This window comes from Carettochelys insculpta, chromosome 29 (assembly GCF_033958435.1).
Source record: "Carettochelys insculpta isolate YL-2023 chromosome 29, ASM3395843v1, whole genome shotgun sequence".
Taxonomy (NCBI): domain Eukaryota; kingdom Metazoa; phylum Chordata; order Testudines; family Carettochelyidae; genus Carettochelys; species Carettochelys insculpta.
This window is the reverse complement of record NC_134165.1, coordinates 2,269,850-2,336,406: the sequence shown is the minus strand read 5'-3', so window position 1 is coordinate 2,336,406 and position 66,557 is coordinate 2,269,850. Positions and strand designations below refer to the sequence as shown.

The 66,557-nt window shown below is 57.7% G+C and overlaps 5 protein-coding genes across 9 annotated transcripts; all 5 read left to right on the top strand.

The window, feature by feature from the left end:
• Positions 1-6,771: 6,771 nt before the first annotated feature.
• LOC142003115 (surfeit locus protein 4-like) lies at positions 6,772-17,907 on the top strand. Of its 4 annotated transcripts, XM_074979800.1 has the most exons (7): positions 6,800-6,893; positions 9,097-9,194; positions 11,330-11,516; positions 13,111-13,187; positions 15,709-15,752; positions 16,244-16,430; positions 17,416-17,907. In XM_074979800.1, the coding sequence occupies exons 3-7, from the start codon at positions 11,411-11,413 to the stop codon at positions 17,680-17,682; spliced, it is 681 nt and encodes a 226-aa protein (XP_074835901.1). In that variant the 5' UTR covers positions 6,800-6,893; positions 9,097-9,194; positions 11,330-11,410; the 3' UTR covers positions 17,683-17,907. The 4 variants fall into 4 exon arrangements, with proteins under 4 accessions (XP_074835900.1, XP_074835901.1, XP_074835903.1 ...); XM_074979799.1 differs by lacking the exon at positions 9,097-9,194 and having other exon boundaries at positions 6,772-6,893; XM_074979801.1 differs by lacking the exons at positions 6,800-6,893; positions 9,097-9,194 and adding an exon at positions 8,382-8,400.
• A 6,083-nt stretch (positions 17,908-23,990) lies between these two features.
• Positions 23,991-33,082, top strand: YJU2B (YJU2 splicing factor homolog B). Of its 2 annotated transcripts, XM_074979842.1 has the most exons (11): positions 24,008-24,035; positions 24,442-24,561; positions 24,911-24,955; positions 26,142-26,195; positions 26,646-26,728; positions 27,206-27,261; positions 28,205-28,265; positions 29,249-29,391; positions 29,483-29,655; positions 30,599-30,737; positions 31,880-33,082. In XM_074979842.1, exons 3-11 carry the CDS (start codon positions 24,953-24,955, stop codon positions 32,308-32,310), a joined length of 1,143 nt encoding a protein of 380 aa, XP_074835943.1. In that variant the 5' UTR covers positions 24,008-24,035; positions 24,442-24,561; positions 24,911-24,952; the 3' UTR covers positions 32,311-33,082. The 2 variants fall into 2 exon arrangements, with proteins under 2 accessions (XP_074835944.1, XP_074835943.1); XM_074979843.1 differs by lacking the exon at positions 24,442-24,561 and having other exon boundaries at positions 23,991-24,035.
• A 1,009-nt stretch (positions 33,083-34,091) lies between these two features.
• Positions 34,092-37,594, top strand: MRI1 (methylthioribose-1-phosphate isomerase 1). The gene is made up of 6 exons (XM_074979881.1): positions 34,092-34,386; positions 34,580-34,821; positions 34,905-35,074; positions 35,446-35,622; positions 36,958-37,182; positions 37,343-37,594. The coding sequence occupies exons 1-6, from the start codon at positions 34,255-34,257 to the stop codon at positions 37,474-37,476; spliced, it is 1,080 nt and encodes a 359-aa protein (XP_074835982.1). The 5' UTR covers positions 34,092-34,254; the 3' UTR covers positions 37,477-37,594.
• A 697-nt stretch (positions 37,595-38,291) lies between these two features.
• On the top strand, positions 38,292-42,806 carry C29H19orf53 (chromosome 29 C19orf53 homolog). The gene is made up of 3 exons (XM_074979767.1): positions 38,292-38,444; positions 38,714-38,769; positions 41,880-42,806. The coding sequence occupies exons 1-3, from the start codon at positions 38,354-38,356 to the stop codon at positions 42,021-42,023; spliced, it is 291 nt and encodes a 96-aa protein (XP_074835868.1). The 5' UTR covers positions 38,292-38,353; the 3' UTR covers positions 42,024-42,806.
• A 6,715-nt stretch (positions 42,807-49,521) lies between these two features.
• ZSWIM4 (zinc finger SWIM-type containing 4) lies at positions 49,522-66,030 on the top strand. The gene is given in 15 exon segments (XM_074980236.1): positions 49,522-49,685; positions 49,687-49,852; positions 53,405-53,606; positions 56,693-57,049; positions 57,336-57,484; positions 57,737-57,887; positions 58,351-58,530; positions 58,919-59,233; positions 59,519-59,656; positions 60,089-60,346; positions 60,461-60,596; positions 60,962-61,119; positions 62,134-62,297; positions 62,692-62,773; positions 63,177-66,030. Coding segments are annotated over 15 exon segments (3,486 nt in total). The 3' UTR covers positions 64,043-66,030.
• The last annotated feature ends 527 nt before the right edge of the window (positions 66,031-66,557 follow it).

Sequence of the window (66,557 nt, the reverse complement as noted above, 5' to 3'; positions counted from 1 at the left end):
CCTGTTGGCAGCCTCAGCAGAGTGCTCAAAAACTGAGACTAGACTGGATATCTGTACCGTAAGCTGAAAGAGGGGTGGGGCAGGGTGTTTGGGTGGAGAGGAAGATTCTGTGCTGTGCTGTGCTGTGCTGTGCTTTGGTGAGATAGGATCTCTGGCATCAGGCACCGCTGATGGGCAACTCTCCGATCAAACGCTGCCAAAATCAAACACCCAAAACTTCAGAAGAAAGAGAGACTTATGCTATAGGGGAAGGTAGCTCAGTGGTTTGAGCCTTAGTCTGTTAAATCCAGAATTGTGAGATCAATCTTTGAGGGAGCCATTTAGGAATCCAGGATAAAAAAATTTTTAAAAAAAAAAGAAAACTTGTCAGGGTGGTAATAGGTCCTGCTGTGAGGACAGAGGATGGGACTTGATGACCTCTGAAGGTCCCTTTGAGGCCTGAGATAGGTATAAAATCAAAAGGAGCTGGAGGACAATTCAGTGGAAGGGATCCCTGTAGTGAAAGCTGCTTGAGTTTTTTGATCTGCGGCACCACCCTGTGGCCAGCAATGAGACTGTGACTGGACGAGAAGGAGGCAGAATTGTGTAGGTAGCAGATGGCATTGTTCATAAGAATAGCCATAGCAGATCAAACCAATGGTCCATCTAGCCAGCATCCTGTCTTCCAACAGTGGCTGAAGCCAGATGCTTCAGAGAGAATGAACAGAACCAAGAAGTTTCTTAAGTGATCCAGACCCTGTCAAGTCCCCACTTCTGGCAGTCAGCGTTTTAAGGACAGCCAGAGCAAGGGTTTGCATCCTTAACCATCTTCCCTAATAGGTATCATGGGAGCTATCTCCCATGAACTTCTCAAATTACTTTCTGTTATACTTCCGGCCTTCACAACATCCCCTGTCAATGAGTTCCCAGGTTGGTTATGCATGACGAGAAGAATTACATCTTTATGTTCCACACTTGAAAGTTGCTGTGGGGGAGATTTTGACTAATGAAGTGCTGCATCTGCACTGCAGCGCTTCATTAGTAATCTCCCAAACCCCTAAATACCAGGCCATGTTTGAAGTTTGGGGCTAGTGTAGATACAGCCCTAGTGAAATAGTTTCTCCTAATATCTGGCCTACACCTCCTGCTCTGTAACTTGAGAACATTATTCCTCTTTCTGCCATCCATCACTACTGAGAACAGCCTCTCTCCATCTTCTTTAGATTCCCCCTTCAGGACGTTGAAGGCTGCTATCAAATCACCTCTCACTCTTCCTTTCTGCAAACTAAATAAGCCCAAATCCCTCAGCCTCTCCTTGTAGGTTATGTGCTCCAGCCCCCTACTCATTTTCATTGCTTTCTGCAAGACCCCCTCCAATGCATCCACATGCTTTATATTCTGGGGGTGGGGGCAGAACTGGACACAATACTCCACATGTGGCCTCACGGGTGCAAAACAGAGGGGAATGATAACTTCTGTAGATCTGCTGAAAATGTTTTGCTTAAGAGCCTTGGGTGAGTGATTTTGTCAAAGGCTTTCTGAAAGTCCAAGAACATTTTATCTACTGGCAGCCCCAGAATCCACTGGATCAACCTTGTCCACATGTATTGACCTCCTCAGAGAAGTCTAATAGGTTGAGAAGTAGGCATCTCTTTACAAAAGCTTTGTTTACTCTTCCCCACACATTGTGTTCATCTATATATCTGATGATTTAGTTCTTTACTACAATTTTGCTATTGAAGTTAGACCCCCCAGCCTGTAACTGCCAGGGCTGCCTGTGGTGCCTTTCTTAAAATCAGAGTTACAGTAGCTATCCACCAAGCATCTGGTATAGAGGCTGATATAATGGATAGGGTACATACCAGAATTAATATTTCTGCAGTTTCATATTTGAGTTTCTTTAGAACTCATCAGTGAAGAACACTTGGTCCTGATGACTTTTCAATCCAAGCTGTGACAGTTCCTCAGATTTGTCTCCTAATGGCTCGACTGTGGGATTCTCATTCACACCTATGGCAGTGAAGACTGATGTAAAGAATTAACTGAGCTTCTTCACAGTGGCGTTGTCTTCCTTCAGGTCTTGTTTAGCATCATGATTGTCCAGTGGCTGCTCTGATTGGGCTACCAGGATTCCTGCTTTGGGGGTAATTACAAAATTTTTGTTGTTAGTTGTTGTGTCTTTTGTTAGTTGTTCTTCAAATTCTTTTTAGACTGCCTAAGTATAATTTTATGCTTTACTTGTCAGAATTCATGTTCCTTTCTGTTTTCCTCATCAGTATTTAACTTTCAAATTTTAAAAGATGTCTGGTATCTAACTACCTATTTAGCCATGGTAGCACTTTTTGATCCTTGTACTTTTTTTTTTAATGTGGTGTGTGTATGGAGAGAGTTTGATTCTTTATTATCATGTTTGTAAAAAGTTTCCCTGCAGCTTGCAGGCATTGCACTCTGTGACTGTTCCTTTTAATTTCCATTTAACTAGCCTACTCATTTTTCTTGGTTCCCTTTTTAAAATTACATGCAACTGAAGTAGATTTCTTTGGTATTTCCCCCCTACAAGGATGTTAAATGTAATTACATTATGGCCACTATTACTGAATGATTTAGCTATTTTCACCTCTTGGACCGGATCCTATGTTCCACTTAGGACAAAATCAAGAATTGCCTCTCTGCTTGTGGGTTCCAGGACAAGCTGCTCCAAGAAACAGTCATTCATGCTGTCTAAAACTTGTATCTGTTTCCCATTCTGAGGTGACATGTTCCCTCTCAATATGGGAAAAGTTGAAATGCGCCTTTGTTATTAGGGTGTCTATTGTTGTAGCCTCTCTAATCTCCCTAAGAATTTCACAATCATTGTTACCATCCTGATCAAATGGTCAGTGGTATGTTCCTCATACTATAGCTTTATTAGTCAAGCATTTAACTTCTACTTATATGTTTGTTTGATTTAATATTTTTACTGTGTTTATCATTTCTTTCACATGTACTGTCATTTCCCATAAATGCAACTTATTCTTTCATTCCTATATCTCAGGGGGTGTGGAATCTATGGCCTGTGGCTTGCCCGTGAAGCAAGGGTGCACATATCCCTTTCAGACCCCTCACCTCTACTCCCACCCTAGTCCTGCACCCCTTCTTCCAGACCTCCTACCCCAGCCCACTCCTGCTCCAGTGCTCTGTACCTCCTACTCAGACTCCTCACCTCCAGCTCACTCCTGTACCCCTCTGCTGCCCAGACCTGCACACACACATTGTCCTGCATCCTCCTTCCCATCCTGCTGCTACATCCTACGTCCCACCCAGACCCAGCACTCCAAGCTCAGGCCTGCGCCCTACCTCCTGCCCAGAGCCAACATCCCCATCCCAGCTTGTTCTGTGGCAGTCCTCTCCCATTCACTGAATACCTCATTTTTGGCCCCACCCCAGAATTTAACAGAGCCACACAAAATCTACTAGTCCCAATCCTCCTACGCTCTGAGGTGGAGCTCAAGGATAGTGAGCTGCTTCTCAGCCGGGGGCCACATCTGTGAGGTTCTGGGGGGTTATTTTCCCTCCTGACTTGTATGGTGGCAGGTCAGGAAGGGTTTTTATTTTTGTTTTTGATTCTCACTTGTGTGTCCCCTGATTTTTATGTGGGTCAGTGGCCCCCCAAAAAAGGTTCCCCACCCCGCTATATATTTTGTATGCTGGCATTCCCATGGCCCACTGGTAATCATCATTCTGCCAAGTGACATGATGTCTGTGATATCAATAGCATCATTTACCACCAGGCACTCATCTTCAGCTATTTAGTGTTTAGAATTCTTCCATTTGTATACAAGCACTCACAAAAATTTGTCAGTATTTAGTTGTCTGCCTTCCTGGGCTGTAACTGAGTGGCACTCTTTTTTCATTTGACTGTTTCTCTTCAGGTCCTACCTGTGCTTTATCAACATCTGTTCGATATAGAATATCCCGTCTCATGGTTACGTGGGGCACCACCATATCTGCCAGTTGAGTCTTGTTGCCATGGCACTGTTTGAAGTATGGTTGCCGCAGCTGGGTGCAAGGTGCTGCACATGAGGTGCCGGTCCTGTAGCGCTATCTGCAGAACTGATGTCATGTCTGGGTTTGAGGTGATGGGGCAATGACCAAGTGTGAGGCCCTGTGGCTCGGTGCTCTCATTGTGGCTGGGTGGGGGGCACTGTGGCTGTAACTGGGCATGAGGCAATCTGGCCCTGGCTGAGGCAGTGATGGCCAAGTGTGAGGTGCTGGAACTGCATGTAGGGCACCGTGGCTATGGATGAGGTGGTGGGGCTGTGGCTGGGGGCAAGGTCGTGCGGTTGTGGCCAGGCAAGAGGTGCTGTGGCAGGGTGTGAGGTGGTGGGGTTGTGGCTGGGTGTGAGGGTCCGTGGCAGGTGTGAGGCGGTGGGGTTGTGGCTGGGTGTGAGGGTCCATGGCAGGTGTGAGGCGGTGGGGTTGTGGCTGGGTGTGAGGGTCCGTGGCAGGTGTGAGGCGGTGGGGTTGTGGCTGCGTGTGAGGGTCCGTGGCAGGTGTGAGGCGGTGGGGTTGTGGCTGCGTTTGAGGGTCCGTGGCAGGTGTGAGGCGGTGGGGTTGTGGCTGCATGTGAGGGTCCGTGGTGGGGTGTGAGGTGATGTGGTTGTGGCTGGGTGTGAGGGTCCGTGGCGGGGTGTGAGGTGATGTGGTTGTGGCTGGGTGTGAGGGTCCACGGCAGGGTGTGAGGTGATGTGGTTGTGGCTGGGTGTGAGGGTCCGTGGCGGGGTGTGAGGTGATGTGGTTGTGGCTGAGTATGAGGGTCTGTGGCGGGGTGTGAGGTGGTGGGGTTGTGGCTGGGTGTGAGGTGATGTGGTTGTGGCTGAGTGTGAGGGTCCACGGTGGGGTGTGAGGTGATGTGGTTGTGGCTGGGTGTGAGGGTCTGTGGCAGGTGTGAGGCGGTGGGGTTGTGGCTGGGTGTGAGGGTCTGTGGCGGGGTGTGAGGTGATGTGGTTGTGGCTGAGTGTGAGGGTCCGTGGCGGGGTGTGAGGGGGTGGGGTTGTGGCTGGGTGTGAGGGTCCGTGGCAGGTGTGAGGCGGTGGGGTTGTGGCTGGGTGTGAGGGTCCGTGGCAGGTGTGAGGTGGTGGGGTTGTGGCTGGGTGTGAGGCGGTGGGGTTGTGGCTGGGTGTGAGGGTCCGTGGCAGGTGTGAGGTGGTGCGGTTGTGGCTGGGTGTGAGGGTCCGTGGCAGGTGTGAGGTGGTGGGGTTGTGGCTGGGTGTGAGGGTCCGTGGCAGGTATGAGGCAGTGGGGTTGTGGCTGGGTGTGAGGGTCTGTGGCGGGGTGTGAGGCGGTGGGGTTGTGGCTGGGTGTGAGGGTCCGTGGCAGGTGTGAGGCGGTGGGGTTGTGGCTGGGTGTGAGGGTCCGTGGCAGGTGTGAGGTGGTGGGGTTGTGGCTGCGTGTATGGGTCCGTGGCAGGTGTGAGGCGGTGGGGTTGTGGCTGGGTGTGAGGTGGTGGGGTTGTGGCTGGGTGTGAGGGTCCGTGGCAGGTGTGAGGTGGTGGGGTTGTGGCTGGGTGTGAAGGTCCGTGGCGGGGTGTGAGGCGGTGGGGTTGTGGCTGGGTGTGAGGGTCCGTGGCGGGGTGTGAGGCGGTGGGGTTGTGGCTGGGTGTGAGGCTCCGTGGCAGGTGTGAGGCGGTGGGGTTGTGGCTGCGTGTGAGGTGGTGGGGTTGTGGCTGCGTGTGAGGGTCCGTGGCAGGTGTGAGGTGGTGGGGTTGTGGCTGGGTGTGAAGGTCCGTGGCGGGGTGTGAGGCGGTGGGGTTGTGGCTGGGTGTGAGGGTCCGTGGCGGGGTGTGAGGCGGTGGGGTTGTGGCTGGGTGTGAGGCTCCGTGGCAGGTGTGAGGCGGTGGGGTTGTGGCTGCGTGTGAGGGTCCGTGGCAGGTGTGAGGCGGTGGGGTTGTGGCTGGGTGTGAGGGTCCGTGGCAGGTGTGAGGCGGTGGGGTTGTGGCTGGGTGTGAGGCGGTGGGGTTGTGGCTGCGTGTGAGGGTCCGTGGCTGGTGTGAGGTGGTGGGGTTGTGGCTGCGTGTGAGGCTCCGTGGCAGGTGTGAGGCGGTGGGGTTGTGGCTGGGTGTGAGGGTCCGTGGCAGGTGTGAGGCGGTGGGGTTGTGGCTGGGTGTGAGGGTCCGTGGCAGGTGTGAGGCGGTGGGGTTGTGGCTGCGTGTGAGGCTCCGCGGCAGGTGTGAGGCGGTGGGGTTGTGGCTGGGTGTGAGGGTCCGTGGCAGGTGTGAGGCGGTGGGGTTGTGGCTGGGTGTGAGGGTCCGCGGCAGGTGTGAGGCGGTGGGGTTGTGGCTGCGTGTGAGGCTCCTAGGCGGGGGTGAGGCGGCGTGGCCGTGGCTCGGCGTGGGGCTGTGACCCCTCGTGAGGTGACTTGGCCCCGGCCAGGGTTGCGGCTGCGGCTGCGGCTGCGCCGGGGTCACGCGCCAGGGCTGTTTCGGAGGTACTCTGGCCCCGGCCGGACCCGGGCACTGTGGCTGGGCACGAGGCAGCGTGGCCGTGGCTGAGGGGAGCGGCTGTGGCCGTGGTACGGACAGGCGCGCCTAAGCCCCAGTCAGGCGACGGGCCCCCCCTCCCGCTCGCAGCCCTCTGAAGGCGGGAAGACGGCGATGGCGTCCAACCCCTCCCCCGCCCGCCATCTCTACCGAGGCAGACCGATGGGATCTGCCACCCTAGGCATGGCCGAGGGGGCCCACGTGATCCTGCGGGGGTGAGGTGGGGCGGGGAGGCTCCCTGTGACTGGTTGAGCTCTGCCCACGCCCCCTCCCGCGGTGGGCCCCGCCCCCTCTGTTCCCCACTCTCGGCCTCTGAGGAGATCGTGAGGCCGGGCCGGAGCCGACTATGGCGCCCAATGGAGACTTGATGGGGGCTGCAGAGGACCTGGCCGATCAGGTGAGGGGGAGAGCTCTGCGGACGGGAGCGGGAAGTCGGACAGTTGTGCCCCCACCCTGCCCGGAATGGTTTGGTCCATCCCAGCGTGGGCGCGTGAGCGGGTGGGAGATACCATCTCCCTCCAGGAAAGCGAGGCTGGGAGATACCACTACTCCTCCCTCTTCTCAAGGTGGATATGGGGAGGGGAGGGGAGCGGACCTACCATCCACCCCAGGGGAGCGGACTGTACCACTATGGGAAGGGTATTGGCGGACGCTATCAAAATTGGGGTTGTACCACCTGCTTTTCCTCCTTCCCCTGGTGGGGGGCGGGGGATGTACCAATTGCATCTTTCTTCCCTCAAGCCCGGGGTTGTCTGTGGAGAAGGGATGGGGACGTACCAGCCACTCCCCCACAAGAGGGGTGGTTGTATGAAGGGGGGTTGTACCATCTACTTCTCCTCCCCTTTGTGCTGGGGGGGGACACGTACCACCAGATCCCCCTCCCCAGTTGGAAGAGGGGGAGCGTCTATACCACGTGTTTCTCTTCTTTCCCACGGTAGAGGAGGTGTGGTATGGAGTAGGGAGGGGGCCCACATGACCTCGTTTGCAGTGGGGCACAGGGCACCCAGCCTGGGGTTTGTAAGGCTGGTTCTGTTTGCGGTACTGGGGAAGGAGGTCTGAGCCCACCCGTAGCTAACGCTCCCCACACCCCCACCTTCAACTCGGAGGAAAGCCCCTAAGCCCAGCACCCAAATGATATCTGGGGACAAGAAATGAAAAAAATGGAGTGGGGGTGAGATCAAAGTTAAAATATCAGGGGAGGTTTAGGGGCACAGACAACAGTACCTTGACCGGTGCCACGCCCTCCTTATGGGTGTCTAGGGAGGGAGGCTCTTGCAGCATGGGATAATCTGTTGTTGTGAATTGGCGTTTTCTTCTTGTGCCTTGAACCATGAACTAACGAATCTGATGGGATCAAAAGTTCTGCCTTCCTATGTCCAGTTGATATTGATTCCCTCAAAATACATAAATGCAAGGGCGAAACAGAGGGATTTATTCTCCTGAGCGCTGTGCACAAGGGGTCAGTTATAAGGGGAAAGGGAACCTTCAGGTCACTAGTTCAGTCTCTTTCTGCACCAATAGTAAGCCAGTTCCTCCTGTGGCTGTTTGCTGCTGTATAATAATCGCCTTTGGCTAGCACCTTTGGTGTCTACGCTAACTGATGATGAATCTCTCAGACCCTGAAAGGTAGATGGTATACCCTTGATGTAAAGGGGGAAACTGTGCAAAGAAAGGGGAAATGACTTGCCCATGATCCTACAGTGAATAAGCGGAAGAGCTGAGGTTGAAATCTGGGAGTTCGGACTTGGTCTCCTCCTCAGCCTACCTAGACGCCAGATTATCTTTTTGTAGTGCTCATGAATCTCAACTAAACTCCTGCGAGGACTTTCACAATTGCTGTCAGTTTTTCAATAGACTCTCTTGACAAAAGTCAAAGAAGACACTGTTTGGACTGGGATTTAAAGGTATGGTGTAAGCACATGCTAACGTGTGAATGGTCTAGCACAATAATGTAGGCTGCCTTTAACACATGCAAAAGTGGTCAGCTTACAGGCTTGGCTCTATTATGCTAGACTTTAAAAATGTGTTAATATCACACCTTAAGTTTTCTGTAAGCTAAACACCATTCTCTGATCCCTGCAAGGAAGTCTCTCCAGCTCAGGTATGCTGGCGAGGGCTGGTTTGCCTCATTATTCCCCAGGGTGTATTAGTCCTATGGGAACAACAAGAAGTCCTGTGGCACCTTATAGACCATGGGTGTCCAACCTTTTGGCTTGCCTGGGCCGCATTAAGTGAAGAGGAATTGTCTTGGGCCGCATATAAAATATATAATATAGTTAATGTATATAAATCACATAATAATGTTAAAAGTTTACGATCTTGTGGGGCCGCATTACTAGCTGTCCAGGGCCGCATGTGGCCCGCGGGCCACAGGTTGCACACGCCTGTTATAGACCAACAGATATTTTGGAGCATAAGCTTTCGTGAGCAAAGACCCGCATCTGATGAAGCGGATCTTCGCCCATGAAAGCTTATGCTCCAAAATATCTGTTAGTCTAGAAGGTGCCACAGGACTTCTTGTTGTTCTTGGAGATACAGACTAACATGGCTACCTCTCTGATACTTAGTCCTATGGGTAACTGGAGAATTTTACTTTCCAGAGCTGCCAGCGTGGCCCCTTGATTTCACCCTAGGGCAACGAGTTTGGAGCTCTAGTTTGTGTTATTGCTCAGTCCCAGCTGAGGACATCATAACTGCAGTAAGTCTTGAGCTGATTCTGAGCATGTGCTGTAGGGAATCTGTGTTGTGCAATGTGCACCAATGCAGAAAGCCTGCAAACATCTTGGCATGAATATGTTTAAAATGGATATTGGGACTAGGTCAGGAGGATTTAGGGCTGCATTCTTTGTACACTGCACATTACTTAGAATTGTAAACTCTGCATTTTACTCTCTTGAACCAGACTTTAAAACTCAGACTGCCATCTGGTCTTCATGGATAAAGATTGGCCCTTTCTAGTCCTGCGTCCTTAGGACTTGTAGAGTGCGGAACCAGAGCATTTTCCGAACTATCGGAGATTTATATCATCTACCAACATTACCAATTCTTCCACTGCTTTCTGGGGTCTTAGAAGTCATTTAGGGGTAAATTACAGATAAATTAACAGAGCGCGGAGAGCAGGGACTAGGGGCTGTAAACAAACTTAATACAACTGCAGGAAATCTTGGCCACACTCATGATAAGTGGACATCTAGCTAATAATGCCGGACCATGGATGGTTCCAGACCAGAGAGTGCCAGAGTACAGAGATTCAACCTGCATTAAAGATCCCAAGGTCTGACTTGTGCAGGGTAGCTCAGCTAGAATTCCCCCATCCCAGTCCTTTCATCATGCTGCTGCACTGCCTGCTCTCATCTTTCCGGGATGTGGCTGCTTCCCGCTGGTGTTCTGTGGAACCCTGTGCCCCCTAGAGATTAGCCAGACGTGAAATTTATTCAGATGTGTAGAGCCCTGAAAATCAGTGGGTATCCATAGGTCATGTTTGCAGATGGTGACACAGGTGTAGATACAAATGTTATGCTCATGCAGAGCACTGCAGATAAGCAAGGATTTTTTACACGAGCACACTTAACATAACTGTTGCACCTCAGAGGATGTAACACAGTTTCACCCAGCTGGGATTTAGGAATTCAACTGATTACTCAAACCTGACAGAAGTGGGAGCCAGACCCCTCGTCCTAACTTTGTCCTGTTTGCTTGAGGGGTGGGGGGAAGGAGCGGCACCTGGTTGCCTAGATTATGAAGGCCAGGGAGAGCCTACATGTGAGAAGTTATTACACTGAAACACCTCTCTAACTGTGCATGCTGTGCCTAGGGAAACTGAGGCAGCCACATGAGGTTACTCAGTGCCTTTTTGGTTTTAAACAAAAGAAAAAGAGGAGCCGGTATTCAGGCTCCCTGTCCCAGCTGGGGCTGCCGAGGTGCTGGTACTCAGTACCTGCAGGTACTGCCATAAAAAAACCCACCGGGGTTAGTACTGGGAAGTAGGAAACACATATGCAACCTAATAAGGGGAATGTAATTCCCACAATCCCCCGCTTTGCGCAGAGGCTTCCTACCACTGCTCGGATTGGCTGGAATTCCAGCCAATCCGAGCAGCAGAGGGCAGCGCCTGGCAGTGGAGGGAGGGGGCGTGGAGCCATGTGTGTCCGGGGTTAAGCAGATAAGTGCACCTCTGTTGCCCAGAACCCTGCTCTCCCTCCCATCCAAAAGCCCTTCCTGCACCCTGCCTCCCACCCCGACTCCCTGCCCACACCCTGCTCCTGTCCTCTCCCTCCCAGGCCCCTCACCACAAACCCTCCTGTAGGCTTCCTCCCACCCAGATCCTGCACCCTCAGCTTGTTCCTGCACCCCTCTCTGACCCAGACTGCCCATCCCCACATCCCATAGCCCAGGCTCACCTACAGTCGAGGACCACATTAGTGAGGGTTTTTTTTGTTTTGTTTTTCTGCTTGTTACTTGTCTAGCCCCCGCCGGATTTGTCCGAAGTAGGTTGCTCAACCTTGCTTTGTAAACTGGCTCTGGGAAGGCAAGTGTAGTGGTCAGAGGAGGGGCTGGGAGCCACTGACTCTTACAACCTTAGAAAAGTCAATCTGTGGGTCTTGCCTCAGTTTCCCCATCTGTAATGGGGCTAATACCTGCCTCTAAGAGGTGAGGTGTAGATTTATTAATGGAAGTGTGCGAGGTGCCTTGGGAGCCTCTTGTGACTGAAGCATTATCGCTTTTGGAGTTGGGTAGCCTAGCAACTTGTTGCTTCAGCTGCTGCAGGCCATTGTTTTATGACTTGAATGCTGCATTTTGTCCTTCCTCCCTGGCCATCTCTTCCCCCTCCAGTTCTTGCGTGTGACAAAGCGCTACCTACCTCACCTGGCTCACCTCTGTCTGATCAGCACCTTCCTAGAGGATGGGATACGGATGTGGTTTCAATGGAATGAGCAGCGAGACTACATCAATATGTCGTGGGGAAGTGGCACCATCTTGGCCACACTATTCGTGTTAATCAACATGTCTGGACAGCTGGGTAAGAGTCCTCCGGCCGCAGGGACACTTCTGAGCTGCTGTTAGGGAGGGAGGCCTGGGTGAAGGCTCCCAGAAGAGGCCTTGACAGTTTATCTAGTTCAGCCCCACCTCCACACTGAGGCAAGACCAGGTAACCAAAACTGCCCCAGTGGCGTTTGGTCACTTTTTAACAGCTTCCAGTGATGGATTTGACAACCTGCATTGGTCAGTTGTTCTGGTGTTTAACTGTCCTTAGGGCTTGTCTACACTGAGTTTTGCAGAGAACCCACTTCTTTCAGGGAAAAAAAGCCCCTTGTGTCCACACTGCAAAGCTTGTTATTGGAGAGTAACTGGGCGGTTAGCTCGAAATAGTAGCTCTGCCAAAATGACTGACTTTCCCCCAGTTTTCTGTTTGGAAGTTGACTCTGTGTGTACCGAGCAGAGGTAATTGCAGTTTAATTGGCCTTCGGGGGGCAGCCCATCATTGCCCTTGTTTCGAAATTGGGCTGTCTAGTGCGAATGCTTCATTTCAAAATGCTCTTGCGGCGTGAACGCTCTTTTCAGAAATAACTAATTTCGACATTAGAAATTAAGCTGATGGAGAACAATTCATGGCCATCTTCTTTAGCCCCCTCTTACATATTTGGAGGCTGTTACTGGCCTGGCCCCCTCACCTCCCAGCCTTTCCTTGTCTGGTCTAAATTGGCCTGATTGGGTGTTTTATGTTTTGTTTTTAACCTTTCTTAGGTCATGGTTTCTAACCTTTTTACCATTTTCATGGCTCTCCCGTTTGTCCATATCTTTCTTAAAGTGCAATGCCCAACTGTGGACTGAGTTCTCCACCTCACCGGTGCTGAATAGAATGGAATAATTACTTCCCGTGCCTTACATCTGATTCTGCCATTAACGCTTCCCAGAATATTTCCCTTTTTCACAGCAGCAGCACACAGTTGACCCATCTTCAATTAGTGATTCGTTATAACCTTCAGATCCTCTGCTGCAGTCCTGCTGCATGGCCAGTTATTCCCCATTTGGTCCTTATGCATTTGGTTTGTACATAGGTGACTTTTCCACCCTTGCCCACACTGGCCTCTTCCCCAGCTCTGCTAATGCTGAGCGTCGGATGGAGGCAATATTTCACTGCAGAAGCTGGGTTCTTTGACATAACAACACTCTGCCTGTCTTGGGCACCTTCCAGGCTAGGATCTCGGAATGTTAAACATGTGACCCAGGATGGGAGGTCCCTGTTATACAGGTAGGGAAACTGAGGCATGGAACTGGGAAGTGATTTTTCCAAGGAGAGACAGTGAGTTGGGGAGAATCAGGAGCAGCATGTAGCTCTCCTGTGACCTCCCAGCATCCCTCTGGACAAAGATCTCTGAGGTCATCTAATCAAGTGTCCCTCTAAGATGGCTGTTCTTTGGAGAAGCTTCTCCTCTAATTCTGATAAGACTGCCATGGTTAGCTTCCTAAACTGGCTTTGAAAGTCTCACCCAAGGTATTGCATTGGTGGTAAAACAGAGAAGCGTGTTTATGGAAAGATGTCCCTGTGTTTTGTTTACCTGTACTGGCTCTGATGCTGATTTTTTTTTCCATTCTCTGTGTCTGTGTTGCAGCTGGGTGCATTCTTGTTCTAGCCAGGAAGTTTGTTCCGTACGCTTGCTTTGGCCTGTTTGGGATTATCTTCATGCAGGTGAGTGGGAGATAGATGAGCTTCCTAATGCTGCTCCATCCAGCTAGGCAGGCTAGATGCTGCAGTTAGCAAAAATTCTCTTGGCTGCTTGGTGAATTGGGAGTGGTGGGGGCTGGTGGCTGTGGAACTATATGAGCACTAGAACCAGAAATAGTAGAGACTGGAGAAGACCGATGACACCAAACTATTATTAGGGCTTGTCTGCATGGGGAGTTAACCAGGAGCAGCTGTTCTAGAGTATGGGTGAGTTCTCGGTTCCAGAGTGGACTCAGCTAACTCAGAATAAAGCACTCTTCTTCCAAGGCCGGAGTGCCTATGCATGGAGTTAAATTCACAGCCTGCCTTGCTCGGGATTCCTGCTCATATGTTGACAGCCCCTCATCGGACGCTGTCTGCGCTTGCACTTGATCGACACAACTTTTGTCATTCTCAGGTGCTCAACTCTGCACCTCCCCCCCGCCCCCGCCATGAGCGACAAAGTGTTGTGACAACAAGTGAAAGTGGGAACGCTGCGTTGTTGTCGGCAGGAGCGCTCCGCTGCTGACAAAGCGAAACCCTCTCGTGGGGGCGGAAGTGCTTTGTCAGCAGAAGGGCCAACAAACAGCACTCATGGCTGCCGACTTTGTGTGTCAACAGCCGCCTTAGGGCTACGAACTGTGCAGTGTAGACATAGCCTCAGTCTGGGTCCTGTCTGGAGCAGGGCTGTTCCCTTCGCTCAGTTCTCTAAAGCTTTGTGTAGTAGAACGTGTATATGTCACAAGCACTGAGGGTTTCTTTCCCTTCTCGGGGGAGATGATAACACCATATTATAATACATATAATATAATACATCCTGCCACTAGTGGGAGGATTCCGGGCGGGGGGGCCACTGGCCACATGCCCCCTCCCTACCCGTGCCCCGCCCCTGCTCCTCCGTGCCCCACCCTCTCACAGCCCTGACTCTGCCACCCTCCCCGGCTCAAGTCCCACCTGCCCCTTCCTGTAGAAGCACTGCACTGCTTCTGGAGAGTGCATGGGCAACCTGGCCCCCTCCTTCCTGGGGCGGTGTGGCCTGAGAGGCGGGACTGCCCTCATACTCACTGGAAGCAAGTCCCCTGTGGGGAAGGGATGCTGGGAGTGCATGTGACCCGTTGGGGAGGGATAGCTCAGTGGTTAGAGTGTTGGCCTTGTAAATCTAGGGTTGTGAGCTCGATCGTGGAGGGGCCTTTCAATGGGCTGGGGCAGGTTAAGTTAAAAAGCAAAACAAAAAAAAAAAATCTGCCAGGGATGGTGGTAGGTCCTGCTGACTGGACTTGATGACCTCTCAGGGTCCCTTCCAGCTCTGCACGAGAGGGGGTGTGTGTGTCACATGTCACCTCTGCATCTGGCTTGCTGGCAGCATCCTGCTCAATTGTCCCCTTTCTCACTTTCACTCCTCCTGATCACCCCCAATTCTGTTAAACTAAATTGCTCCCTGCCGTGGTCTCCTGCCCCTTCAAGTTTATCTCTAGATCAGCAGTGGCCAGCTAGTTAGCCACTAAGTTCCAAAATAGCTGTGGCTAGAGTGTAAAGAGCCACATATTCGATACTTATTTTTACTGATCTGTGTATACATACAACGTGTGGCTGAACGCCTTCCCCCTCCCCTCCTCCAGAGCCAGGCACCCCATCCCCCACCCTACTACCCGCCGTTCGAACCCTGTGCCTGGGACTCACCAGAGCCACCTCCACGGCAGCCACGCGTGTCTCCCTCCAAGCGCTGGGGCGCACGCACAGAGCAGCAATGTGCCGTCCAGGCTCACTGCTCAGAGCCAGGTGTGGCTTGAGAGCTGCGGGTTGGCCACCCCTGTTCTAAATCACTACGTTCACCTACGTCTCAGTCATGGCTAGGCCCCGGTTGGCATTTTCAAGATGGCACGGTGGGTAGGACCCCCATGTGAGACTTGAGACCGACCCCTGTTCAGTTCCCTGCCGTACCGTCGACGTCTCTTGGACCCGAAGCTGAGAGTGAGACTAGGGGCCCGTCTCTAGTGACCAGGAGATCAACCCGGTCAGGGTCAATCTTCCAGGGTTCAGTTTCACGCACCTGGTGGGGACACGTGGGATCGAACCATCAGGGCTCAGCAGCCGCCCCGGTACTAGTAAGGGAGGCCAATGGGAGAGTTTCTCACCTCGACCTCCTTCCGTGAGGACAGCCTGATAAGTCGATCTTAGATACGTCGATTCCAGCTACGCAATTGTCGTGGCTGGAATTGGGTTTCTGGGCTCGACTTTCAGGTCCAGTGTAGACGGCCTAAGTGATTTGTCATCTGCACAGTGGGCTAGTGGGGCTGGCCTGAGTAAATACACTACGGTGCTCACCACTGACTTGCTGTGGGACCTTGCCTAAGTCTCCTCCCCGTTCCCCCCACTGTAAAGTGACGTTGAAACTGACTCCTCTCCCAAGGGGCTTAACTTTTAAACGGCTCCTTGAAATCGTTTGGCGCGAGCAGCAGCCTGTTACCTGGTTGCAGGGTTTAAACTGGCGCTTTCTGTTTTGCAGACCATCGCTTACAGTATTTTATGGGACCTCAAATTCCTGATGAGGTGAGTTCCAGCCAATGAGTGGAATTGGTGCTATCTAGCCACAAAGGGCCAGGCCTATCCCCTAAAGGCAACCTCTCACCCCAGCGTTTAGAACAGGGAAAACAGAGGCTAGGACTTCTGAGTGCTTAACCTATTCTGCCACTGACTTCCCATCTGACCTTGGGCAAGTCTCTGCCACTCTGTACCTCTGTTTCCCCACCTCCTGATAGAAGCTCAGGTTTCACCAGTGGACCCAAGTCCAGGCTGGTAAGAGTCTGAGATGAGCAGCGTGGCTTGGCAGGAGCTTGTGTAGCCCACTGGCAGTGTGTGCTATAGGTCCCCTGCTGTGTCGGACCCACAGAGTCTATATGAGTCTGTTACAGCCCCAGCTAGGGAGATGGGGCTCTTGCTGGATGTCCCTAGTTCTAGCCCTGGCATGGCAGCCATCGCCTTCAGGTTCGAAGGCAGTTGCTGCAGGGCCCGTTGGTCCTTGTCCCTCCCACCTGCTACAGGAACCTGGCCCTAGGAGGTGGGCTGTTGCTGCTGCTCGCAGAGTCGCGTTCGGAAGGGAAGTCCATGTTCGCCGGCGTCCCCACCGTGGACGACATCTCGCCACGGCAGTACATGCAGCTGGGGGGCAGGCTCCTGCTCGTGCTCATGTTCATGACGCTGCTGCACTTCGAACTCAGCGCCTTTACCGTAAGTGGCCTCTGACGTTCCCTGCCGCCTGGCCCTGGGGTCCCTCTCCGTTACGGCAGCTCAGCCAGCAGCGCGACTAGACGCTGCACTGGGCCCTGGAGCACGAGAGGCCCCACCAGGGTTCTCCGTAAGATGTGTGCTTGTGCAGCCACTCAGATGCTGCCAGCATGATTACCGGAGCGCCCCCAGCTAGGTGCTTTGTATCTAGTGGTGGTGCACATCCGCACACCAAAAATTATTCCACACACGGGTGGAAAAGATTAGAAGGAGCGTTGGCTCCGCCAATAGGTTGTGCCTGTAGTGTCCTCCCCTCCCACTTCAGGGCCCCTTAGTGCTGTTGGGTTCTTCCCTGTAACTCATGCCCAGCAGCAGCATAGGCCGGTGAGGTGGCTGCTGTGTGGCGCAGCTGATCAGCAGAGCACCGGCAGCATGTGGTTTTTTTATTGGCAGTGCACATCCGCACTTGCCTTGGACATGTAACAAAATTTATTCTGCCCATGGATGGAAAAATTTAAAAGGAATGCTGCTGCTGCTGCTTCTTGGTTGGGGGTGCGGGGGGGAAATGGCCTTGGATGTCCCAACCCACCTGACCCTGCTTTGAGCTAGTGCAGGATAACATAGTCTTGCATCTCTGCTGTTTCTACATGCCACCTTCCCTTTCCAAGCTCACCATGTGCAGCCAGCTCCTCTGCCCTGAAGAGTTGAACAGGCAAGACCCCAAAAGCGGAGAGAACAACCTGGGTATGGGAGGCGGGGGCGGGTTGAGGGGAGGCGACCAGTGTAGGAAAAATTCGCTTTGGAGGAGGACAGAACTGAGGTCATGAGATTGAGGGTTACTCCTGGTTCTGTGGAGAAGTGCTGCTGTAGCAGTGAGCTGGGAACTGGCTTCAGTTCCCGGCTTTGCCGCTGACTTACTGGTTGTGAAGCGCTTTCCGCTCACAGGCTGGGCAGGTACTCATGTCTCCTGGTCTCTCCCCCGTCCCAGATCTTCCAGGACATCTTTGGCATGGCGTTAATCATCTTGGTGGCCATTGGCTTCAAGACCAAGCTGGCTGCCCTTACCTTGGTCATCTGGCTCTTCGTAATCAACCTGGTACAGAACGCATTCTGGAACATCCCCACCTACCGGCCCCTCCATGACTTCCTAAAGTATGACTTTTTCCAGACCATGTCGGTCATTGGAGGCCTGCTGCTGGTGGTGGCCCTGGGCCCGGGAGGAGTCTCAATGGATGAGCACAAAAAAAAGTGGTGAAGATAGGAGGAGAACGAGGAGTGGGAAGGTGGCTTGGGGCACACGTGGGGGGATGGGAATCTTTCCTGAGACCCTTTTTAAACTTAGACCCACTTGTATATTATTTTTCCCTCCCTCATTCTGTTCTCTGGAGGCGTAACATTGTTCACTGTTGCCTTATCAGGATGGAAGAGTCTTTTTCTTCCTGTCCGGTTGGAGATGTGTAAATTAAAATATATATTATATTCTGCAGCCTTTGATTCCTGTAGCTGGTCCATCCCATCAGGCCTGACTTCCTAATGAACCCTCTGCTATTCTGATCTTGGCTTGATGTAAAGGTGTGTACAAAGAAGGCCCAAAAGATTTACTGTCCTCTGATCTCTCAGTCTCTTTCTGGGGAGACCAGCAGAACCTTGCAGAGCCCTGGAATATTGACATGGCCGCGAGCATGATATAACAGAACTGGAAAAGCGTACTGAGGTAGCAACCTTCCTGCTGCTGGTACAAACAGCTTCCTTATCCAAGCCAGGAGGCACGCTCCTTTCCGACTGGTGCTTCTGTCCGAGAGAAGCTACAGCCAGTCAGGGCTGTGCCAGACACATGCACCCAGCCAGCTCAGTACTTCTGCCATGCATGATGCCATAAATACTGGAACTTTCAAGGCTGCCTTCTGTGGCTTTGTTGCAAGACTACTTGGAGCCGTGAAAGGTGGTAAGATTTGGCAAACCACTGGAGGCTGCTGCAGTGTTGACATGTTAACACTGAGAACATTTCTCACAAATATACGTGCGTGGTTGAGTTAAATAAGTGTTTTAAAGTGACTGTTCAGCTATTCGTACTTTGGTATCTGCAGTGTTATTCTGCCAGCTGTACATAAAGACCTCTGGGGCAGATGAGGCCTGATTTTAATGTTAAAACGCAGAAATAACCCTCCACCCCATCTTACCTGTGTTCCGAATCCTACTTCCAGGCTTTCTTTACACTGAAGTACAAGTCCCAACTTTGTGTCCCTGGGAGGCTGAGGGAGGGCAGGTCACCATTAATTATATTGCAAAGGGTGATGTCGCTTTAACAATTCACAGCTTCAGTGGTGCTTTGCCATAAACCCTACAGCCTCCTCAGTGGACGTTTGGATTGTTTAAACCTCCCTTGGGGGCTGTCTGTTGGAAAGGAAGGCAGTGGCTTCTGCACTGAATATCGTGCCCACAGGGCTGTCTTGTCGGTGCTTTGTTTCCAGTCATGCCAGCAGTTGGGAAAGCTGCAGTGCTCAGAGCTAGATCCTGACGTCAGATTGTCTGGGAGTGTGACAAGTGATGGCTCGCGCGGGTGAAAATGAGCTGGGACAGGATCAGACCATCGCTCTGGCTGTGTGACCCTGAGAGCAGAAGAGCACGTGGCGGAAGATCCTCAGTTGGTCCCCACTCGGTCTTCTTTGCTCAGGACGAATCCCACCCAGTTTTTCTAACCTTTCCTCAGAGGTCAGGTTTTCTAAAGCAGTGGTTTTCAACCAGTGTGTTGGCCCTGAGTTGAAACTTTGTCAATTTCCCCTCCCCACAGCTCTTTGCAAAGCCAGAGCAGGAGGAAGTTGGTGGCCTCTTGCAAGCTGGGGCTCAAGCAGCAAGGCCAGTTGGAGCTGGGATGTGGTTGAAATGCTGTCCTGGCTCCAGTGGACTGGTGGGAAGGGGCAACATGCAGTGGATTCAGCTGGAAAAAGTGGGCGTGCTGTGGAATTGTTGGGCTCGTTGAAGTGTGCCGTCTTGCTGAAAAGGTTGGGAACCTCAATTTTAGACCTTTGTTTTATTCTGGGAACTGCCCAATCCTGAATCTCTAGAATCTCACCTGTCACGAGGGGACAGATCTCTTGTCAGTCAGGTACTTTGCTGTTACTCTTGCCCGTGTCTGGTGCTTCAGAGGAGGGGATGGCCGGCTGCAAGGCAGCTTATCTGCTCTGTGTGTCTGTTCCACGGCAGGAGGACATCCCAGCCAGGGAACCAAGTTAAGGGAGAGCCTTCAGCTGTTCTTGCTGAGCGGCTGGGTCTCTGTTGGGATACAGCCAGCAATGGAGCTGCCTGCTCTGAACCTGTTTGCCCCGCACCTTTGTTACTACTTGGTTCTGGTTCCTAGTGTAGATGGAATTTGCGCCATGTGTCAGCAAAAAGTACAGGCCCTGGGCAATCCAAGTGGTTGACCCATCCCCACTCTGTCCCCTCTTGGCTCTTATCACAGACTCGAGCAGATTGGCTGCTCTGCGTGGAGACCTGGTCTTGAGCAACTGCTTTCACTGGCTGTTCTGTGCAGAAGACGATTAAACAAATCTGTCTGTGCTGCGCTTCCTCTCTCCTCCAGCAAGAGTCTGCCAAGAGAAAAGATTTCACACATCTGAGCGAGATCGGCGCTCTGGGCAACGGAGCTGCTCGGCTCTGGGTCTCTGGTGGATGTGAGGCAAACTTCGGCAGTATTCCTTTACTCGGCGGTGCTGGGTCAGGCGGACTGTCACACCCACGTGATGCAGCACATCTCCTGCAGCCTGCTCTCTGCAGTAGAGCTGCCTTGGATGGGCCGGCGGAGAGTGAGAGCTTTGTGTGTGTTTTCCATGGCTCTGACTTGTGCTGCTGGTTATAAAATCTGATAGGGCCTGGTCGACTCACTGAGCTTTCTGATAATCTATCACACGGCAGCGAGAGCTTCGCAACGACCAGCCCCGCTCCCCCTGACTTTCGGGTGGGAAAACTATAGCGCCCAACAGGACAGGAGCTGGCGCGGGCTGGAGCCAAGGGAAATTACATGCCTGCTTGATAATCTTGAGTGTTGCTCAGATACTGGGAGGAGCAACAAAAATTTGCGGGTGACCAGAGCAGGGCTTAGCCCTGGCCCAAGTCCTGTGTACTAGTCAACAGACCATGTTGTCAGTTAGCTGCTGTAGAGCTGCTCCTTTTAAGAATAATCCAGCAGCTTGCCCTGTTTGTCCTGAGCTCCTTCTGTGGCCTCCCAAAATATGGCCCAAGGCTCTAGTGCTAGTTAAGGATTTGAACCCAGTGGCTTGCAGCCATCTGCACTCCCTGCCCAGCTGGCAAAGGCGGCCGGCGCGCTGCTGCCTTTTCCATACCAGAGCTATTTCAGAAGCCGTCTGACTGGGGTAAGGCTCTGATGTCTCGCAGAAAAGGCCGTGACACCCTATCCTCAGGTCAGGCTGCCCAGCCTGAGGCCAGAGGGAGGCTCTTCTACTGTTACTCTGGCTAAAATGCCACCTGGGTAAAAAATGTCCCACTTTAAATGGTGAACTCGCTCTGATTGTTCCTTCCTGCCCCCACCCCAGCTTGGGACTGTCTTCAAACGTAAAATCAGTTGGGTGCTGTCCGTGTGCCAGCTGCTTTCAGAACATTTACAGGGATTCACGTTTCCAGGAGTCCCACTGCTGCTGTGGGAGCTAGATTGATTCAAGAGCCAGGAGGGATGTCCAGTCATTTCTTACTTGAATCATGTAACTCCAGGAACTGGGGTTTTAATGGAAATGGGAACAGTACATCCCACGCCCCTGCCACATGCTACTCTAACCTTGCCTTTTGGGATTACTAGCCCCCCCGCCCCCGACAACCCCCCAGTGCCTTATAACTCTGCCCTCACTTCAACTACTGCGAGGCTGCAGTGATTTTTTTAAAAGGGAGTGGAGATTTGATTGCCCAGCAGAATTCCCACTAGTTTTCTCCATCCACGGGTGGAAAAAATTATGTGCAGCTATGCACCACCAGTGGAAACCGGCTGCTGGCAGTGAGCACTGTGGGTGCTGGGCTCATCAGCTGGGCAGCAGCTGAATCCCTCCTGGGCGGCTGCCTAAGCACTCAGCTTATAGGACGGGCTGTTACCAAGCATGTACCCTGACTTTAAGGAGCAGTGTTAGCATTAAGGAGACCTGGTTTGTCGAGCGTGTTCCATTGTTTCAAAACACAATGGCTTTTTATTCTCTCGGGGGCAGGGCAGCAGGTTAAAACAGGACAATTTTAAAATCAAGAGGAGATGTTTTGCCTTAAATCGCGGGGGAATTAATTCAGGGAAGGCCAACAGCCTCTGTCAGGCCTGATCTACACTAGAAAATTAGGTCAGGTTAAATTCATGGGACAGGGAAGGTTTGAAAAATCAAAGGCTACGTCTGCACTCAAGAGTTTCGCAGACAAAACTGGTGAAGCATCTACACACCAAATGCATTTTGTAGACAGAAACTGTCAACAAAAAACCTGCATAGATGCTCTGCGGGGCCCTTTTGTCAACAGCAGATCAAAAGATCGATCTCCTTTTATGTGTGGACAGGAACTGTTGACAGAAGTTTTGTTGGAACATCTCTTGTGACGCTAATTCCCGTAGACAGATGCTTCTAGTGTAGACGTAGCCCAACTGGTGTTAAGCTAAATTAAATCCCTGTGTAGACACAGCACTGGGCCGATGGAAGAATCCGTCTGCTGTTGTGTGGACCTCGCTACCGCTTAGTGGAGCGGTGATTCCCAGTGTGAAGTGAGAACCCTTCATGTCAGCGTAGGCGACATCTTTCCTGAGGCATTGTAAGTGCAGATGAGCCCTCAGATTGGATGATCAGAGTGGCCTCTTCTGGCCTTTACAAACTACCAATATGTGTAACTTCCAGGATGCTCTCGTGGGGCAGCGTACTGAATCCAGGACCTTCTATGCCCCACCTGTGGCTCCACTGCAGACAATCCTTAAAGCAGAGCTAGTTGGGAGTGAGGGGTCTGTTTACCTTCTGCTAACTACACAGCATTGTGGGGCATTTTATTCTGTGCAGTGACAGCATGTGACAGATGTAGGCCAAGCAGCAGGTGTGCATCAGACAGGCTAAATATAGCCAAGAAAGCATGTTTTATTTCAAGGCAATCAGCACCTAAGCGTCAGCGTTCTCCCACGTTGTCCTAGCGCCCTAGCAGCAGCAGCAAAGGGGGCCCCAGACTGAGCATCCCTGCCTGCTTTCAGTGTTGTTCTGTCCTTTTTCAATCTGTCCTTGCTTGGGCTGTGATTCCAAATGAGAGAAAGGGTGGAGTGGGGTGAGGTCACTCAGCTGGAACCCAGGGGATCGGGTCTTTTGTCTCCTGACTCAAGACCAGATTTCAATGTGACTCACTCTGGCCCCTCTTAAGCCTGACTGTACACAGATCTAACAGGGTTGCAGAGAGAATGTTCTGTCCATTAGTCTGGGGTTTGCCAAATTTCTTTCTGAAATGGGGCCAGGCATCCATTTGCAGAGGTAACCCTAGATCCCTTCCCTGCACAGCTCCCTCATTTAAAACAGGCTCTCAGAGGCTTTGCTGCCCCAAGTGGGACTATGTGAGTGTCCCTGCAGCTGTATTTTCCAGTTCCTTTTCCCGTCACGCTGGGCAAGTCCCAAATTCCAGATAGGTCATAGTCTGATTGCTGTGTCCCTCACTGACTGCTAGGAAGACACGTGGTGTGGTTCGAGGGTTAGAGCAAGTGGGTTTGGGACCAGGACTTGGGAGTTCTGCTGTTGTCTTTGCTATGATGCACTGAGTAACGCTAGGCAAGAAAGGGTAGCCTGGTACAGCTGCAGGACCTAGAAGTGGCAGTCAAATTCAGACTCAGGTTCAGTGAGCTAGTCCCTTTTCTTGCTACCGTATTTTCCCCCTGGATAACGTGGGGTATATAATATCCCTCAGCCCACCGGGGGAGGAGCACGCCTCATCCGCTGTGTTAAGAGTTGCATCAGTAACATGTACCTGCGGTGTTACCCCTGCTTTATGGATGGGGAAACTGAGGCAAAAAAAGAGCCCTGACCTACCCCAAACTGTCAGCAAGGTGGCTGTTAGTCTGTATCCACACAAACAAGAAGTCCTGTGGCACCTTGGAGACTATCAATGGGCTTTCCTGGGCAAAGACTCGCCGCCGGCATCTGACCCCGCGGGCCTTTGGCCCCACAGGCTCATGCTCCAAAAACTCTGACGGTCTCAGGCGCCGCAGGACTCCTCGGTCTTCCCCCCGGATCACGCACTTGTAATGAGTCACAGAGGCGCCGGGCGTACAACCGCCGAGTCCGCTTCCCCACGCGCAGCTGGGACCACCGCCCCGTGGCTCTGCCAGCCCAGCCGCCCGGGCTCCTCAGCCGCAGATCGAGCAGCCGAGCCGGGCCGGGCCTCCTGCCTCTCTAGCACTGGTCTAGCCACCTGCTACCGCCCCGCTCTGGGGGCCGGTCCCGGCGGCCCCCCCCCCGGCCGCTACGAGGTGCCAATGGCCCCGGGTCAGCCCGCTCCGGCCTCGCCCTGAGCTCCACGTGGGTACGGCCGGGGGCGGGGCCGGGGGCGGGGCCGGGCTGTTGATGACGCGAGGAGGAAGAGGAGGAGGCAGCAGAGCTGGGAGAGGTTCGTGATCGCTCTAGAGCGGGGGGAGGGAGGTTTCCCTCCCCCCGCCGCCCAGACGTTTATTGGGGGTCCGCCCCCCCCACTGGGGGTCCCTCTGCCCCCCTCTCTCTGCGCACTGGGGGCTCCCTCTGCCCCCCTCGCCCTGCACACTGAGGGGCTCCTTCCCCCCACACGCACTGGGGGCTCCCTCTCTGCCCCCTTCCCCAGCACTCCGTGGGGAGGGGCCCCCCTCTGTAGTTCTCTCCCCCGCCCCGTGTTTTTAGCTGGGGGGATGGGTTCCCTTGGTCTGGGTCCAACACCCAGGAAGGCCCCTCGTTGTCCCCCCCGACATAAGCAAAGGGGGAAGCCCTCCCCCCCCCACTGCGGTGGTGGTTACTGAGGGGGGTGGGGTTTGTGTTTGTTACAGCTGGGCCTTGGCGTTCCCAAGAGATCTGGGCAGAGCCATCCCTCGACCTTGCAAAAAGTGGTGTGACGTCCAAGACCCAGATTGCAAAAAGAAAGTGGCACAATAATTTACACGCTGGCTGTAAGCAGGTCCCACGCCCCCAACTCCTCAAGGGATAGGAGCAGGGAGCTGAGCCAGGCAGTGTGAGAGGAGGGTGGTCACACAGGCCAGATTAGTGCGATGGGTGGACAAAGAACCAGGGATGCAATTTGTGGGCATGGAATGGGACTTGGAGGACTGCTGACGCTCTTCGGGATGATCTTGAGCAAATCCCTTCCTGCCCTGCCTCAGTTTCCTGGTCTGTGAGATGGGGATAATTGTACTGACCTCCCTTGTACAGTGCATTGCTCTACGAGTGAAAAGGGCTTTGTATGAGCAAGTTTTTACTTCCAGCCCTACAAATGCCTCTCTTGCGTTACTTCTCCCCTAGGCTGCGTGTCTTCCTGGCGCCTGGAACTAGAGGCTTTTCGCAATGGTAAGTGGAGCTGATCCCAATTTGCCATCCTGGGACGGTCAAAACTCCCAAGTCAGGCCTCCAACAGTCATGAGGTTGTTTTTTAAATCGTTGTGTTGTGAGCCAGACACGAGAAGTCATTCTTCCACTCTACTCTGCACTGATTAAGCCTCAGTTCGAGGACCATGTTGGAAGAAATTTGGAGAAATTGGAAAGGGTCCAGGGAAAAGCAACAAAAATGATTAAAGGTCTGGAATACATGGCCTCTGAGAGACAGTTGAAAGAACTGGGGTTGTTTAGTTTGGAAAAGAGAAGGCAGAGAGGAAACATGATAGCCGCTTTCAAATTCCTAAAAAGGTGGTACAAGGAGGAGGGAGAAAATTATTCTCCTTAGCCTCTGAAAATAGAATAAGACAATGGGCTTAAATTTCAGCAAGGGAGGTTTAGATTGGATGTTAGGAAAAATTCCCTAACTGTCAGTGTGGTTAATTACTGGAATAAATTGACAAAGGTGATTATAGATTCTCCTTCATTGGAGATACAGGTTGAACCTCTCACATCAGACACCATTGGGACCTGACTGGTGCCGAACGAGAGAATTTGCTGGACCATGGGATGTCAATATTGTCTAGCACATTACCAACACTTCCACTGCTGACTGGGCTCTTAGAAGACATTTAGTTGTAAATTACAGCTGAATAACAGCACAGAACACTGAGAGCCAGGACTGGTGGCTGGACACAAACTCTGTGAGACCACGGGAAACTTGGCCACATCCATGATAAGTGGTCATCCAGCTAACTAAAATCATGCCAGTTTATGGATGTTGCTAGACGAGAGATTTCCAGATTAGAGAGGTTCAACCGGTATTTAAGAACAGGTTAGGTAAATATCTAACAGGGATGATCTAGGTGGTGCTTGATTCTGCTATAAGGGCAAAGGTCTGGACTTAATGACCTCTTGAGTCCCTTCCAGTTCTATGATTCATCGATTTCATGAGTTCCTTTTCGTAGCTTTCTGGGCTGTTCTGGTCCAAGCTTTTTTTCAAAACTACAGGGGCAAGAACCTTCCTTTTTCCTTTCAGTGAAAACAGAGTCTCGTGAGATAGAGCAGTGGTCGGACGCAAAGAATTGATCCTCACCTGAGATAAGTAATCTGCTGTTTGCCTTTTGATGTAGCTGGATGATTTATGCTTGTTTCCTTGTAGGGTGAAAGGAAAGGCGTGAATAAGTATTACCCTCCCGACTTTGATCCAGCGAAGGTAAGAGTCAGGGGACTGAACAGCAAGGCCAGGTTGTGGGCATGCTGTCTGGTGCGTGGGTATTGGGTTTGCTCTGGCCAGCTTGAGCACTGTTTACCAGGCAGCCCCTGGCCAAGTTCTGAGCCTGTAGCTGTTGGTGGGAATTAAGCCAGTCAGACCCCACTGTGACCCCGGCCTGTGGAAAAGCAACTGAAGGGCAGCTGATTAAATTCAAATGCAAGGAATTCTTTATAAGGCACTGCAGAACTCCCTGCTGCAGGATGTTAATAAATTTCAAAGCAGGAGTAGAAGGTAATATTGGGAAGCAAGAAGTCCACCGTAGCTGGAATTGTAAGGGCTATAGGTCCATATTCTTCCTGGAGTTAGCTGCCTTCCAGCAGAGAGTCAGGATGGAATTTCCCCCAGGGGATATTATGGTTAATGTCTGCCTTTCTGTTCTCTTCTGCTTAGCATGTCTCCCTTAATAAATACCGGAACAGTCATCCTCTGCGAGAGCGAGCCCGCAAGCTCTCCCAGGGCATCCTTATCATCAGGTAAAACCCTGCGCTTCCAGCACCCCACATGCATCTCAAGGGAGCCTGGGGGTTGCTGCCCTGGAGGTAGAGCAGAGGACTGGGGGCCAGGACTCCTGGGTTGTATTCCTAGCTCTGAGTTAAGAGTTCTTTGGGCAGGGGGCTCCTGAGGCTGGGACTCCTGGGTTCTGCTCACATGATTACACTGAGTGGTGCTTTCAGGGCAATGTTGGGGATGACCCCCAGCTGAGGTCAATGCAGTCGCCTCCCCTAGAAGTAAGCAGCACAAAGTGTCCTGGCTGCAGGTGGTTAAAGGGGCCAGAGCCCATCTACTCCCCACGGACGGCGTTCAGCCTGTCTGTGGGTTCTTGATGCAGAATGGGGTGATTTGACTTGGGCTATGCTAGACCCTTCCCTCCAGCTCAGCTGTGGTGGTCTGGGAAGATCTGTGGTCCTAGCACCCAGGCGACAGGAACCGTCTTGGCTGCTCTCTCCTAGGTTTGAGATGCCGTACAACATCTGGTGTGATGGCTGCAAGAATCACATTGGCATGGGTGAGCGCCTGCTTCCTTGAGCTGCTCTCCTGGCGCCGTGGATGGGCACTGCCTGACCAGAGCCCTGGCCTCCATCAGTCCCAGGGCCTGCATCACCCAGTTGCTCAGCACTCAGCGCCACGCGCAGGGACCTGGGCTTCTTGCGAGGGCGGAGGCTGAGCCATGGCAGGCTTGTAACAGTGGGGTTGGGAAGGCCCAGAGTTGGACCCTTACAGGTTGGCGCCTTGACTTCTGGGGAAGGCAGTCTAGTGGGCAAAGCATGGGGTTCAGGTCTGGGAGACCCTGGTTCAGTTCCCAGCTTCGATGTGGGCTTTCTGTGAGGCATTTCACTTCATCTAGCCACTGCCTCACTTTCCCATCTGTAAAATGGGGGTGATAATATGTCCTTCCCGTCTCAGGGCGCAGAAAGATGGAATCAGAAATGAGGCGTGTAAGAGAGATTGGGGAGAGGTGTGTAGTGTCAGAGGACAACCACTTGTTCTGAGTCAGTAGTTGAGGGGTCAGCGTGGAAGAGAGGATGCCTGGGGCCTATTCCCCGTTCTGAGTGGGGTCAGAGCAAGGGACTGAGTGGCAGGTCTCTTCCTGAGTTCTGCTCTTGGCTTTCAGAAGGGAGTGGTGTGCAGTGGTTAGAGCTGGGAGGTGGGGAGGGCATCAGGCTTCCTGGGAGGGCACTAGGCAGCAGGCTGGGGAGCTGGGACTCCCAGGTTCTCCTGGCAGCTCATACGTCTGTGTGATCTGGACTTGTCCCAGAGCGGGACGGGTTGCTACTGACAACGTGAACCCTGGGCTGTCGGTGGGACTGAGGACCAGGACTCCTGGGTCGTATTCCCAGCGCTGCTTGGGAGTCCAGGGAAGTGTGACGCCCGTGCTGGTACCGCTGGGGAGCGAGGGGAACTGGAGATGGTGCTTCAGGCTCCTCAGTCCCCGGCTTTGTCTGTGGCAGGTGTCCGGTACAACGCGGAGAAGAAGAAAGTGGGGAATTACTACACGACCCCCATTTACAGGTGGGTGCAGGAACCGCACGTCTCTCCCTATCACCCATCCCGGGCTCAGCTGGTGCAGAGCAGGGCGCTGAGCCTCGGGACGCATCCAGAATCCCACCCTTCTTGCTGGCCTCAAACAGTCTGCCACAGCAAAGCGAGCACAGCTGGAGGAGGGCCCAGAGTGCCCTGCCTGTCGCTTGCTAGGAAGGGAGGGACTCAGCCCTGGGAACAGCCAGCAGCGCCCTGGGGCGGGACAGCGATGATAAACGTGCTGCTGAGCTGGACTCAAAGCCAGGTCTGCTGGGCTTTGTAGGCCATTGCTGCACCTGCTCCTCTAGGGATGAATCTGGGGTTAAAGCACAGCTGGGCCCCTGGGATCCATTCCCTTCGGGGAGCGGAGTGGGGTCTACTGGTTAGAGCAGGCGAGACTCTTCCCAGCTTTGATACTGCACTAGATGGTGAGTCCTTTCTCTCTCTCCCTATCCCAGCTCCATTTCTCTCCCTCCTCCCCAGTACACCCCCACATGTATCTGAAGGGTGGATAATACAGAGGCAAAATGAGTGTCTGTGGAGCATGTGGAATGCCTGGCTGGGAGGACATGGTGCTGTGGGAGAGGTAGAAGCTGCCCCCTGCCCCCTCCACGGGGAAGGGAAAGTGACTAACACCAGCAGCGGCAGGGATGTCTTACGCCACATGCATAGAGCCCTGCCGGTCCCCAGGTATCCGCAGCCGCTGCTGTCAGCGCCGATCCTCGCAGCTCATTTCTGCGGGTTCGGGTGCAGTTTTGGCCCTGCCTGTGAGGCCACGTCGGCTTAAACTGGGTCTGGCTAACAGTGTCCTGTCTCCAGCAGGACCAGGGGCCAGACGCTTCAGGAGCTGGGTAGGGTCCCTGTAGAGGAACAGGAATGGGACAGGAGCAAGTGAAGTTTGGCTGTGGCTTCAGGGAGGTGGCCAGGAAATAGCCCCCAGCCGTGACCCCCGCCCTCTGTCCCTTGGGCGCCAGGTTTCGGATGAAGTGCCATTTGTGCGTCAATTACATTGAGATGCAGACGGACCCGGCCAACTGTGACTACGTCATTGTGAGCGGAGCCCAGCGCAAGGAGGAGCGCTGGGACATGCAGGACAACGAGCAGATCCTGACCACAGGTGAGGCCAAGGAGCTGCTGGCCCGGTCCCTGCCAGCAGCCGGGAGGGCAGATGCCACCGGTGAGTCTCCGTGTTTTCCCTCTGCCTCCAGAACACGAGGAGAAGAAGAAGCTGGAGACAGATGCCATGTACCGGCTGGAGCATGGCACAGCGGACCAGGGCAAGCTGCGGAGAGCCATCCCCACCTTGTCCAACATCCAGGAGGCCCAGAGTGCCTGGAAGGATGACTTTGCAATCAACAGCATGCTGCGCAGGAAGTTCAGGGTGAGCGGAAGCTGCGCAGTGCTCCTACCTGGGACCCCTCAGGAGGCAGCGTGGCCTTGTGGGTGGGCGCTGGCAGGGCCGGCCCAAGGAGGGCACGGCACCAGAGACAAGCCCTGACCCAGCTGTGCCCCCTCCCCGAGCCTTGCCCATGGCCCAGGGGCATTATGGGGAGCCTGGCAATGTGACAGCAGAGTGCACCTCCTCCTCCCAACAACTCATCCCGTGGGTGGCAGGAGCCGGAGCAGCCTGCTCCACACTCCTGGCCACTGTGCCCCATTGCTCCGCAGGGCCAGGGAGCGGAGCACGCGGGGGCCAGAGCTCTCTGCTGGGCTCACCCCCCCGGGGAGGACGGCGCAGAGCAGGCTGCTGGATCCCTCTGGCTGTCGCTGCCCGCGTAGTGAGTGCAGAGGTGGTGACCCCTGCTGCCACCATGCCAGGCCCCCATAGTCCCCAGGCCCTCCCACCCTTAGGACGCATGGGGCAGCTGCCCCCGTTCGTTCTGTTGATGGGACTGCTCTGAGCGCAGGACTGGGACTCGGGACCCTGGGATCTGGTGCCTGATCTTGGACAGGTACTGGCACCCCATGTGCCTCAGTTTCCCCCTATGTAAAATGGGGATCATGATTTTGACCTCCTCGGGAAGGCACTTTGTGATCTGTGGGTGGAAGGTGCCAGAGGAGAGTGAGCCAGGGGTCGCGCTGGGCTGTGGGGGGACTTGCTGAGGCTGCTCTTTGTGCTGGACATCCAGTGATGGGTCCCCAGGGCTCTCCGCGTGGGAGAGTCCTTGCAGCATCAGTGGCCACGTGCAGCTGTGGCATCGACAGGCTCAGCTCCACTCATGCCAGTGGGATCTGCTTGCCCCAAGGGTGCACCTCAGGGGCTTGCTCTGGGTGTGCTGGCTGCCTGGGCCCTTTCTCTCACCACCCTGCCCTCCCCTGCTTAGGAGCAGAAGAAGATCCTCCAGGAGGAGGAGGAGAAGGACCTGGCTCTGCAGACCAAGGCCAACCTGAGCATCCCTCTGGTGCAAGAGACGGAGGAGGACCGGCACCTGGCAGCCCTGCTCAAGTACCACAGCCTGGACTGTACGTGATGCCAGCTGGGGCTGCCTCAGGTGTTCTGGGGGCCCTGTGCCCAGTGGGATTCAGAGCCCTGGCCTGGCTTGAGGGCAGTGTGGGGTTAAGGTCACTGCTCATAGTGTCAGTTGGATTTGGTCTGCCTTGGGGACACAGAGATCAGGGGAGTCAGGCTCCTCGGCTCTCGCCCCAGCTTGGGGGTGGAACCACAGTCTAGTGCGGGGTGGGAAATCAGTGTGGATGGGGCAGGGGCACGCCAAGACTTTGGTAAGCAGTCCAGGGCTGCCCCTTTTTGTGGTGGGGATGTGGTGGGATCTGGGCTGGAGGTTGGGTGCAGATGGGAGCTCAGGGTGGCGAGAGGGGGTAGGGTCTGAGAGGGAGAGGAAGGGGCTGTGACCTGGGGCAGGGGATTGGGTGCAGGGTCCCGGTGGGGGATGGGTGCAGGAGAGGATTCTGGCCTGGGGGAGGGGTGCAGGGTTTGGAGGGAGCTGGGGGGCAGTGTCAGAAGCAGGCTCAGGTCACCAGGCACTCACCCAAACAGCTCTCAGCCAGCAGCACTCGCAGGGGGGCCTCCCTGCCTGCCAGCAGCCCCAGTCCATTGGCTGTTCCATGGGGCTCGCTGTGCTGGGGGGGAGGTGTGGGCATTGTGCTGTGCCCCACCCCCCAGCAAATTCTCTCAGCTCCTATTGGCCAGAACCAGCCAGTGGTAGCTGAGAGGTGGGGCTGCATTGCCACTGCCCCCAGTACGATCTGTCTCTTGGCTGGTTTCCGGTCAATAGGAGCTGAGAAGGTTTTGCAGGGCTGTGAGTTCTCCCGGCTCTGCGGCCCCGGGGCGGGACAGATTAAGAAGCTGGGTGGGCTGGATCTTGCCTGTGCCTGGTCTAGTGGTTAGAGGTGGGGAGGAGGAGCCAGGACTCCTGGGTTCCAGTCCTGGCTTTGCTACTTGGGGGTGGGCTCTGCGGTGTGTGGCATTGGGGTGGGGGGGGGACTGTGCACCCATAGATCAGTGTGTACTGTCCAGCACAGGCGCATTGTGCTGGTCCCAGGGCCCGGCGCCCAGAGCTGCTGCTGCTTTGGGAGCTTTCCTGTGCCTCAGGGCTGCTGCTCATGTCCCCTCTGGTTGCCCGTCACTTCCCTGCCTCTCCTTCCAGCTTATGAGGACAAACAGAAGCTGAAGCGGACAGAGATCTCCGGCCGCTCCTGGTTCCCCCCTGCTCAAGCTCCAGCTGGCAAAGCCACCGACACTCTTAAGAAGCTGGGGCTGGCTGGGAAGGCTCTGCCCTCGAAGGCGCCCATGGGAGGCTCCCACGTCCCAATCGGACACTTGGGCATTGTGCGCCGCAAATCCCGGGAGAGGTCCGAGAGCCTGTGTGGTCTGGGCGAAAGTGGGGAGCCCGGGGCAGGAATGGGCAGACCAAGCCACGACAGCACAGCCCATGGCGTGGCCCACCACAGCTCCCCCATGTCCAACAGTGATCCTCTCCCTGCTGTGGCCACTGCTGGCACCTCCTGCTCCACCGCCCTCAGCTCCTCTCTCGTGGCGGACTATTCCGACTCCAGTTCGGATCCTGAAGTGGACTGAGTGCCCCCTCCCACCCTGGCTAGGGCTGGACTTAGCTGCTCTGCATTGTTTGTATGATTCTAAGCCATAGACCCAGCAACAACTCTGGCTCTGCCAAGTCACAGTAGTGACCCTGGTCTCTTCCCAGAGCTGCCAGACAGACAGACCTTCAGCCCCCCACCATCGGTGCTGATGCCCTTCCTGGTGTGATCCTGGCAACTCTACACACCCTGTGCCTGGACACCGTGTAGATGAGATTCCTACCCTGAGGATCGCAGGCAGCCTTCTCTGTTTCCTTCCCCCTCTGTGGCGTGGATTACTCCCGCCCCTGGCACCTGTATCTGCTCCATTATTCCCCTGCACATATTAAAAGAAGGGCTTATTTCAGCCTGTTCTCCAGGAAACCCTGGACCCAATTGATTAACCATGTGCTTTGCTGACAGCACATCTCTGGCTGGTTGAGACGAACCTTTCCGTCTCTCCTGCTTCATAGTACCAGAACTGGTGAACAGCAGGAGAGGAACCAGCTTAGATGGGGCATTGCAAGAAGGGAGTAACTGAAATGGGAACCCGCTCACCATGCTGATTAAATTAAAGCCACTAAATGCCGGCCTGTCAAGGGGCCTGTCTGACAGTTCCAAGCACGTGAGTAACCTGAGAAACTACGTCCTGGCTACAGATATGACTCAGCTGCGGGGGTCTGGTTTACGTATGGATCTTGTGTTGGTGTGACCCTCACTCCCGCTGTGATTTCATTACAGAAATAATTAAAAATGTTGAAGTTACCCTGCTGATTTTCCATGAGACTCAGGCCTTGTGTAAACATGCACAAATTACACCACTTTTTAGCTACATTGTGACATTTAAAACTCACCCATTCTTTTCTCCCCCAACACCCAGGTGGCCAGTAATAGTCTAGTATAAAGCTGCAGTGCAATGGTCTGGGAAGGGGACTAAACAGTAGAAATCCCCCTTTATATGGGCATAACAGGAAGGGGAGCCATGTTGATAGGAAAAGGGCTGTGAAATTGTGAATTGGGGGGGAGAAAGTGAATGAGGAAGTGCTATTGACCTATCTGAGCACTCAGCTGTCTCTTTTCAGGGACAGCTGTCCCAGCCCACTGGTGTAAACCATCCCTGTCCGTTGGGGGTTTGTGAACATGTCGCCTCTAGCTGTCTGCATGTGGAGCAGGCTCTCACCTCTGCTTGGTGTAACACACAAAATAACTTTGCTGATTTTTGTGCTTTCTAGCAAGTCTATGAACCTTTGGAAACTCAACTCACCTAAAACCTTTTTTGAACAATTTTTCAACACAATGGGTTGACAAATTGAATGTTTTTCCTCCGGTGAAAATTTTTGACTTTTGGGGGGGGGAAAAAAAGAGTGTTTTGGGTTTCACGCAAAGTCATCTTGAAAGAAAGAAAAGCCCCATTTCCTCAAGAAACAGCCCTTTAGTCAAAAAGCTAGTTTCTGTTGACAGTTTCAATGGGAAAATTTTGATTAGCCATTTTACATCCTTCCCCTTCTTTGCTAGTAGATAAAGAGAGAGATGAACTAAGTGGTGGCAGTGATTTTCATCATGCATGGAGTTTACTGGCAGGGCAGTAGAGTCTAATGATTACAGTGCAGGCTGCTCAGGACCCCTGGGTTCTCTCCCCAGCTCTGGCAGGGCAGTTGGGGGCTAGTGGTTAGAGCGGGGGGGCGTTGCCCAGGACTCCTGGGTTCTCTCTCCAGCTCTGGCAGGGCAGGGGAGGGGGCGGGGGCGGGGGCGGGGGCGGGACGTCTGGATCTAAGGTGCGTGTAGGACCGGCCCATGATGGTCCCGGCCTCCCAGAAGCAGGGCCCAGCCGAACACCCTTCGGCGCTAGGGCAGCGGCGCCCGGCTCTCCGCCCCGGGCCGGCCCCAGCAGAGCCGCGTGGCCCCGCGCTCCCGGGGCCGGCCGAGCTGCGCTGCCCGCGGGGCCATGAGCCTGGAGGCGCTGCGCTACCGCCGGGGCTCCCTGCGCGTCCTCAACCAGCTGCTGCTGCCCCAGCAGAGCTGCTATGAGGAGATCGGCGGCGTGCGCCAGGGCTGGGAGGCCATCCGGGCCATGAAGGTGCGGGGCGCGGCGGGGGCTGCCCCCGGGCGGGGCGGTGGGCGCGGGGGAGATGCCGGCCCCGGCTCCGAGGGATGGAGGCGGGGGTGGCCCTTGGGTCTGCGCAGCGCAGCCTCTCTGGGCTCCTGCTCTGAGCTGAGGCTGCAGCTCGCCCCTCGCGCCCCCGCCCCCCGACGGTGTCTCTTGCCCCCAGGTGCGGGGTGCCCCTGCCATTGCCATCGTGGCGTGCCTGAGCCTGGCCGTGGAGCTGCATGGCGGGGCTGCCGCGGGGCAGGGCAAGGCCGCCCTGGAGACCTTCATCCGGGACTCCCTCCGCTACCTGGTGACCGCTCGTCCCACGGCTGTGAACGTGGCACGGGCGGCCGAGGAGCTGGAGGCTTTCGCTTCCCAGGAGGCCCAGCGAGAGGAGGCCACGGCAGAGAGCCTGCGGGAGAGGTGAGAGCCAGGGCCGAGGCCCCTTCCTCTCCCCTGGGGTCGGCTGAGCGAGCCCTGCCCTAGCCTTCCCCTCTGACCCGCAGCGTGATCCGGTGGGCAGAGGCTATGTTGGAGAAGGATGTGCGGGACAACAGGAGCATCGGAGAGCACGGGGCACGTCACCTGCTCCAGGCGTCTCTGCAGGACAAGGTGACGGTGCTGACCCACTGCAACACTGGAGCCCTGGCCACCGCTGGCTACGGCACGGCGTTGGGTAAGTGGGGCTGGGCAGGGCCTCTGCCGCACCAGGGCCACTGTGTGGCTGTTAAAGTTTGGGTTGGAGGAGGAGGAGGAGAAACTGCTAAGTAGAGTTGGGTTTTACCTCCTAGCGCCAGAGAACCCAGGAGTCCTGACTTCTAGTTCCTGCTGTTTGGGTGACTGGCCCACCTCCCTATTTAGGCACAGGAAGTAGAAGTGTCCTGACTCCCAACTCTTGCTCTAACCACTAGTCCCCATCCTCCTTGCAGGCTGGGGAGTTCACTCCAGGGTATATGCCACCCTGCCCTGCTTGCTAGTCTGCACTCTCCAACTCGCCAACCTCTTGCCCTCTCCATCACCATTCCCAGTTCCCCTCTTGTCTTGCAGGTGTCATCCGCTCTCTGCACGCCCTGGGCTGTCTGGAGCATGTCTACTGCACAGAGACACGGCCCTACAACCAGGGGGCACGGCTGACGGCCTACGAGCTGGTGTATGAGCACATCCCAGCCACGCTCATTGCAGACAGCATGGTCTCCGTGGCCATGAAGGAGAAGGGCGTGTCAGGTGAGCAGGAGACAAGGGCCACAGGCTCCAGCAGGCCTTATTAGAAAGAGGTGTGAGCTCTTTGAGGCAGGGGCTGTCCTGGAGGCTGGCGTGAAAAAGCCCTGACCTCAGCCAGGCTCTGCAAAGCACCAAGCATGCTGGGGTTCTGGTTTCATGCAACAAGGACCCATCTTGGTTGAGTTTTTCAGTTGCAATTATAATGCATGCTCATGGGACTTAATACACTAACTGTCAACTAAGGATACCACCAGGAAGCAGTACCAGCTGCTTCAGCGTGTCTTGTGCAGGGCTGGCACAGTAACTGCTATTTCTTGATGAAGGCTCTTCATCTATGGAGCTCAACACACTTGACACGCAAGTTCAGGAAATTGTTGGCAGTGTCCCCTGTTTAGGTGGGGAATGGGTCAACTAAGGCACAGAGTAGGTGATGGTTTCCAGCTGCTTTGGTGGGTATCTGGAAATGGCCAGGAGCTGAGCCCTGGTGTCCTCCCAGCCTGGTGCCCTTTCTTCTGGACACCACTGCTGCTCAGAGAACATAAGAACAGCCAGACTGGGTTAGACCAAAGGTCCATCTAACCCAGAGTCCTATCTCCTGTCAGTGGTCAACGACAGATGCCCCGGAGGGAATCACTGAGTGATCCCACTCCTGTCATCCATTGCCAACCTTTGACAAACAGAGGCTAGGGACACCATTCCTGCCCAGCCTGGCTAAGAGCCATTGATAGACCTAACCCCATGAATTTATCTAGTTCTTTTCTGACCGTTGTTAAAGTCCTGGTCTTCACAACATCCTCTGGCGAGGAGTTCCACAGGTTGACTTTGTGCTGTGTGAAGAAATATGCTCTTTTTGTTCGTTTTCAATCTGGTACCTATTAACTTCATTGGGTGACCCCTTAGTTCTTGTGTTACAGGAGCAAGTAAGTAACTTTTCCTTCTTCATGATTCTATAGACTTCTATCATATCTCCCCTTTAGTCTCCTCTTTCTAAGCTGAAAAGTCCCAACCTTCTTTTTAATCTCCTTATATGGCGGCTGTGCCAGACCCTGAATCATTTTTGTGGCCCTTTTCTGAACATTTTCAATGCCAAGAGAAGCAAGCTATTTGCTTCATAGAGCTGCTGCATGGGGCCCCATTCAGCCCCTGATTGGGGCTGGGTGCAGGAGGCTAAGAAGTTTGGGGTGTGCCAGCCACAAGGCTGACCAGCAGCAGGGAAGGGGCAGGACTGTAATAGAATCTCTTAATTACAAAGGTGGCATCTGGTTGCTGACTCCTTGGTGGTCATGTGGCACAAGAGCCACCCCTCTTGGAGTTTAAGCGTTGCATTCCCTTGCCCAGCTGTCATCGTGGGAGCTGACCGGGTGGTGGCCAACGGTGACACTGCCAACAAAGTGGGCACCTACCAGCTGGCCATCGCTGCAAAGCATCATGGGATCCCCTTCTACGTGGCAGCCCCCAGCAGCTCATGTGACCTGAGCTTGGCAGAAGGGTCTCAGATTGTGATTGAGGAGCGGCCGAGCCAAGAGCTGACGGACATCAATGGAGTGAGGATCGCAGCACCAGGTACTGCAGTGGAGGGCAGGTCCCCCCCGTGGTATGGTGGACCAATGGGCTGCCTCGGTGGAGAAGGAGGAAGAGATACAGGGCCAGTGGGGGAATTCTTAACTGGATATTTGTCACATCACTGAGTGGCTCGCGATGTCTCTGTTTTAATTCTGATAAGGGATCAGTGTTTGGAATCCGGCCTTCGATGTCACGCCGCACGAGCTCATCACCGGGGGCATTGTCACGGAGTTTGGTGTCTTCCGCCCTAAAGAGCTCCGGGAGGCCCTCATGCGGGAAAGGAAAGGAGAATGAAACCCTGGTACCAGTAGCTCACACTGTGAGGGTGAGACCCGGCTTTCCACCCCCAGAGACCAAGGCTGTGCCTGGTGCGGCGCCTTTACACCTGTTAATAAATCCTCATGGCCCTTGACACTGCTTCTTTTCCTTGTGGGGCGGGGCGACTGCTCTCACTGTCTAATGAGCAGGGCTGTAACAAGCTGTGTGCACATACTGGGTGTCCTCTGCTGGGTGATGTTTGACAATACCCCTACCCCCTATGTGTCATAGGCCTTCAGCTGCCATGGGAGATTCCCCCCAGCTCCGGTGCTGTGGGCTGGGTTGGGCAGGACAGACAGAACTCAGGCTGCCCATGTGCTGGCGGTGCTGTCACTGATTGCGGGGGCAGGGAGGGGTTTCCCCAGGAAGCCCCCAAGTGCCCCCACCGCTTGAGGGGAGGGTATCTGCCTCCTAGGGCCATGTGTCCCATCGTGCACTGCGGTGCATCTGCCCCGCTGTATCCCAGCAGGCCGTGGAGGCGGCCGTGGGTTTCCCCTTCTGTATCCCGGCATGCACTGGGAGGAGCATTTCCCTGTATCCCGGCATGCACAGGGGGCGTGGTCTGCCGCCATATCCCGGCAGGCACTGGGAGGAGTATTTCCCTGCCTCCCGGCGTGCACAGGGGGCGTGGTCTGCCGCCATATCCCGGCAGGCACTGGGAGGAGTATTTCCCTGTATCCCGGCGTGCACAGGGGGCGTGGTCTGCCTCCACATCCCGGCATGCACTGGGAGGAGCAGTCCCTGTATCCCGGCGTGCACAGGGGGCGTGGTCTGCCTCCACATCCCGGCATGCACTGGGAGGAGCAGTCCCTGTATCCCGGCATGCACTAGGACGGCCGGAAGCGGCGGCCTCATGGCTCAGGGGAAGCAGAAGTTCCAGGCGCAGAAGCCGGGCGGGGGAAAGAAGCCGGCTGCCCAGGGGGTCCGTGGGCCGCGGAAGGGAGGTGAGCGGCCGGGGGGCTGGCGGGGCCCCCCATCCCGGGCACCCCGAGGGGAGGCCGACCCCGTTACCCCGCCTCACGCCAGAGAGCCCCAGCAGCTCCAGCCTCCGTCAGCCACCAGGGCGAGGCTGTTACTTCGCTATTCCCCCGGCATCTCTCCAGGGCTCTTTGGCCGCCGGGCTGTGAATCCCCCCGGGGCGTTTCGGCTGCTGCCGTTGGGCTCTGCTTGCATGGGTCGCGATGCTGACCTCGCCCTCCTGTCTCTTTCCCAGGCCGCACGATTGCTCCGAAGAAAGCTCGGGTGGTCCAGCAGCAGAAACTGAAAAAGGTGAGGTGGAAGTGGAACACAAGCAGCCCCGACAGCAGTAGTAGCATCTCTAACTCCTTATAGACCAGGCACATCCAAACTGGAGCTCCTGAGCCGCAGGGCGGTTCTTGTATGGTTAAAGTGCAGCTCTGAAAAAAAAATTCGGTCCAGCACACTTTGTAGCAAGAATGAACGTTGATGCCAAACATATACAAGTTGTTGAAAGAATTTCAAAACCTGTTTTCATTTTTACAGAGTGAGGCTACTCGAAAGAGATGCTTGCACATGCATTGTTTCAGGAAGTGTTGTCTGTATTTGGAGTTTATATGGCAGGCCACTGTGTCCTCGCTATCTTACTACCTTTTGCAGAATCCAGTTTGTAAGTCATATTTAAATAGTTTTAGATTTAAGTATGAAACCTTTGTGGATGAGAATGACATCTGCTTGTAAAAAAATCCAAGTATGAAGAAGAAAAGTAGTTTGTTTTTTGGTTCATATTGGGAGGAAGATTTTTGCATTCACTGCTAAATGTGACAAACCTCTGTACCTTACCTGCAATAAATCACTTGCTCACTACAATGCAAACAACTTAAAATATCACTATGAACAAATCACAAAATCTTTTCTTCTGAATCCCTCCTGAATCACAACTGAGTAAAAAGCAAGAAAACAGCATTAAAATTACACCTAAACACTCAAGACACTCATTTCAGCATTCAGTAAAAAAGGAGAGACAACCACCAAAGCTGGTTTTGTTATGTGGTAGGATATTGCTTGTGCTAAATACCCACATGCTTTTGAAGAATTTAAGAAGACTATTGCAAAAATGCTTTCAATTTTAGATCCAAATAATATAAAACTTCAATGATTGATAAATTCCAGTTGCATCTCACACCTGAGAGGCATATTTCCTAGGTCAATCCATTTCATCATCTTGAATGGGAAGACTCAGCAGCAGATCAAAAATTTCATCAAAGAGCTGGATTTTGAAGACAGACCTAATGACATCTCTCCTGTAGGGTAACTCTCAATCAGCTATGTCTTAAGCTCTAACAGTTGCACAAACCCATCAGTGCATTCCTTGAAGAAATGGGAAAGTCCTACCCTGGATTGAAAGGTGAGCAATGGCTGAAGGATCTGATGGTTTTATATTAATATTATGCAGCATCTGCAAATTGCCACTCTGAGGGAAGAATAAAATTTTCTGACCTTACCCAGTCTTCAGCTTTCAGAACAAATTTAAAGCTTTTGCAAAGAGACTGTCTCAAAACTTCAACCACTGTTTCCATCTGAAGAATAGTCTGAACCTGTTTCCCAAAATCAGTGTAGAAGATCACAAACTTGAGGAATACATCATAAATTACAAGACCTACTTGACCTTTGGGCCAGGTTTGAAGTTGTGAGAAGCAGGATCTCTCCTTCTGCCTTTCATGTAAATCCATTTGTGGCTGATGTGACCAGTCATGGCTGTCCAGTTCCCAAAAGCAAAATTACTCAAACACCTACCATATAGAAATGGTACGGTTGGAATGGCTGGAGAGCTGTAATATCAATGATGCATAAAATAGCCATCTATTAACTAGAAGTGAGTGCCAGAGATGAAGTTCAGGTCAAGAAGAAGAGTGTGACTCACTTCCATTTTCAACACAGTATACCACTGTGAATTGCTGTAGTCCGTGGTGAAGTCCATAAAGTCGAGACATGGTGCAGTCCTTGCGCATCAACATCTGACTGGTCTCTGTACTGCCTTGACAACACAACAGGATTTCCAAAGGCTTACGTCGAGGATAGTGACCCTCCAAGGGCTCTACCTGTAGCAGTAATTAGCTGTGATACAGTCAGCAGGGTGTTAAATGTAAAAGGTTTGCAAGTCCTTGCAGCTCTGGAGCTTCTGAAGGTTATCACATGTGACTTGGGGGGTCTGTACATTTGACCACTGCAGTATAGAGGTTCCTCTCTAGGGATAACAGGACAACTACTTGTCAGTTTTACAAAGCCCCAGCGAGGAATGTAAGATCCTGCTTGTTTAGCCACCTGGTTAAAGGTTACATTTAACTGGTTAACTGATTAAACGGAGGGGAGTGGCCCCTTCCCTGCCCCCTGCAAATGGGGGTTCCTTCAGCCAGACTGGAGCACCCCTGCCCGTGGCACACTGCAGGGCTGCTCTGAATGGGCTGAAGTGCACCTACCCATGGTGAGCCTTGGGTGGGTCCAGCACAGGACAGAATTGCCCCTGCTGCGCTGGAATGCCCCCTGCCTGTGGTGCGTTCTGCAGAGCAGAAGAAACTCTCTGCCCTCATGGGCTACTGCACTCCCACCAGCTCACCATTATGTGTAAGCCACATCCATTTAGAGGGAGACTTACTCGTTAACCGTTCACATCCCTAACCCCAGTCTGCTCCTGTGATGTAAACACAGTCACCGTGACCTCTAACACACACCCCACCCAAGCAGACTGCAGCAGTGAGGACGAACTGGCTGTGACTCAGCCTTTGTTAGAAACTGGACGGGATGGTGGTGGGGAGAAAGGGAGGGTGTCCCTTGCAGCTCTGCTTTGTTTCTCTTCTCACTCAGCATGACAGGTGTCAGGCGTGAGGCATGACTGGAAGGCAGAGAACTGCATAAGAACAATAGAGAATGGAGCGCATTTAAATTGTGGGCTCTCTCTGTCCATTGGGCTGCTTCAGTCTCGTCATGTGGGGCCTTGAACATGAGGGGGGGACCACTATTGTTTCCTTGTGCTCCCCTGCCAGGTTGTATCTCCATTTTCTGCCTTCAGTTGTGTGACACGAGCGCCCAGCTGATCCCCAGCACAGCTCAGCAGTAGCAGGACTGGAGCGGTGCTGGGCACAGGGGTGGGCGGGCAGTGTCAGCCAGGAACCTTGTTTGGAAATGCAATTCACAAGTCTGCTCTACGTGTTCAGATGCTGGGCCCCTTTCTAGCTCTCACCTGCTCTGGCTGAGACCTGTCCCCCTGGCACCCCCTGGCAGAGTGGGGAAGGGATGAGAGGCCAGAGGGTGACCCCTTTTAGCCCCGGCTCCTCCCCACGCGCGCCTGCTTAGGTGACTATTGCAGTTGCCCTTTCCTGTTCTGAGGAGCTCCTGTTTTAATTCGCCTCCTTCCTCACCAGAACTTGGAAGTGGGCATCCGGAAGAAGATTGAGCATGAGGTCATGCTGAAGGCCAGCGCCAGCATGCCCAAGAAGCTGGCCGTGGTCACTGCGCCAGAGAGGACAGCCAAGAAGAAAGGCAACACTAGCAAGTCTCCCCCGTAACCATCGCCTGGGAGCTGGAGGCGGGGGGCTGTGGAGCAGGCACCAGCCTGGTGCCTTCTGTAGCCCAAGACTGGGCAAAAACCAGCCACCCCCCTCAGCTGGGAATGCAGAGCTGAGGCAGCTGTGTCCCTGGACAAAAGTGCTTATGCAGCTACCTCCTGGGACATGTTCTTCCTCCGCTAATCTCTCCTGTGCAGCTGCCCCCTGCTTTGGAGCTGGGGGGCAACTTAATCCTTTGTGATTAACCCGCCTCATGCCACAGGTAGCACAAGCTGAACTGTCTCCCTCCTGTCACCTGGAAGGCTGCTGAGGTGGCTCTGCGTGGAGCAGCATGGCCGTTCTCAGCCAGACCCCCTGTGAGAAGCTCTGTCCCTTCCCTATGGCAGGTCCCTGCCCGAGGCCTGTCCCCTCTCTGCTGCCGGCAGGTCTTCCATGGCAGAGGGAAGATGTTTCCTCCTGCAGGTGCTGGGATGGTCTCCAGGCTTCTGGTGAATTGCCAACTTGCCCCCTCCCTGCCCTGCGAGGCTGGGTGCCCCCATGGAGTTTGTGGCAGCACCTGGCAAAACCAACCTGTGTGACTAGCGCATAAGGGGCCCAGCTCACTGGCTGAGAGGGGTGGGGAGCAGTGGGGCCTGGAGAGCCGAGCTGTTCAATGTCACGTTCTGTCACTGGTCCCTTTGATTCCCGCTACACCCTGGCCTTAGCAGTGCCTGGGGAAGGGTTGTGCTGCTGTGGTGGCCCCAGCCTGTCCTGCATGTTAATAAAACATACTGGGGCAAAGTGTCCAGTGGAGTGTGAGTGTATAAAGTGAAGATGGCTGAAGGGTCCTGCCCCTGTGGCTTGACTGCAGGACCCTTCTGGGTGTGGATACACATGGTGCTAGGCTCTGCAAGGCTCCTCTGCTCTGTGCCTCCCTGGCCCTTTCTGTCTCCTGTCCTGCTCTGGGCACTTCACGCTGCCCCATTTAGGGGGCTAGGGCTTGTGGCATAGAGGGCCACAGGCTGGCACTTGCAGAAGTTAGGCAGGGAAGTCCTCAGTGACTTGGCTCAGATGACGCAGGGGGTGTTTTAGCATGGCTGGGGATGGACCCTTGGAGAGCCCAGTTCCCAGTCTGCCACCCTAAGTGCTGGTCCTTGTGTGCTGCAGCCTGGCCGGAGTGGTGGGGGACACAGAGTGTCCAGCAATGCCTGGTGCCCTTTGGTAAGGCTGGGCTCCAGCTCAGCCCCAAGCTCTGGCCATAGGAGGGGGTGGGGTTTCTGGGGCCTGCGCTCTGCAGGGGGCTGGGCCAGGGAGAGTTTGCCAGCCTGGGCAATCAGTGGTCCCTTCAGCTACTGCTGCATTAGAACAGCAAGGGGGAGGTCCCGTATGAACCCGGGCTCTGAAATCTTGGGGCTTCGCTTCTGCTGTACAGAGGCCTCAGCTCCACGCAGGGTGTGTCTAGCCTACACTGCGTGTACAGAAGTAGTGAGCTTGCCCTAGCCCCACAGCAAGGGGGCAGCCTGCGGCTCAGGGAGCTGTTCCTCCGTTGGAGTAGAAACCATTGCCCCATCTACCAGCAGCACTTTGTTATGGGTAGAGCTGTGTGCGCTAGACGTGCCGGTGGGTTGTGGGACAAGCAGGGACGTTGGCAAGGTTGGGCCCTGTCCTGGTCTCACATATTCCACTTCCCTGAGCAAACTGAGCTGCAGTGGGAATGGAACCCAGGAGTCCTGCAGCCTCCTCCAGTTCACTAGTCCCCAAACTGGGGATAGAACCCAGGAGTCCTGCAGCTGTGCTAGGGCTTCCCACTGGCTGTTAGGCAGGGCTCAGGTGTCTTCACACCCCATGTCCAGAGCGGGAGCTAGGCACCAGAGGACTGCAGTGTAGAGGTAGCCAGAGAGCCTAGTGCATTTCCTGGGGCTGCCCCCATGTGCTAGACTGGCCTGTGATCCAGCCAACTCTGCTTGGAGTCTGCGGGCCCAGTCCAGCTCCTGAACCTGATCCGCTCCCAGCCAGGTGGTGGTTTCCTTTCAGGGGATTCTGGCTGCTGGAGGTCAGGGCGGGAACTGAGGGGTAAAACTGGGGACAGGGGAGCAGATTAACAGACTGGGAAGGGCGGACGTTCAAACCCGCTGCGGTTGGCTCTGTGATCATCGGTGGGAGCCATGTCAGCCCCTGCCCTGCAGACCATTGGCTCTGTTAAGTCCAGGCCTGGTTTTAATTCACCTGGAGCAGTCTGGTATTGGGGCAGAGGGGCTGGATGATTCTCTGAGGGCCTGGGTGCAATGAATTGAGGGTTCCCATCCCAGTCCTTAGGGGAGCAGAGGAGGAACAGAGATTAGGAACAAATTTAAGCAAAGACACAGTTATGGTGGAGGGAGGGGAGAAACTGGGGAGAGAACCCGGGAGTCCTGCCCCAACCTGCCTCCTTTATCCTCTGGGCACCACTTATATTTCTTGATCCTCCATCCTTTAGCATGACCACTTCCCAGCTGTGCCAAGCCTGGGGGATGTGCCACCAGGTCCTTGACCCCGGGTGCTAACGCTCCACGAATCAGGGGTGTGGATTCCAAGTTGTGATCTCCAAAGCCGGCTCTGAAGTGAGAGAGACATGCAGAGGCAGCCCCTTGTGCTCCCCGCAACCCCTTACAATGGGCTGCCCAGAGAACTACAGAGCTCCCAGGGATGGAGGATTGACCTGGGCTGGGGGACCCACCTCAACCCACAATCGTTTGCAAGGAACAATGGGGATCCCCCAGGGGCCTGTCCAAGGCAGTTCTAAGCAGAGGAAGCAAAGAAAAGGAGGGACCCCTGGGCTGGTCCCAGGCCTGGCAGCCTGAGCCTCTCAGCAGCTTTCTTTATAGAGTGGATTTAGCCCTGGAGAAAAGGATGGGTTGCTGGCTGGAAGAGGGGCCCTTGAGCCAGGCTGCCTGGGTTCTAGTCCTGGCTGTAGGAGGGCAGTGATGTCTAGTGGCTACAGCAGGGAATGTGCTCCAGGACTGGAGGGTTCTAGTCCTGGCCTGTGAATGGCAGTGGGACCAGACCTGTGCCCTGGGGGTTCTGAGCCCTGGCAGGGGACTGGTGGCTAAAGCAGCACACCTGGGCTTGGAGATCTGGATTCTGCTCCTGGCTCTGCTAGTGTGACCTCAGACCTGATCCCTTGCCCTGCTTGAGGCTCAGTGTCTTACTCCGTAAAGCAGCAATAACCAGATCTGTGCCTGCAGCACTGGTAGATCACTGTTCACCAGCTGCTTTGAGATGCTGGAGACAGGGCAGGAGCAGTGTCTGCCCTAATTTTTTCCCACCCTGGTGCAGAATAAATTTGGTTCTGTGCACTGAGGCATGTGGGTGCTCTGCTAATCGGCTGGGCTCTCTCCTGGATGGCTGCCCAAGCGCTCAGCGTACAGGGAGCCCTGACAAGGAGCGGTGGGGGTGGAGCTGGGTGCCAGGCTTGGGGAGCACCCCAAATGCATGCCGTAAGATGTTTCATGTCGGTGAGAGGCTCCAGCCCTGGAGACTGACTGTGCTGCAAAGGGGCAAAATGCCTCTCCCATGCCAGGGCCCAGCCCTTCCACTGCGATTCTTCCCAGGCAACTTCTCTCCTTCTCTGCACCCTGCTTGAAGAATGGCCCAAGGCTGACGTCAAAGGATGGGAGTCAGGAGCACTGAGATGTGTTCCTGGCCCTAGAAGGTCTGTGCTCTAGTAGGTAGAGCAGGAGATGGATGAGGGACAAGACCAGGACTCCTGGGCTCTATTCCCTACCCTGCCACTGACTTGCTGGGTGACCTAGATCAAGTCACAGCCCCTGCCTCGGTTTCCCTACCTGGAAAAAAGGGGCTGCTGTTCCTGCCCACATTTTTGCAGGATTGTAAGGGTCTGTTGGTAATGAGATCCCCAAGGGAGATGGGTGCACACCGAGGTTCGAGCATCATTGCCTGTTGGAGGGAGCCGCCACTGGAATGCAGCGTCCCGGATCCCTTCTTGGCACCTCTGCAGACCGCAGGCTGGAGTTGGGCGTTGCAGCTGGACGGCCCTGCCGAACTTGTCACAAAACGTGGGGGTCACCAGGCCCTGCACTCCATCCGCAGGCAGATGTGACTCTCGCTCAGCCCCAGGAACAGGCGGGTTATCAGGCGACAGGGACGCAGCATAGAACAGACCTGTCAGCACAGAAACCATAGGAAGTCAGTACAGTCCATATGGGGGAGAGGCGGCTCAAAGGGGGGTCCCTGAGCCAGGTCCCTGGCCCTCCTCCCTCTCTCTCCAGCCAGATGAGACTCTGTAGTCAACAGCCCAGTTCTAGTTCAAACCTGCCAGGTCCCACCTCCTGCCTTTATCCGGATTCCCAGGGAAGAAAGGTGTCACCTGGTTGCCTGGGTTACAAAGGACAAGGAGGCCCATTGGCTGCACGTGAGAAATCATCACACCGAAACTCCCATCACCAACTGTGCACTTGCTGTGCCTAAGGAAACTGAGACACGGGACAAAACCTCGCACACCCCACTGCATCACACTTGTGTCACTGCAGGAACACACCCCGGGCTCTTACAAGGAGAGACAACACACAACTCCTACTACTCACGCCTGAATCAGCTCTGGGCTGCCAACTCATCCCAGAGCACACGCCTTCGGTGCACCTGCACGGCAATAAAATCGTAACGTGCCCTCAACAGCCGGATGGCAGAGCTGGGAGCAGCACCCTGGCATCCCAAGCTGCTGTTGTGTATTTCACGCATTAGGCCAAATCACTCTAGTAGGACTCCTGCTGCCTTTTAATCATGTTTGGGTGGGGGCGGGGGTCAGTGGGACAATCACATCCGCGCCAGACACAAGGACACAAGGACCTGCTCGTCCAAGGAAAGCTCTGATGCGTCCTTCTGAATCCAGGCTGCCCTCTGGTGTCTTACCCACTGCAGACCCAAGGAGCACTGGGACTTGCAAGAGCTCCTTGGAACAGGGCCCTGGATGATCTGGCTTCCGACTGGGTCTGAGCAATGCAAAGGAAATGTTTAATACAGTGCAAAATGGCATTGCAGTCAGCTGCAAACAAGCCGTAACCCTATCGAAGCAATCCAAGCGTGGGGCGTTTATGCTGTTGCCTAGTAAACATGACAGAGTTCTGCACCAGTTGCTCCCCTTTTCATTTCAGTAGCACCTTGCACAGGAAGGGGCCTAGAGGCCTGAACCTGGAGACTTGGATTCTCTTCTTAGCTATGATAGGTGACCTGGGGTATATCACGTGGCCTCCGTGCCTCAGTTTCCCCAGCCACTAAAAGGAGACCCTCCCCGCTTCTCTACAAAGCTGGGAGCTCTCTTGATGAGAAGGCTGCTGTTATTAGGCCAGGGGTCCCTGGGGTGGGAAAGCCAATGCCTGTGAGGTGACTGAGTGGACATGAGGGTCACATGTGCCTCTAGATTTGCTGTTTTGTTTGTAGTGAGCATGTTCTGCCCCTCACTCTCCCCTCCCAGGCACAGGCCACCTAACCCCACCAAAGAGCATGGGGTGAATCCAAGCGCTGGTAACCTCTCTCCAGGAAGAGGCAGTCTTCAGAGGCAATGGGTGGTCTGGTGCCTCAGACACCTCCCAACATGAAGTGTCACCCCTAAGGGAAACGGTTTCCTGGGCTTCCAGAACTCATCCCAGTGAGTAATAACCGGTGTTCCCTGCATGCTGAGCACTTGGGCAGGGAGATGCAAATGCAGCTCAGCTCATTAGCAGAGCACGCACCGCCGGCAGCGTGTGTTTCTGGTGGTGGTGCACAGCTGGACAAGCCTTGGTGCACAGAGCAAAGTGTATTCCATGCACGGGTGTCCACAATTAGAGGGAAGATTGGGTACAACCCGCCTCACTAGTGGCCCTTGTGATGGTCACTGAGGAGGCTGCACTCGCTCCAGACTCATCCTGGAGGAGCGCAGCTGCATCTTGGGTTGAGGCTGGTCATTTTGCTGTTGTGCCAGGTAACACGCCAGACAGTAGCCATGAACGGCAGCCAGCTCTGGAGAGGGGGCGACAGTGGCTAGGAACAGAAAGGGAGGGACGCTTGGGCAAACCTCTGCTGTTAGGGGTGATGCCCTGCCTAGCATCCAGCCCGTTTCGTCCTCGTGAGCCTTGGCTATTATCGATGGCTCCCTGATAAATAGCAGTGCTCCGAGTCCTTCCCTGGGAAAGGCGATTTTCACGCCTTGCACTGGTGTGCATGGCATGGAGACGAGTGGGAATGTGCTGCCCTCGGGCGGGAGGCCCGTGGCCCTGAGTGCACCCTGCCAAGAGGAGGAGGGTGGGTGATCTGCCTGCAGCAGGAGGATCCCTGGGGCCAAGGGAGCCCCCAGGTCTGGAAAGATGAATCAGAGAGCACTAGAACTTGCCGGCACCTCAAGAGGTCATCGAGTCCAGTCCCCTGCCCTCACGGTGGGACCAAGCACCATCTAGACCAGCCCCGATAGGTGTCTGTCCAACCTGCTCTTCAGTATCTCCAGGGATGGAGATCCTGCAACTTCCCCAGGCAATTTATCCCAGTGTTCAACCACCCTGACAGTTAGGAAGCTTTTCCTAATGTCTAACCTACACCTCCCTTGCTGCAGTTTAAGCCCATCACTCCTTGTCCCATCCTCAGAGACCCAGGGAAACAGTTTTTCTCCTTCCTCCTTGTGACCCTCACTTAGGTGCTTGAAAACAGTTATCATGTCCCCTCTAAGTGTTCTCTCTTCTAAACTAAACCAGCCCAGCTCTTTCCATCCTCCCTCACAGGTCGTGTTCTCTAGACCTTCAGTCATTCTTGTTGCTCTGCTCTGGACCTTCTCCAGTTTCTCCACATCTTTCCCGAAATGCGGTGCCAGAAACTGGACACACTACTCCAGTGTGTGCGTGGGTGGGCAGGTGGCGGTGACAGGGAAGAATCCCTGGGGTGGGAGGCGTAGGGGTAGGTGGAGCTGGGGAAAGTCCTCGGGCTGGGAGGTGTGGGTGGAGGTGGGGTGGGGGGTGCCCCAGGCCTGGGAGGTGCAGGGGCAAGTGAAGCTGGGGTACCCCAGAGCGGGAGATGCGGTGGGGGGAGGGGAGTCCCTAGGCTGGGTGGTGCAGGTGGAGTGTGGGGATGTCCCTGTACTGGGGGATGCAGGGGAAGGTGCATTTGAGGGGTGTCCTGGGGCTGGGAGGTGCAAGGGGAGGTGGAGCTGGGGGGGTCCCTAGAAGGGATTGAGATGAAGGGGGCGGAGCTGGTGCACCTGGGCGGGGAGGGGGAGGAGCCTGAGTCCCGAGCCGGAACGCTCTGCAACCGCTGGGTTGCTACGTCGTTGCCATTTCCAGCCTCTTTCGAATGTTGGGAATGAACGCCCGGTGGCCACGCCCACCAGCCCCATATATGGGCAGCAGCTACCGGTTCCGCGCTCCCTGATTGGCGGGCTTTCCTCCCTGATTGACGGCGCTCCCCAGACTTCCCACGTGGGGGAGGAGGGGGAGCCCGGCCACTGACTGACAAGGCGTCTCGCCATTGGGGAGCGGGGGCTGCCTCCCGGCAGCCAATGGGAGCCAGGCGGAGGGAGGGGAAACCGGGGATCAAGCGACCGTCGAGCTCATTGTTGTGGAGCTTCTTAAAGGGGCCGCATCTCCGGGCCGCGGCCGGCGCAAGCGGCGGGGATCGGCGCAGCAAGAGCGGCCCGGGCCCGAGCCCGGAGCCGGCGGGCGGGCGGGATCGAGCTCATGGAACACCCGGCCGCCAAGCGGCGCTCCTGCCCCCCCGGCGGCGGGCGGGGACCCCAGGGGGCCGGCCCGGGGGGAGCCGCCGTGGGCCGGCCCGAGACCCTGCTGGATCTCAGTGCCAAGCGGGTGGCGGAGACCTGGGCCTTCGAGCAGGTGAGGGGTCGGTCCCCGCGGGTCCTCCCGCTCGCCACGTGTCCCCTCCGCCCACCGGGGCAGCCGCCCCCCCGTCCTGTCCTCCTCCCGTCCCCGCCGCCTTCCTACCCTCGGGTGCCCCCCCATCCGCCCCGCTCCTTTTCTGGGTTCTGCCCCTACAGCCCCCTTGGGCATCTCCGCCGTCTCTTCCCTTGGGGTGGCTCTGCCTCCTGCTCCACCCCCGGAACCTTTCCGCAGCCCCCTGCCCCCGGTGCACGGCTCGGGTCTTCCTCTAGCATCTGCCGGGCCCTGCGGCTATCCGCCTCCCGATCTCCTCTCCCCGCCACCCGGAGCCGGGGTCACCCCCCACGGGGGCAGGGGTCTGCCCCCAGGCCGGGTGACACTGGCTGGGGAACAGGAAGTGGAGACTCCACACCCGGCGGGACCAGCCCTGTGTACACTGGTGGGCGGCCCTTTGACCTTTCTGTGGGGTGACAGGCAGTCGGGCCCAGCCCCCCATTGGCTGCCTCCCAGAGGGAGGTTGGTCAGTTACTGGGGGGCTGGGGGCGTTGCCGCGGGGCCCAGAGGCCCCTGCCAGCCCTAGATTCTCGCTCTCAAGCCGGGTGCCCGGGATGCGGGTGCGCTGGAGCTGCGGTGTTCCGCCCCGTGGCTCGGGACTAGTCTGGGCAAAACCCCGCGGGGCTGAGCCCTGGGGAGCAGACCTGGGCCAGGTCTCCCCATCTCCCTGCTTGTCCCGCCCCAGCCCCCCACATCCTCGCCGCTGGGGCGCGTCTCTCACCAGGAAGGGATTTGGTTTCGAGTCAGGCTGGGAAACTTGCCCGACGGGAGGCTCCTGTCCTGACACCCCCCCCCCACCCTCCGCGATGAAGGAACCGTTCCCCGCGGCCCCCAGCCCCCCGGCACATAGCGCCCGTGAGAGCGGTGACTTTACAAAGGGCAGCTCCTTCCAGCCTGGGAGCAGCCCCGCTGACACACGGAGCAGGTGGGTGAGTCCGGGACCTGCCAGTAATAAAGGCTGCCCAAACCGCAGCTGCGTTCAGGGCAGGGGGTCCGGGAGCTGAGGGCCGGAGCCGCAGGCTTGGAGACCCACTCGCCGGTGTGGTTTTTGCCCTCCAGCGCAGGGGCGAGCAAAGTTTTAATGTCGGGCCTCAGTTTTCATCCAGTGCAATGAGCAGCCCCCAGCCTGTGTAATGTCACCCCCAGGGAAGGAAATGTCAATGACCAGCACTGACAGGAAAACCCAACCAAACCGTCTCAGTGGGCACAGGGAGATAAACCTGCCGCCTGTAAAACCGTTGTGAATCGGGGCAGAACTGTGAGTGCCCAGCCCTACACCCCGTAACCCGCTGCGGCCTTCCTTGTTAATGAGGTGAAGGAACCTGGCTGGGAGGGCTGGGCCTGCGTGGGGCAGGGGCTGGACTCCACGACCTCCTGAGGTCTCTTCCAACCTGGGGGTTCTATGATTCTTCCAACCCTGGACCCAGCAGCTGATTGTGCTGGGCCCCCCTGTTACAAAATGTCCTACCCCCCCGAAGCCCCCCCACTTTCCACATTCCTGCTCTAGAGGGCTGGTCTCTCCAATGCTTAGGTCATTGGCTGTTGACCTAGGCCTCGCAGCCCCCAGGCTCTCCTGGTTGCAGGACGGGGGTGGCCTGCTGGATGCGGAAGATTTTGGCTGATTTGGGCAGAGATGGAGAAGATCCGGGACTGGAGGACCCCTCTGGGGCAGATGGGTCCCAGACAGGTTTTGACTCCAAGGGTCCTCGTGGTAAATGAAGCCTCCGCAGCTGACTGCGAGATCGTGAATACGCCTTTTCAGCTCTGGTCACTGCCTCCTTCTAGCCCCTGACCCTGTTGGCCCTCCTGAGTAATAGCTTTCCCAGCTGGCTGCCTGCTGTGGTCAGCACAACAGCTGGGGTCCATGCCTTGCTCTGACACAGACGTGCTGTGTGAGTCCCTGCTCTGTGCCCCAGTTTCCCCCCTGCACCTTGGGGCTGACAGCACTGCTCTGTCTCCTGGGGGAGGGGGAGGATAAATACCATAAAGCCGATTAGACTCTCGGAAGGACCTAAGGTAAAATAGACCCCCACCCCCTGGGGATATTTCACACCCGGCCCCTAGCGAAGCTCTCTGAGTGCCAGGACACGCCCCCGTTGTGCGACACTGTTTATTTTGAAGTCGGACGCACTTTCTGGTTCGATTCTCTGCTTCTGGTCCTGTCTGTGGGACGGCAGGGGGTTGTCAGAGGAAGCCATGCGAATGAGGCTGGCCTGTTTTTTCCGTGGTGAAACCGACTGTGGCTTTTCTCTCTCTCTCTCTCTCTCTCTCTCGGGACTGAGCCCCTGCATCATGGAGATCTAAATCTGCCCTTTCTGAACCGCGGCGGTAATTCATTTCTGACCCCTGGCATTTCCCTGGTGGGGGAAATTGACCGCGGGCACTGCTAGGGAACAACACCCTGCAGGGCTTTAGGGGCGTGGAGCAGCATCCTTCCCTAATGGAGGGTGGGAGGCTGGTCCCAAGGAGCCTGATCCTGCACCTCTCGCCTGGGGGCCTTGCCCAGTGGAGGGCAACAGGATCACTTTGCAAAGCAGCAGGATTGGGCCCGCGGTGAGACGAGCCATCCCAGTGCGACATGCAGGACCTGGTGTTCGCCACAGCTTCCTCGTGTGGTCTCAGCCCGGCCGCTCCCCTCCCCCATGCGTCTGTTTTCCTCCCCTGCAGAGTGGGGCTCATGGTCCGTCCCTGGTGTGCCTGGCCCATGCGGGGGCCAGGGACTGGGCGGCCCTGCAGTTACAATGGCAGTGATGAGGGGTGGATTTGGCAGCTCCCCCTCTAGAGGAAACGGCTCATCCCAGGCGCGGGGCCGTCCGAGCCACAGACAGGGCCGAGCTGGGGGCCCTGGGACGTCCCTGCTACTCTGGCGCCACTTGGGAGGTTTTGGGCCTGGCCGTTTCTGCAGGCCTCTGTCCGCCAAGGCACAGCAGCACTGGAGTCGCTGCCTGAGACATGTTGGGGGCAGGTGTCCGCTCGTGAGCCCCCCCTGCCCCTTAGCTCAGAGCGCTGAGATCGGGCGCTGGGTTGGTTTATAGATGGAGAGACTGAGGCACCTGAAGGGGCAGGGACTTGGTCAGGGCTGTCTAGCCAATCCAGGAGAGAGCTGGGTATAGAATATGGTCCTGACTCTGCCTCCCCCCTGCACCCCCACTGTAACCACTAGACCCCACTCTCCGCCCCGGAGAGAACCCAGGAGTCCTGTCCCATTGTCCCGCCCAACACTGCTGTAACCACGAGACCCCACTCTCCGCCCCGGAGAGAACCCAGGAGTCCTGCTGCCTGTGGTGCGAGGCACGAAGAGGCCTGCTGAGTTAGGAGCTTTCAGCTGGAAACCACCTCGTGGACTTGGCCGAGGGGGGCAGGAAGCAGCGCTGACACCCTGCAGGGGTGTGGCTGGGAGGGGGCTGCTCTCCCAGCAGTGCCCGGGTGGAGTGGGATGCAGCAGGCTCCTGACGGAAGAGGGCAGCTGCTCCGACCCTTCCCCCTGTGCTGCAGGTGGAGGAGCGGTTCTGCCGCGTCCCGGAGCCCGTGCAGAAGCGCATCGTGTTCTGGTCGTTCCCACGCAGCGAGCGGGAGATCTGCATGTACTCGTCCCTCGGCTGCCACCCCCCGGAAGGCGAGCGGGACTCCCGGGTGCCTTTCAACCGTGGCCTGCAGCTGCTGCAGTCCGGGGCTGTCGACCGGGTGCTGCAAGTGGGTGAGTGTGGCCCGCGGGCGGCGTGGAAACAGGGCAGGGGCCGCGGCGGAGGGCAGCTGCAGCTGGCAAAGGCTGCTCCGAGGGAGAATCCCCACACTCGGCAGCAACGTTCCCGCTCAACTTTTCCAGCCATGTGCAGAATAATTTTCCTGGGCGCTGAAGTGTGTGCGGATGTGCACCACCCACAGACACACCCTAGGCTGGGGGCGCACAGCTGTGCTGGCTGAGCGGTTGAGGCATTGGATTAGAAACCCAAGAGGGGTTCCTGTCCCAGGTTCTAATCCTACTGCTCTGGGCGGCACTCTCCTGAGCACAGCCTACCGGGAACGCCGCCTCTCAGCCTGGCCCTCTGGGGGCTGAACGCAGCCTTTGCTCCCTCCTCGAGCCGCTGTGCTGAGCCCGGCTCCTCGGGTGAGTTACTGCATGGCTCCGGGCCTCAGTTTCCCCGTATCTAAAAAGGGATGTTCCTGAGGCTCTTTCATCTCTGCAGTGGTTGCCCTGTGGCGCCGTAGGGGCCTGTACGAGCTGCGGTGGGGGCATGTGGTGCGTGGCCTGCCAAGGCCTGGATCACGTCCGTGCAGCATCGGGCATGGCAAGTTCCCTCCGGCCCTGTCGGGGGGCCCCACGTAGCCCCCAGCCTGACGGAGAGCCCGATGTTGGGGATCTCTGGGCCACACCCTGCGCGACGGGGAGTCGGGCTGTGCAGCTGCCAGCCCCAGCCCCTGACTGCGATCGGGGAGGGGCTGGGCCTGGGCTGGGGAACGGTGCCGCGCAGGGCGGCTTTGCCTTAAGTGCATTGTGGCCCTGCCGCCGGCCGGGGGCTTCCTGGGGGCGGATGTGAAACTGGCCCCTCCTGTGTCTGGCAAGTCCTCAACAGACTCCCATGGATGCAACGGTGGAGGCCTCCAGGGCTCCTGCCTCTCCCCGTGTCCCTCGGCCGTCTGCTCTCCCCCCGCTGCGGGAGGGCGCCCCAACCCTTCACCCCATGGTAGCGCCCAGCCCTGGCTTTGCAGCCGGGCTTGCAGGAGCTGGCAGGCAGCGGGTAGGGTGAGAGCTTTCTCCGCAGTTAAAGCCAAGTTCTGCCCCTAAGCCTGGGCTCTGCCCAAGCCCCCACATCAGCCCCCCACATCCGTCTGGCTCCAGTTAAACATCCGAAGTGGGTCCTGCTGGGGGCTGTTGTGCAGTGCGGACAGTGGGTGGGGGCGGCTCCGAGGCGGAAGATCAGTGCGGCTGTGAGCCCCGGCTCCAGAAGGAGTAAAGCCAGGCTGCCACGGCGGTGCAGGCCCAGAAGGGACGTCGCCTCCCCGAGGCTGGGTCCCCCTCGTAGTGGGCAGTGGAGACTCCTGGGGGGAGCTGGGGAGGGTGGGTTACCTCCCACCCTGGGGTGTTGTCCTTGGAAGCACGGGCAGGTGTGGAGCTGGGGTCAGCTCTGGTCCAGGCGGACAGCCCCTGTGCCCCTCCTGATCCAGCCGGAGCTGCAGATCCTGGCCCTTTGCCTCCCCCGCTCGTTAGCCGCCCCCGCTGGCGGTCGCAGCTTGCGAGGCTGCCCTGATCTCCTGCCCAGCTCAGCCCTGGAACTCCCCGAGCCACTAGGTTTGAAACCCACCTGCTCACGCTCCGGGCAGGGCCGGCGCTGGTGCGGCTGCCAGCAGAGGCGTGGAAATGGCTGGGGAGTACAGTGGGAGCTGGACCAGAGGCAGCTCGGCCCAGGCCTCAGGGTGGAACTCAGCATGCTGATAAGTCACCGCCTGGCCCCAGGCCAGTCTCGGTGGGACGTCCGCCCCTGCCACCTGTGTGCAGGGGAGCTGTGGGAGGGTTCCCACTAACAGCCTGGGTCGCCCTCCACCCCCTCGTGTGAGTCCCCTGCTGCCAGGGCTGGGTGTGTGCCCAGCAGGCTGGACTCCCCTCTCCTTGCACAGGGCAAGCTGGCTCTCGCCAGCCCAGCCCCACAGCGGCTCACCTGCAAACACCTGCTCCTTCCAGCCCAGGGTGTGAACGCTGGGGCGGGGGGCAGGGATGTTGAGCCTCTCTGGTCTGGCGCTCCCTGGGACGTAGCTGGACCAGTGAGCCCAGGGTGCCAGCAGCTGGTAGAGGCACTGGCAGTTGGGGTTGCAGGGACTGGCAGCAGAGCCCCGCCGGGGGCATGGAGCCTGGCAGCTGGGGCTGGATCAGCAGTGGAGCCCAGCTGAGGCTGAGGTCTGGGGGCAAGGACCCCAGCTGCTGGGGCATCCGGCTGGGGCTAGTGGCCAGTGGCCAGTGGCCAGGAGGGAGCCCAGTCGGTGGCCATGTCCTGCAGCAGAGTTGGGCCAGGGGCTCGTGGATGCCGGAGGGGAGCCCAGCTCTCTGCTGAAGGACCCAGGAGAGCCCAGAGCCCATCAGCAGAGGGGCAGCAATTAATCTCCCCTGGGCCAGAGAACTCCCTCAGTCGGGACTGATCAGGTCCTTGGGTGCTGGACCAGGGAGTCCAACCTGTAGGAGCCACACGCGTGTGTGTGTGTGTGTGTGTGCGTGTGTGCGAGTGCACGTGTGTGTGTGCGCGAGAGTGTGTGGGCGCACACGCCCAATAGCCCCGCACGCACAGAAGGGTGTCGGTTACAGCTAGCCGGGGGCATGGGAGGCAGTGCCGGGGGCTCTACAACACCCAGGAGCGAGAGCAGTGGGAAGGGCAGGCGAGGGCCGGGCAGGAGGAATGAACGTCGGGCGCCCGGAGTGCTGGGGCGGTTAAAGCGGCCGCACAGGTCGAGACCCGCCGGGTGCTTGGTGCAGGTCGGGGCAGGGACACAGCCCGGTGGGGAGAACCGGTGCCCGGGTGGGTGGGTACGTTCGCCGTGTGTGAGTTGACAGGGCCGGGTTACTTGGCTGTTCCACGGGCACAGAGTGGGGATCAGTCTGTTCTCCCCGCTCAGTCAGGGGCTCCCCTCGTCTGCCCCTGCGCCGGGGGAGGGGTGCGTAGTGGGTTAGAACGGGGAAGGCTGTGGGCCAGGACACCTGGCTTTGCCCTCCAGCTCTGGGAGAGCAGTGGGGTCGAGCGGTTGGAGCAGGGGGCCACAGCCCTCCCCAGCCTCCCTGTCCCCTCCTGTCCCCAGGCTTCCACCTGAGCGGGAGCGTGACCGAGCCGGCCGGCCCCAGTGAGCCAGAGCGGAGTTTCCACGTCTCCATCAGCTTTGACCGCTGCAAGATCACGTCCGTGAGCTGCGCCTGCGACAACCGGGACATCTTCTACTGCGCCCACGTGGTGGCGCTCTCGCTCCACCGCATCCGCCACGCCCGGCAGGTGGAGCTGCGCCTGCCCATCTCGGAGACCCTCTCCCAGATGAACCGCGACCAGCTGCAGAAGTTCGTCCAGTACCTGATCAGCGCCCACCACACGGAGGTGCTGCCCACCGCGCAGCGCCTGGCCGACGAGATCCTGCTGCTGGGCTCCGAGATCAACCGCGTGCACGGTACGGGCTGGAGGGCGGGGCTGCACAACGGGGGCCTCTGAGTGGCTGTAGAATCTGGGACCTGCCTCCTGATTGGCTGCAGAGTTGGGGCCTCTGGATCACTCTAGAATCTGGGACCCGCCGCGCTCTCCTGTTGGCGGCTGGGCAGGGCTCTAGGACACTAGACGGGCTCGAGAACACGAGGGGCCGGTCAGTCATTTTCCATCCCATCCCCAGGGCCTAGGACAGGGAGGTGGGGTCCTGGGGGAGTTCGGCCATCCGGGTGACCATCTCCCCCATCCCCCAGGTGCCCCAGACCCCACAGCAGGGGCCAGCAGTGAGGACGCCAACCGCTGGCACCTGGACGAGGAGCAGATCCAGGAGCAGGTCCGGCAGCTCCTCTCCAACGGCGGCTACTATGGAGCCAGCAAGCAGCTGCAGTCCATGTTCAACAAGGTAACACCCCCCAACCTGTGGCCCCCGCTGTCTGCCCTCGGCAGATGGGTCCCTGCTGATCGCCCCCACCCTTCCCACCTCAGCTGGAACACGCTCAGACCCCTCTTCCCCTGGGGGTGGGTGGTCCAGCCCTGGTTCTCTGCTGGAGCTGCGGGGGGGAATAACCCTGGCCTGGGGGGCTCCTGAGCTCCTCACCCCCAGGGCTCTGGGTTCTTGGGGTCCCAGCCCCACCCGAGCTGCTCCCCTCCCCAGGTGCGCGAGATGCTGCGGATGCGGGACTCCAACGGCGCCCGCATGCTCATCCTGATGACGGAGCAGTTCCTGGAGGACCCGCGCCTGGCGCTGTGGAGGCAGCAGGGAGCCGGCATGACGGACAAGTGCCGGCAGCTGTGGGACGAGCTGGGTAAAGGAGGCATCTTAGGCTAGCGCCGCCCAGGTTCATCTTCCCGGTGCCCCTCACTGCCGACCCGCAGCCCCCGCACCCCCATCTCTGCCGGTGCCCCTCACTGCCGACCCGCAGCCCCCGCACCCCCATCTCTGCCGGTGCCCCTCACTGCCGACCCGCAGCCCCCCAACTCCCACCCTCTGCCGGTGCCCCTCACTGCCGACCCGCAGCCCCCGCGCCCCCATCTCTGCCGGTGCCCCTCACTGCCGACCCGCAGCCCCCCAACTCCCACCCTCTGCCGGTGCCCCTCACTGCCGACCCGCGGCCCCCCAACTCCCACCCTCTGCCGGTGCCCCTCACTGCCGACCTGCCGCCCGTGCGTCCCACCGGCCTGTGTTCCAGACTCGACCTCTCACCCTGCAGCCTGGGAGAAGTACTGGTGGGCAGCTGGGCACCAGCCTCACCCCTTCTCCCTGCGCAGGGGCCCTGTGGGTGTGTGTGGTCCTGAACCCCCACTGCAAGCCGGAGGAACGTGCCCTGTGGCTGGCGCTCCTGAGGAAGTGGAACAAGCTGGACGTCTGCCCCTTGGAGGAGGGCAACTATTCCTCCGACGCACCCGGAGCCCCCGCAGCCCTGCAGCCCCCCTCCTTTCCCAGCATGGGTAGGGCAACGTCGCAGCTGGGGAGAGGGGGCTTGGGGGACAGGCTGGGGAGTCTGGGTGGAGGTGGGAGCAGTTCCCTGTTCCCTGGAGCCCAGGGCAGCTTCCCGCAGCCTCCTCCAACCCTGGATTGGAGCTAGTGTGTCCCTGGGCCCCTTTCCCTGCATCCCCTAGAGGAGCCAGGCCCTGCCCCATTCCCTGCCCCCTGAGCCAGCCAGGCCCCTGGCACAGGGTCAGGTGGGAGCCGGCGGCCCTAGAGGGACAGGCCCTGCCCCATTCTCTGCCCCCGTGGGCCAGCCAGCCCCTGGCACAGGGTCAGGTGGGAGCTGGCGGCCCTAGAGGGACAGGCCGCTCTTGCTGCCCCGGCCCGACTCTGGCTTTCCCCCGGCAGCGCCCACCCACCAGACCGTCTTCGGCCGCGCCCTCAGGGCCGGGGAGCTGCGCTGGACCGACTGCCACCTGCAGAGGATCCTGGGCAACGACGGCTCCGGCCTGGGCATCCAGGGCCCCAGCGACAAGCTCTGCTTCGACCCCCAGGGCCGCCCGCTGTGGCTGGGGGAGCCCTTCCCAACCGCCTGTGCCCGGGTGGAGGCCCTGCGCTCCCACGGCTACCCCCGGGAGGCCCTGCGCCTGGCCACCGCCCTGGTCAGCACCCTGCGCCTGCAGCGCCGCCACCAGCTGGACAGCTACCGGCAGCAGAAGAAAGGTGGGGGCGGGGCAGCAGGACGCCTGGGTTCTCTTCCAGGCCTGGGGGGGGTGGGGCAGTGGGCGGAGCCAGCCGCAAGCCAGCTTACCTGGGTCTCCTGCCCTGCTCTGGGCCTCGGCCTGCAGCTATAGCAGGTGGGCCCGCGGGCTGGGGCTGCCTGACTCGGGCATGGAGGAGCAGAGGCGCTGGCCTTGGGGGGGTGGCATGCAATGAGTGCGGCAGGGCTCAGCTGGTGGGGGAGGGGGAGGCAGTGACTCATGGGCCTTTTCCCCCCACCCCCTGCAGAGCTGCTGCACAAGGGCAGCACATCCATCACCAACCAGGAGGGCTGGGTGGGCCACCCCCTGGACCCCATCGGCTGCCTGTGCCGGGCCCTGCTGGAGCCCTGCCGTGCGGACCCTGAGGGGCCGTCGCTCCAGCCAGGTACGGGGGTGGGGCTATGCTGTCTGGCGGGGGGGTGAGATCCGGGTGACCCCTCGGCACCGGGGGCTTGCTGTGGGCGGGGGAGGTGCTGGCACAGACTGGGGGGTCTGCATCGGTGTCTGTTCTCCCCATGCGGCCTGAGGCTGCTCCCACCCCCCCCCCCCACCGTGGGGCGCCGGCTGGGTGACAACCCCCCCCCCCCCCAGCATGGGGCGCCGGCTGGGTGACAACCCCGCCCCCCCCACCGTGGGGCGCCGGCTGGGTGACAACCGCCCCCCCTCACCATGGGGCACCAGCTGGGTGACCCCCCACACACACACCGTGGGGCGCCAGCTGGGTGACCCCCCACACACACTATGGGGTGCCGGCTGGGTGACACACACACCCCACACCGTGGGGCACCGGCTGTGGCTGACTCCCCTCACCCCGCAGAGGCGGCAGCGGAGGGGAAGAAGAAGGAGCTGTACCAGCACGTGCCGGTGCCCTGCGGCGTAGGCGAGTCCTGCTGGGCGCTGGCGCTGGAGGTGGCGCTGGCGGGGCTCGGGCAGCAGCGGGCCATGCCCGAGGGGCTCCACGCCCAGGACAAGGTGGTGCGGAGCGAGGAGCAGCTCATTGCCCTGCTGGAGGAGATGGAGCTGGACGAGCGGCTGGTGCAGGTGCTGCGCAGGCAGGCAGCGCTGCTGCTGGAAGGTACAGACGGGGGGCTGGGATCTGGGGTGCAGGCTGGGCTGCCATTGGCTGATGCACTGGATTCTGGGGGCGGGTCCCAGGCAGCCCCTCACCCTGGCGTCTGTTCCCTGCCAGGCGGCCCCTTCAGCGGCTTCGGGGAGGTGGTGTTCCGGGAGAGCGTACCCATGCACGCCTTCGCCCGCTACCTCTTCACTGCCCTGCTGCCCCACGACGCCGACCTCGCCTACCGCCTGGCGCTCAGAGCCATGAGGTAGGTCCCACCCGCCGGCCTTGGCTGGCCCCAGCTACCCAGCCAGCCCGCCACCGCCCTGCAGCGCAGCCTGGGTATCACCAGCCGTGCCCCCAGCACCCCGCCTTGGGGGGCTGCACAGGGAGGGGCCCATCCACACCTCCGCAAGGTGATTTCCTCCAAGCCACGCTCTTAGGGGGTTAAGCAGTGAGCCCCCTCCTGTTGCCTTGAGGACTCCTGGGTTCTCTCCCTGGCTCAGACAGGGCTGGGGGGCAGCAGGGGGACCGGACGTTTTGCTGTGTGTTCTGCTGAGCTGGGGATGCAGGGGGACCGGACGTTCCCGAGGGGACAGCTTCTCTCACCTGCCCCACTTCTGCTATCCGCAGGCTGCCAGTGCTGGAGACGGTGCTGCCGGCTGGGGACCTCCTCCACCAGAGCCCGCTGGACTCCATGCTGGCCAACCGCTTCCCCCGCTGGTTCATCCTGGGCCACCTGGAGACGCGGCAGTGTGAGCTGGCATCCACCATGCTCACCGCCGCCAAAGGTGAAGCCGGCTGCTTGGTGCAGGGCGACCGGGGGTCTGTTCCAGGGCAGAGAGGGGCGAGTTGGACGCTGGTTTAACTGCCCCTGAACAGACTCGAACTGGGGAACCTCTGGAGCCAGCAGCTTTTAGGCCAAGCTGCAGAGGTCCCTGGTTTGAGTCTGCCTGTGGGCAGTTACACCAGCTCTTGGGATCAGCTCTCTTCACCCATGCTGAGCTGCTGCAGGCCAGGCAGGGTCACCCCATCCCCTTTGCTTGGGCAAAGAGGGGAGAGCCCAGCCTGGTGCTGGAGTGGGGAGCCTGTGCCCCATTCCTAGGGTGACCATATTCCCACAGGCTAAATACTGGACACCCTGAGGGGCTTCCAGCCAAAACGGGACAGACGGTCACCCTGAGTCAGGTAGTGGCTATCCTAGGTGGGCTGCCACCTTGCTGGTTGGTGGGGTGCTCCCTGGCTGCAGGGGCAGCTGTGGCTCCCGGCTGCCCTATGCCTTGGGGCGCCAGGGACCAGCTGCAGCTCTGCAGGCGACCTCCCCATGCCAGAGCTCCTGGAACCGCTGGGAGCGAAGTAAGGGGCAGCCGTGCCCGTCTGGTTCCCAGCTCCCCTGAGCAGCGGGGAGCTCAGAGCCAGGCACAGCCGCACGCTCAGTTTCCCCGCTCCCCTCCACTTGCAGGAGCTGGGAAAGTGACCGGCGCTGCTGCATCTGGCTCCCGTGAGCGGCAGGAGCCCAGAGCCGGGTCAGTTTCCTGGCTCCCCCAGGCTGCGGCACCAAGTCAGGGCAAATGAGGCACCAGGGAGGCAGCCCAGATAGGGGGCTGTCCTACATTCCCACCCTCTGGCCGAGGGCAGCTGGCGCCCCCCAGAGGGGGAAGTCTTGGTAGCCCCTTCCTCAGGAGCCGGGCGTCAGCCTCTCTGGGAGCCAGCCCCTGGGGGTTCCCCGCCATGGCCCTGCCCCGTGGAACCTCTTTCCCTGGGCTGCCCCGGGGGCTAACCCCTGCTCCTGATCCTCGCCGCAGGAGACCCCACGTGGCTGCACACGGTGCTGGGCTCCATCCAGCGGCACATCCACTCTCCTGCCCTCCTGTTCAAGCTGGCCCAGGATGCCTGCAAGACGGCCACGCCAGCCAGCACCCCCCCGGACACCACGCTGCTCAACGTCGCCCTGGAGCTCGGCCTTCAGGTACGCGGTGGAGGGGGCCTATGGCTGGGGTCGCTCGCCCAGCCCGGACATGCAGCCGCCTCTGGGGTGGGGCACAGCAGCTGCATAACACAGCAGGAAGTGGGGCTCCTCAAGTGGGTAGAACAGCTGTGGTCTGAGAGTCAAGACACCTGAATGCTGCTCCTGCCTCTGCCATCATTTCACTGGGTGACCTCGAGCCGGTCTCAGCCGTGCTGTGCCTCAGTTTCCCCCGTGGGGTGCGGGCGACCCCTCCCTGGGTGCTCTCGGCTGCTCCCGTGAAGGGGGCTGAAGCTGTAGGTGGGCTCCCCGTGCCGGGGGCTCAGGCATGCAGTGGCCAAGCCCCAGGCACTGTAACGAGTTGTCTCCTCCCCCCGACCCCCCGCAACCCACCCAGGTGATGCGGATGACTCTGAACACCATGACCTGGCGCCGGCGGGAGATGGTGCGCTGGCTGGTGAGCTGCGCCACCGAGATCGGTGAGTGGCTGAACCGGGGCGGGAGGGTGGAATGGACCCGGCTCCCCCCCAGTGACACCCCGGGAACGGCCCCTGCCCAGCCGACTCCCCTGCCTGTGCTGCCGTTTTCCTCTAGTGCAGCACCAGCTGCTCACGGCTTGGACCAGCCCAGCGTGGATGGGAGCCAGGACTCCTGGGTTCCCGTCCCAGGCAGGGGAGGGGGGCCGAGTGGTGAGCTCAGGGGATGGGTGGGGTGCCTGGACTCCTGGGTTCCCATCCCCTTTGGAGGTGGGCAGGTCCCTGCTTTCCCCAGTGGGGATGGTCCCTGCCAGCAGTGGAGGTGGCAGCTGGGTGGGGGAATTGACCAGGTCGGGGGATGAGGGGGACGACCCACGAGCTGCCCTGACACCTCCCCACCCCGCAGGCGTGCAGGCCCTGATGAACATCATGCAGAACTGGTACACGCTCTTCACCCCTCTGGAGGCCACCACCATCGTGGCCGTGACGGGCACCACCCCCGCCACGCTGCTGCGCCTCAACCTGGCCTACAGGCAGCGGGACGAGCTGTGCGCCCAGGCCCGGGCGGTGGCCCTGCAGTGCGCCATGAAGGACCCGCCGAACTGCTCGCTGCCGGCCCTGACGCTGTGCGAGAAGGACCACGCCGCCTTCGAGGCCGCCTACCACATCGTGCTGGACTCGGCCGGCGCAGCCGGCGTGGGCCACACCCACCTCTTCACCCTGGCCCGGTACATGGAGCACCGGGGCCTGCCACTGCGTGCCTACAAGCTGGCCACCTTGGCCTTCTCCCACCTCAGCATCGCCTTCAACCAGGACACCCACCCGGCCCTCAACGACGTGCTCTGGGCCTGCTCACTCAGCCACTCGCTGGGCAAGAGCCAGCTGGCCGCCCTGGTGCCCCTGGTCATCCGCAGCGTGCAGTGCGCCCCCATGCTGGCCGACATCCTGCGCCGCTGGAGCCTGCCCCCGCCCACGCCCGGCCGCCGCAGCAGCGCCAAGTCCCCCGCCGCCAGCCCCGGCCAGGACAAAGCCCCCCTGGGCCAGCTGCTGGAGGCGGCCATTGCCGCCTACGTCAGCACCACCCACTCCCGCCTGACCCACATCAGCCCCCGGCACTACGGCGAGTTCATCGAGTTCCTGGGCAAGGCCCGCGAGACCTTCCTGCTGGCCCCCGAGGGGCCCCGCCAGTTCCGCCACTTCCTTGACAGCCTCAAACAGACCTACAAGGGCAAGAAGAAACTCATGCTCCTGGTGCGGGAGCGATTCGGCTAGGGGCGGGGCTGGGAGCTGCTCCCTCCCCGTCGGGGCTGCTCATCCCCCTTTGGGGGTGGGGCCATGGACTGGTCCCTCCCCCTTCCTGGGTGGGGTCACAGGCTGCTCCCTCCATGGGGGTGTGGCTTTGAGCTGTTCCCGCCCCGTGGGGGTGGGGCCGCAGGCTGCTCCTCCTTGGAGCTGGACTGGCTCAGTTGAAGGCTGTCTATGGATTCAGCCAGGGACCCCCAGCTCCCCACAGATGGAGGGAGGGGGGTGGTTCGGCAGGGTCCCCTGTTCACTGAGGGGGAGCCCTTGATCCAAATGGGCCAGGGCGGTGTCGGGGGGTCGCGGTGAAGAATCCTGTTGCTGTCCAGGGTTTAGTTTATATGGGGAGGGGCCGGGGGGAGTTGCAGATTTCAGTATTAGCGCCGGACGCCTGTGGCTGCCACGGTCTGTCTCGGAGGATCATCTCCGCGCTGAGGGGTTGGGGGTGTCAGAGGGAGGGACAGACCCAGGCGGTGCGGGGACCAGCCTGGTGCACAGAACGGGGAGGGGGGCCCAGTCCCCGAGCAGCAGGGGCCCGATCCTGGGCTTGGCACTGCCTACGATTTTAGCCAAGACTTGGGGGGCCTCTCCAGCCAGGTGCGGGAGCCGGAATTGGGGTTGTCCCTGGGCTGGGGCCAGTGGTGCCCCTAACTTCCCCCAGTGGTCGAAGCCCCCATCGTCCTACCCCCTCCTGGAGACGGCGGGGGGAAAGCAAAGCCAGGGCCGCCTCTTCTGGCTCCCCCTGCCCCGTTGCTTTCCCCTCTGGCGCCTTGCAGCTGTGAGAACCTGGAGCTGCAACACTGGGGAGGGTCCCAGGCAGCCCAGACACCCAGGCCCTTCCCCACCATGGCTGGGCAGCAGCTGCTGGCAACGCTGAGAGGCTTCGGGGACACCCCCGCCGTTTCTCCAGCCCAGATGCCCTGGGGCTGCCTGCAAGTGCCCGTCACCCTGGTGCCCGCGTGCCCCCGAGCTGGCTTCGGGATGAGCGGGATGCAGGCCGGACAGCCCCCAGCTCTGGCCGGGGCAGGGGAGGAGAGACCCAGCCTAGCCGTTCCCCCGCTCCCACCTGTCAACCTCTGGCCCTGATCCTGCTGCCTGGGACCTGCAGCCTCCAAGCGCTGGGCTGCCTCTCTGCTGGCTGTGGGGGAGGGTTGCTGACCCCTCTCTCCAGCTGGCTGTGCCCAGCCCTGACCTGCCACACTGGGGCTTTCCTCGCCAGCCGGGGCCATGCCAGCGTGCGTACCCTTCCCACTCCGCTGTTTATCTCTGGTCCTAACCCCCACCCCCCAGTATCTCTGCTCTAACCCCAGGAAGAGGGTGAAGAGCTGAATCCACCGGGGTGCCCCATGGCTCAGTCAATCCCAGCAAAGAAGGGTCGGGGGGATGCAGCCTGGGCCATGCGCCTCTGGCTGGGGGCTGCTGATGCCCACAAATGAAGGGCTTCCCCAGGGGGTCTCTCCCAGCGCTGGGGCGGCCGGTGCTCTCCTGTGCTGTAGCCTCATACCTCAGCCCCTCACCCGCTTCGGGCCAGGCTGCACTCCCAGGAGGTGGGCGGGGGGTTGGTTCCTGGATGGGGGAGAAAGGAAAGTTCTCAGCCTCTGCCACAGGGCACAAGTCCTTTTTCCTCTGCCAAATTCTACTCAGGAAAGCGTCCGCCGGGCAGGTACAGACTGGCTTGTTGTGCAGATAATTTAACACAGTAATACAGATGGGGGGGCGAGGGGCTGTTGGATTTTACCCTCCCTGCCCCTCCATCCCCGAGAAGTGGCAGCTGAGAGATTCTGTATTGCACAGCTCTCGGGGGAGCCCTTCCGATCCCTGTGGCCCCTTACTGTCCCCGCTGGTTGGTTGGTTTCCCTGCTGCTGTTACAGAAACCCCCAAACAAACCTGTACTTTTGTAATTGTTTTCTATTTATTGAATTGTTTATTGTATTGTATTTTTTGTAAAAGGTTTAACATTCAGAAACGACCCTGGTTTTTCCCTTGATGCCCCCAGGAGGGAGATGGCTGGAGTCACTTTGCAGCACTGGGACCAGGGGTAACCTTCAGCTGGGGAGTTAGAAGGTTAGAAGTGGGGCGAGCCCCTTGGCTGGGAGCAATGGTGGGCAGGAAGGGAGGACACCAGCCAGCCTGCGGATGATGCCCGTAACTGCTGGGCACCGCAATAAGGTCAGGCCGGGCCCCTCTTCTCTCGTTTGCTAAGAGCCATGGGCCTGGTGCAGGGCTGGTTGTGCAGGCAGCTCTGGCCTCCCTGCAGGAGCAGCTGGTGAAGGAAAGTGATGCAAGGAATCGCCCTGCGGTGCCCACTGCTCCGTGCCTGGCTCGGCGGGGCGGGGGGGGGCGCCTAGCTGGCCAGGTGCTGGCTGGCCCCAGGCTGATATTGCGGGTGTCCCCCACAGCAGTGGTGCAAAAGCCCTTAGCTCCCTCCTGCCAGGAATGCTGCGTGGGAGCTGGGATGGCGCCGGGCCACGCAGGACAGATGCCGCC

What these genes read in the sequence shown, in the direction of transcription:
- LOC142003115 (XM_074979799.1), top strand. Translation starts at nt 6,843, where the DNA reads ATGGCGCCCAATGGAGACTTGATGGGGGCTGCAGAGGACCTGGCCGAT. An exon ending in CAACATGTCTGGACAGCTGG is followed by an intron (nt 11,517 to 13,110) that starts GTAAGAGTCCTC and finishes TCTGTGTTGCAG; the next exon opens with CTGGGTGCATTCTTGTTCTA. An exon ending in TCGAACTCAGCGCCTTTACC is followed by an intron (nt 16,431 to 17,415) that starts GTAAGTGGCCTC and finishes CCCCCGTCCCAG; the next exon opens with ATCTTCCAGGACATCTTTGG.
- YJU2B (XM_074979843.1), top strand. An exon ending in CGAGCAGATCCTGACCACAG is followed by an intron (nt 29,392 to 29,482) that starts GTGAGGCCAAGG and finishes CTCTGCCTCCAG; the next exon opens with AACACGAGGAGAAGAAGAAG. An exon ending in TGCTGCGCAGGAAGTTCAGG is followed by an intron (nt 29,656 to 30,598) that starts GTGAGCGGAAGC and finishes TCCCCTGCTTAG; the next exon opens with GAGCAGAAGAAGATCCTCCA.
- MRI1 (XM_074979881.1), top strand. Translation starts at nt 34,255, where the DNA reads ATGAGCCTGGAGGCGCTGCGCTACCGCCGGGGCTCCCTGCGCGTCCTC. An exon ending in AGGCCATCCGGGCCATGAAG is followed by an intron (nt 34,387 to 34,579) that starts GTGCGGGGCGCG and finishes TCTTGCCCCCAG; the next exon opens with GTGCGGGGTGCCCCTGCCAT. An exon ending in AGTGAGGATCGCAGCACCAG is followed by an intron (nt 37,183 to 37,342) that starts GTACTGCAGTGG and finishes AATTCTGATAAG; the next exon opens with GGATCAGTGTTTGGAATCCG.
- C29H19orf53 (XM_074979767.1), top strand. Translation starts at nt 38,354, where the DNA reads ATGGCTCAGGGGAAGCAGAAGTTCCAGGCGCAGAAGCCGGGCGGGGGA. An exon ending in CCGTGGGCCGCGGAAGGGAG is followed by an intron (nt 38,445 to 38,713) that starts GTGAGCGGCCGG and finishes TCTCTTTCCCAG; the next exon opens with GCCGCACGATTGCTCCGAAG. An exon ending in AGCAGCAGAAACTGAAAAAG is followed by an intron (nt 38,770 to 41,879) that starts GTGAGGTGGAAG and finishes CTTCCTCACCAG; the next exon opens with AACTTGGAAGTGGGCATCCG.